The sequence below is a fragment of the Euphorbia lathyris genome, chromosome 8 (assembly GCF_963576675.1).
Source record: "Euphorbia lathyris chromosome 8, ddEupLath1.1, whole genome shotgun sequence".
In the NCBI taxonomy this organism is placed as follows: domain Eukaryota; kingdom Viridiplantae; phylum Streptophyta; class Magnoliopsida; order Malpighiales; family Euphorbiaceae; genus Euphorbia; species Euphorbia lathyris.
Window position 1 is genome coordinate 63,499,440 of NC_088917.1, and position 72,089 is coordinate 63,571,528.

General features: G+C 38.1%; 2 protein-coding genes across 2 annotated transcripts; one reads left to right on the plus strand and one right to left on the minus strand.

Moving 5' to 3' along the window:
- The first annotated feature begins 16,580 nt into the window (after window positions 1-16,580).
- LOC136202482 (26S proteasome regulatory subunit 4 homolog B-like) lies at window positions 16,581-20,798 on the plus strand. Its single transcript, XM_065993136.1, has 6 exons — window positions 16,581-17,180; window positions 18,369-18,614; window positions 19,582-19,751; window positions 19,841-20,057; window positions 20,151-20,291; window positions 20,455-20,798. Exons 1-6 carry the CDS (start codon window positions 16,707-16,709, stop codon window positions 20,536-20,538), a joined length of 1,332 nt encoding a protein of 443 aa, XP_065849208.1. The 5' UTR covers window positions 16,581-16,706; the 3' UTR covers window positions 20,539-20,798.
- Window positions 20,799-21,964: 1,166 nt separating this feature from the next.
- On the minus strand, window positions 21,965-32,267 carry LOC136202481 (uncharacterized). Its single transcript, XM_065993135.1, has 15 exons — window positions 31,948-32,267; window positions 31,788-31,867; window positions 31,510-31,627; window positions 31,202-31,380; window positions 30,915-30,997; window positions 30,610-30,794; window positions 26,036-26,097; window positions 25,746-25,854; window positions 25,541-25,660; window positions 25,239-25,358; window positions 25,026-25,146; window positions 24,779-24,935; window positions 24,522-24,594; window positions 22,753-22,880; window positions 21,965-22,276 (listed from the first exon to the last, which is right to left on the minus strand). The coding sequence occupies exons 1-15, from the start codon at window positions 32,141-32,143 to the stop codon at window positions 22,154-22,156; spliced, it is 1,854 nt and encodes a 617-aa protein (XP_065849207.1). The 5' UTR covers window positions 32,144-32,267; the 3' UTR covers window positions 21,965-22,153.
- Window positions 32,268-72,089: the final 39,822 nt, after the last annotated feature.

Genomic DNA, 72,089 nt, shown 5'->3' on the forward strand with positions numbered 1-72,089 from the left:
TTGATGTGATGTGCAAGTAAAAAAAAACCAAAAAGCATCATTAACCCTTTTATCTTTTATTTTTTAGTTCATTAAACCCTTAATTTTTATTTGGATATATTAAATTTGTGATCATTTTTTTTTGTCACATTAAGTCATTACTTATCAAATTAGTAAGTTGTGAACAACTAATTCGATTAAAAAGACGTTATTAATTTCATATGTATTTGAAATTATATAAAAAAATATTTTTTACAATTTGAATTAAGGTTATACAGTTTTTCTATAGTCAATTATATATCCAAAACTGCTTTCAAACAGTGAAAAAAATATGAATTTTGAATACAGGTGTAATGAATAACACTTTATTAACTGAGTTTTATATTCAAAATTGATTGTTTTGGTTATCAAGGGTTTAATGGGACCAAAAATAAATGATCAGAAGTTTAATATATCCAAATAAAAGATTAAGGGATAAGGTGTAAAAATACCCATAAGGTTTATAACTAGGAGCTATTTTACCTCTAACATCTAAAATGGTACAATTTTGCTCCTAACGTTGGCAGTCAAGAACAATTTTACCCATAACGTTGGCAAGTTGAGTCAATTTCAGACATTATTATAAAACACAAATATTTTGTTTCTTATTATGTACCAATTGGATATCAGTTCGTTTAAAAAAAGATTTCATATTTTCTGTGATGTAATAATAGAATTAAAAATTAATATTTATAAATTCGGCGAAATATTTTGATTTTTTTTATCCAACTCGTACAATAGATAGTATATTGTTTTTTTATTTTTTTTAAAAATTCACATATGATCCGTTACTAGTGAGTGATAAAATGATTCACATGTGAACTGTAGATGACAAGATTCATGACCGAGAAGACAATTTGATGAATTATTTCTCAAATTGACCCAACTTGATAATGTTAGGGGTAAAATTACTTTTGGCTGCCAATCTTAGGGACAAAATTATATCATTTTAAGCATTAAGGTTAAAATTGCTTCTGACTGTAAATGTTAGAGGTATTTTTGCACCATGTCCCAAAGATTAAGGGCGTAATGAACAGAAAATAAAGTTCAGGGACTAGTGATGCTTTTTGCCAGTACAAAACGGGCATTATTGACTTGAAAACACGTGGCAAGCATCCGTTGCGTAAAAGCGTGAATAGCGGTGGAATATTCTTCGGAGGAGAACATAGAGCGTACGATTCTGTTCTAAATCCAATCCCACACGCGTTTCTCTCTTCAATAATATCACGCGGGCCATTGAGTAACTGCCAATCATAGAGCGCCAAGTGGCTGATATGATTTGTTGCAACCCTGATACATCATCGGATTCAACCTTGAAATTGAGGACTATAATATGTTTTGTTGCTCTCACTTTTTTTTTTTTTTTTTCTGTTAATTTCATTTTGTCGTTTATTCTTCTTCCTTTCTTGCAATTACTTGTCTTTTTGTAATTTAATGGTCTAGTCTTTTTCATAACTCAAAAAGATTTTAGAACAAAAATTAAAAACATAAAAGCTTTTCTATAAATATGTCTAGATATATTTTTAGTGTAAAAAATCAATGACCAAAATAAAAATATATATTATTAATACATAAATTAAGGGTCCGTTTGTTTTACCTACTATTTGCTGTTGTTGTTTGCTGATACGATTTGCTGTTTCCTATTACAGTTTTCTATTACTGTTTGTTGTTGCTGTTACGGTTTGTTGTTCGCTATTGGAAAAAACTGCTTTTCCAAAAAGCAGAGGTTCTCTGCTTTTGTAAAAGGTTGTTTTTCAGGTGTAAAAGGTAAACAGAAAATCACTAACCAAACACCTAATGCTGCTTTTCAGACGTAAAAGGCAAACATGATGTCACTAACCAAACACCTAAAACTCTCCCTTTTGAAGTGAAAAGGCAAAAAAGAGCATGAAAAAGAGCAACCAAACACCCCCTAATACAGTTAACATTGATGTATCATTCTTTTTACCTTTTAAATATTGTAATTAATCCTACGAAAATCACTCACATCGGTCACAAAACGGATTTTGCTCATATTTTAGTCGTAGTTTAATATATTATCCACTGTGAGTCTCTATTAATTAAGAATGAAATCGGTAGCTTTTCTATCGGTTTTATTTTATGAAAAAACTGGTAGATTGAGGGCCTGTTTGTTGTCTTTTCATTTCAAAATGGAGAGTTTTAGGTGTTTGGTTAGTCACCTTCTGTTTGTCTTTCACACCTGAAAAGCAGCCTTTTACAAAAGTAGAAAATCTCTGCTTTTTGGAAAAGCAGTTTTTTCCAACAGCAAACAATATGTAAAACAAACGGGCCCTAACTACCGGTTTCGTAATAAAAACAAGGGCAAAGTACAAAAAATATATTTGTGGTTTGTTCTATTTGCAAATAGAGATATGTGGTTTAAAAGTGTACAAATAGAAGTACGTAGTTTGCTTTTTCTTTTACAAAACAAATTATTTAAAATTACAATGTTAAGTTCTGATAACAATCAAAAGCGTTTTTAATTTTTTTTAGTTACATTTATAGATTGACACAACACAGAGCAAAAAATCAAATTGCAACTGTATAAAAGGAACGTAAATATCAATTTAGTTTATAAACTGTAAATGAATAAAAAAGGCAAAAAGCATCCTGAGGCTCCTGATCTTTTATTGTTTGGTGCATTAAGCCCTCGATCTTTCATTTAGACACATTGAGCCCCTGATCTTTCATTGTTTGGTGTATTAAGCCCTCGATCTTTCATTAAGACACATTGAGCCATTGATCTTTCATATATGAGTGTATTGTTGGTCCCTTACAACGTGACAAGGTTAGTTCCAAGGGGGGGATATGTACTATTTAAAATTTTGTCCGTTAAGGCTGACTTCTTTTCTTAAGAAAAGGTTTACACAGCGGCGCTAAGTAGTTTTAAGACACAAGCTTAGTCAACTTGTGACTAAGTCTGATTCTTTCCTTGAGTCAGGAGATAGCACTTAGAGTCTATTCCTGAACTCAGCTTCTTAGTGCACTCAACTCAGCATGAGTTCGTTACTTAGTCAGTTTTATAGCAAGCAATATATAAAGGAGTTTAAGGGTTGGAAATATGTTACTCAGCAGACATATCCTGGTTCGGCCTCTCCGCATACGTCCAGTCCCCGGAACTCGTTCCGAGCTTTTTGAATTCTCTACTGAGCTCTTTAAAAGGTAGAGCACAAAACCTTTTAATATAGAAGCTGAGTATACAAGAGTACATTCCTCTATACCTCTACTCACTCCTATATCTACCGCTGAGTACTATAACCGAGTACTCAACCTCTCCTTTCTATTCTTCCAGAAATGATAAAGTGTTTGTCCTAAACAACAATTGCTAAGACACTTTAGATGATTGAAATCACTCTAGACTTTTACACAATGATTGGAAATTGGTGTAAGATTTTTTCTTTTCTTTTCTCACAGAACTTCAAGTATGAATTTGGACAGCATTTCGACTAATTAAAGATCTGCATCGAATGAAGCAATTGAGAGGCCTATTTATAGTGACACGTGAGGCACCAGTGATTTCGAATTTCAAAATAACCGTTGGAGGCAAACGGCTTCCTGTCGTTGTCACTCTGGACGTGCTCAGTGTCGTTGGCCAATGAGATTCTTGCATCTTCTGTCTACGGCAGTGCTCAGCAGCTTTTCATCAGATAAACAGAATGTTTCGACATTTACGGCAAAGTCTTCCAGACAGCTTCCTGCGCCTTCTGAACTTTACCCAAAGTAGAAATACTTTGTCTAGAAGTTGGTTCTGTTCTGCCGCTGACCTGACTACATTGTCGCTCAACTCAGCAGCTTCCTCTTGAAGCTTTTGTTAGAATGCTTCTCGATCCTTCTTCAAGCTGAGTCGTCGTTTCACTTGATACGACAGCGTTTTAGCTTCTTGGGTCGTGAGGTCTTGATGTGTTGACTTGGGCTTGACTTCCACTTATGGACCTTTGGACTTTTTTATCTTAATGTCTTATAAATCAATAAACTCAACATTGAACAAACATATTAGTGTGAATAAATCAAAGCATTTAAATTTAATGTGTTAGAATATTTTTTTTATCAATTACTTAAATAATTTTGTCAAATCAAAATCACGTGGAAAGGTGTTTCAATAAACTCCCCCATTTTGATGTTGGCAAAAATATTCAATTGAAGAACTCAGTGTTGAGCTCCCCCATGATAGTTGACCTTATATTACTCAAGATACTCCCCCGTAAGGGTTGAGCCACTGACTTAGTTTTACTTTAAACATTTCAAGGTTTAATCAAGCAAGTCTAAGGTCAGTTTTCAGAAATATGTCAGCTTATGGAACATATTCTTTTTAACTCAGTTTATGCGGAAGATTTAGATATCAGAGAGCGCTGAGTATTTCTTTGTTCAATGTGTTTAAGAAGACATATAAAAGAGGTCAACTTATAGATCAACACAGCATACAACCATAGAGCAATGTAGACAATTAACACAGTTGATTTAATGAAGATGCGTTAGAGTTTATAACAAAACATAAGTAAGCATCACATAAGATTGGTCAATTTTGAAAAAGGTAGATGCATGCATAGTTTTGTATTCAGGGTCAGCACAACAAAAATACATAAGGGAAGGACTACAAGTTTTTAAAATCTAAGTCTAGCAATCCTAGCCAAGCTATTTTTTCTTGTAGTTGAGTTGGGCTTCATGCTCTTTAGCTTTCCCTTTCCCTTGAATTTCTGCTGACTTCCTGAAGCTTCCTCTGATTGTTGAGTTCTTTGAGTTTGAGCTTGTTCTTTCTCCCCCGTTTTGCTACCATCGGCAGGAGGAGGAATGAAGGTGTCTTCAATGGCAGCATGAGTTAAGCGTTTAGAGAATGCCTTAAGCCTGCGCGTGGTTTCATTAATGCCATCAAAAACAGGAACACCCTCATCCAAGACAGAACGTGGAATCCTGATATCCGAGGCACTGAGCATACTCAGGATGTATGCTTGAGACTTTCCAACCCAGTGTATACTGTCAGTGAGCATGGCAAATGCTTGATGAAACATCTTTAGCAAGGACGTGTCAAAATACTGACATTGAGCATTTGAGTGGCGCACGTGGTTGAAAGTAACTCGATAGTACTTCAGAATTTCATTCGTCTTGAGCTGGTCAGTTTCCATCTCTTCCTTGCTTAAGTTTAGCAGACATACAACCTCACTAATTTGCTCAATGGAGCATTGGGAGGAGGAAGAGAGTTGGTGATTGGTTTTCTCTTGCTCAGTGTGAAGCTGGTTGAAGAGTTGATGAACTTCGGCAGAAGTTGCATACATTGAGTTCGCAGCTGACAGTGAATGAAATTGACCCTATAGAGAGTTCATGTGATTGACTGTTGTCAGCTGGAGTTCGGCCAGCTTTGTTATTGATTCCTGTCTGGGCTGTTGAGATTGAAGTGAAGTCATGACACTAAGAAGATCCTTCAGACCTTTGATTTCTGTGAGAAGCTGAGTGACAGACGAAAGCTGAGTTGGCTCAACAGGAACTGACCCAGCAGCATCGGTACTTGTTTGATGGAGGTCCTGGAGGAGAGCTTGAGCTGAGTCAATAATTCTTCGACCAGACTTAGAGGCATTCAAATAAGAGTATGATCCATCATTGTTTGGCTTAGTTTCCGGAATACGAGTAGAACCGGATTGTGGAGTTGTTTGGTTCTGCTCAATGTGAGAAGTGCTAGCATGATCAGCGACTGGTCTTGAGTTTTGATTTCCAGTAGACACTGACTGGATTATATTCTGCACTTGAATTTATGGAAGAGGATGATCGGCAGAATGTGTTACTTACTCAGAGTCAGGCTGAAGCTGACTGGATTTGGGAAGTTGAGGAAGTTGAGTATTGACCTGAGCATGTATTTCCTTAGCTTGCTCAACATGTTGAGGAGCAGGATCTTCGAGCACTTGCTCGGCATCATCTTGGTTTAGGGAAGCAGTTAAGTCGGCATGTTCCTTAGGCTGAGAAACAGAGGCTTGCTTTTCCTGTTGCTCTGGTGGAGACTCAATAGGATTAGAGAAGAACCTAAACTGCACATCTGATAGGTCAGTGATCTCATCCCTCAGAGGTGAGTCACTCATTAGATCAATGACGGGGGATCTATGTGCCTTCTTCTTAAGTCTTCTCATTCTCTTTGTCTTTGGAGGAGAGGGGTCAGCAGGGATGGACTCAATAGAGTCAGTAGGTGAAGTTTCTATTTGATCAGTGTGATCCACTGCTGTTGGCTCAGCTTCTTCTTCTTCAACCTGCTCAGTGTAGGTTGTTTCATATTGTTTAACATCTGATGGCTCATGTTGCTCATCATCCACTGTTTCCTCATTAACAAACTGACCACCCAGTTCTTCTTCATCTTGTTCACCCAGTGGTTGCTCAATGTCAACGCTAAGACTTCGCACATAATGAGAGTCTTCAGAAATGACGACTCCTAGTGGGGCTACGTTGATAGGACTTAACTCATAAGAGATTTTCTTCTTCTTCCTCAGTGGTTGCTCATCAGCGTCCTCTTTCTCTTCTACCTCAGGCTCAGCTTGCCTTTTGAGGTTTTCCATTGACTTAGGTCCATCCTGACCTTGTTGAATTTGGGGCTTAGTTCCTCTGGACACGAACTTAAGCTTTTTAGGTGGAGAAACAGCGTCTCTAGAGGGGCTTTGAACAACTTTCCTCTTTCTTTCCTTCTTTCCTTTACGGGTCTGCATCCCATCGGTTTCCTGGACAGAGGCTGCTTTCCCTTTCTTGGGCACAATTGGTTGATTGTAGAATAGACCAAACAGTGCAGCTGCAGTGATCTCTGTTCCCCAAGTGTGGATTTTCTCAACCAAACTCACCTTGTGATCTTTGAGGATCCTGGTAATGATGGAGCCTAGCCTAAGGGTTCCAGTACTTCTTTGAAACCCACCGATTATAAAGACATGCATGTTGATCGGCGTATAGGTCAGCATGTGCCAGATGAAGCACTGCTCAAAGTTTGTCGCTGAGTTGGTGCAGTTGATTTTGGGGAAAAGGAAATTGGTCAGTATGTAATGGGCCATCTTCTGATGCTGACCCATAGAGGTACTCGAAATTTCCCCTATATGACCAGGAGGTTTACAGAACTCAACGGAGTAGTTGGTTTTATCTTGGTCACCTGATTTACGAAGTATTGCTCCTTCGTTTTTCAGCTTGAGTAGTGAGGCAAGGTAAGCAGAGTTGATGAAGATATTCTTTCCCCGAACCTTGGTGACCACGTAGTCCCGATTATCATCCGCGGCTCTTAGGTTAGCATAGAATTCCTTCAATATCTCAGGATAGGTAGCATCGCGGACTGAGAACAGCTCGGTCCAGCCGTTCTTTTTGATCCACTCACAGCAGGGTTGCTCAGCTTCCACAAAACCCTTTGAAAACCATCTAGAGTGGTCAACCTTATACCCCCTCACACTCTCGTAAACCAGAGAGTAGGTGCGTTCCACGGGCTTCTTTGCCTTATCCTTCTGTTGTTTTTCTTTTGAGGAGGTGGCTTGGTCAGCCTTGGTTTGCTTCCTCGATGTGGAGACCTTTGAGTGGTCACGCTGAGCAGGGGATTGCGGGTTTTCATCGGAGCGATTATCGGTGTAACCGGCACCGGAGACATTCTGAGAATCTTTTGTCATGATTCTTAGAGAAGTTTGAGAAGTTTGGGAATTTTTAGAGAAGAGTATTTGAATACCAGAAATTTCTAAGCGTAAAGATATAAAAGTGGGAAATCATCCAGTATTTATAGAGGTGTCGAGTTGATATGAAACCTTGAGGTGGCCGTTTGACCTCGAGATACTCAATCGACAAGGATTCTGGCATTTATGACACATTCGGTGCATGTATATTCTACTTATTGCGCTTACGTCATCCTAGGTGGCTATTTAATTTGCGTGTTTTGCATTAAGTTTTGCAACGGATTTTTACTCAGTGTTAAGGATTTCAAACGTTTAAAGTTATGAGTAGTCAGTGTTTCGCAAAGAAGTAATTCGTATGCTTTGTAGCTCAGCTTAAGATAAACACTCAGCATGGTAATCAACTCAGCATGTATATATCACATATTATACTTGGAATTTACTGAAGAGGATTAAACATACCAATGGCTTCTCTAAGTATGTTGAATTGCTCACGAGCCAGTGGCTTCGTGAAGATATCAGCAAGCTGCTCATCCGTTGGGACATAGGTCAGCTTGATCTCTCCCTTGAGTACATGATCTCTGATGAAGTGATGTCTTATGCTGACGTGCTTCATCCTGATGTGCTGGATTAGGTTCTTTGATAGGCCAATGGCACTCTTGTTGTCACATTTGACTTCAATTGTTTTAGTCTGAACACCATAATCTTCAAGCTGTTGCTTAATCCATAGGACTTGAGCAACACAACTTCCAACAGTAATGTACTCAGCTTCAGTGGTTGACAGGGCTACTGACGCCTGCTTCTTGCTGAACCAGGACACAAGACAACTTCCAAGGAAGTGGCATCCTCCTGAGGTGCTTTTTCGTTCAAGCTTATCTCGTCCGTAGTCAGCGTCAGTGTATCCAATGAGTGTGAAATCATGAGTATTGGGATACCACAAACCTGCACTCACTGAGCCTTACAAATATCTAAGGATTCTTTTTACAGCTATGTAATGAGATTCCTTAGGGTTAGATTGATATCTAGCACAATAACATACTGAGAATTGAATGTCCGGCCTACTAGCGGTTAAGTAGAGTAGAGAACCAATCATACCTCGGTACAATCTGCTGTCTACTGACTTACCATTTTCGTCAGCGCAGAGGACAGTGTCAGTGCCCATAGGGGTAGATATTGACTTGCAATTCTCAAGTTCATACTTCTTCAATATCTCCTTAGCATACTTAGTATGACTTATGAAGATGCCATTTTTCCCTTGTTTGATTTGAAGTCCAAGGAAGAAGTTGAGTTCTCCCATCATTGACATTTCAAACTCAGTCTGCATCTGCTTACTAAATTCCTTACACATTGACTCGTTAGTGGCACCAAAAATAATGTCATCAACATATATCTGAGCCAGTAGGGTATCTTTACCCTTCCTCTTAATGAATAAGGTTGTATCATATTTACCTCTGACATAATTTCTAGTCAGCAGGAAACTGGTCAGCCTCTCATACCAAGCACGTGGTGCTTGCTTGAGACCATACAGAGCCTTTTTGAGTTTATAAACGTGGTTTGGGAACTTAGGATCCTCAAACCCTGGAGGCTGACTAACATAGACTTCCTCGTTTATAACTCCATTAAGGAATGCACTCTTAACATCCATTTGAAATAATTTAAAGTTCATATAACTTGCATACGCACATAAAATTCTTATAGCCTCTAGCCTTGCCACTGGGGCAAAGGTTTCACTGTAGTCAATACCTTCTTGCTGACTGTAGCCCTGAGCTACAAGTCTTGCTTTGTTCCTGACCACGTTCCATTGTTCATCCAACTTGTTGCGGAAGACCCATATTGTTCCTATGGTCTTCTGGCTTTTTGGTTTTGGCACTAAGTCCCATACTTCATTTCTTCTAAACTGATCAAGTTCTTCTTGCATTGCATTCATCCAGAACTCATCGTACCCAACTTCAGCGAAGTTCTTTGGTTCCTGAATTGAGACGAATGCTACGTTGCTCAGGTATCTCCTGAGTTAATTTCGTGTCATCAGGGTGTTTTCAGCAGCATCAAGAATGGCACTTTCTGAGAGTCCTCTTGGTATTCTGATCTCTTTTGGAAGAGTGATGTCTTGAGCTGGTTGTGTTTCAACAATCTCTGCATGTGTAGATTGGTCAGTGAAAACAATTTGAGTTTCGCTTTTACCTTTGGTCAGCCATTGAGGTAGTGACTCAGCGGCTGTTTCTTGGTCAGCGGGTGCTGAGTATGGATCATCCTCAGTCAGCTGCTTATCTTTTCCTGCAGGGTTAGTTTCATCGAACTCAACGTGTACTGACTCTTCTAAGACATGAGTTCGTTTATTGAAAACTCTGTATGCTTTGCTGTTTGTTGAGTAGCCTAAAAAGATAGCTTCATCAGCTTTTGAGTCAAACCTAGCTAGGCTGTCTTTGGTATTTAGAATAAAACATTTACAACCAGAGGCACGAAAGTAACCAATGTTGGGCTTTCGTCCTTTCCAAAGTTCGTAGGGAGTCTTCTTTAATATGGGTCTAACTAGAGCCCTATTAAGTATGTAGCACGCTGTGTTGACATCTTCTCCCCAAAAATACTTTGGAAGCCTATGCTCACTCAGCATTGTCCTGGCTATGTCAACCAAGGTTCTGTTTTTCCTTTCAACAACCCCATTCTGTTGAGGCGTTCTAGGAGCAGAGAAATTATGGTCAATGCCGTTGGCTTCACAGAATTCAACAAACTGTTGGTTTTTGAATTCTCCACCATTATCACTTCGGATGTGAGCTAACCTAAGGTCTTTCTCATTTTCAAGTTTTCTTACTAAAGTTGAAAACGTCTCAAAGGTTTCATCCTTGCTGTTCAGCAAGATGATCCAAGTGTACCGAGAAAAGTCATCTACAATGACCAAGGAAAATCTTCTACCACCCAAGCTCAGCGGCTGGACTGGACCGAAGAGATCCAAGTGTAGCAACTCTAATGGATGCTTAGTTGAGACAATGTTTTTACTATGAAAAGACGTTTTAGTTTGTTTTCCAGCCTGACACGCATAGCACAATTGATCCTTTTCGAACTTAAGTTCTGACAGTCCCTCAACTAGTTGATTTCTTGCTAATTTGGCCAGGAGGTCCATGCTTACATGACCAAGTCTCCTGTGCCATATCCAGGAATTTTCTTCCTTTGACACTAAGCATACAGTTTTTGAAAATTTCTTTTCTAAGTTCAGCATAAAGACATTATCAATACGAGGGGCAGTTAAAATCAACTCATTTGTTTTACCCTCGAATATTTTACATCCAGTGTCATCAAATATAACTTTTCTCCCATTGTCACATAGCTGAGCTACGCTGAGTAAGTTATATTTGAGCCCGCTGACTAGGGAGACTGACTCAATAGTAGGATTACCACCAACGGTTCCTGACCCTACTATCTTACCCTTTTTGTTGTCTCCGAAACTTACACTTCCACCTCGTTTACGCACAAATGTGATGAACTGAGTTTCATCACTAGTCATATGCCTTGAGCATGCGCTGTCAATGTACCACATCTTTGACTTCTCAGCACACCTCAGGCTTACATGCAATACAACTAGTTATTTTTAGGTACCCAAGTCTTTTTGGGTCCTTGTTTGTTAGGCTCAGCAGGTAAAGCATCATACTTAATCTTATGTCGACACATTTGGACAGTGTGTCCATTTTTCCCACATAAGTCACATCTGACCTTCCGTTTAGGATATCTCACTGACTGGTCAGCACCCCAGTGCTGAGCATGCCAGCACACCTTTGTGGTGTGTCCTTTCTTCCCACAGAAGTCACACTGGACATTCCGCTGAGGATTCCATCTCTGCTGACTAGTACTTCGATACTGAGTGTTCAGAGGAATATTTCTTTTATTCGGAACCTTGCGTTGGTTCTGAATAGATGTGACATCCTTCTTCAGTTTCTTAGAGTCTGATTGGACCTCAGAGACAAACTTTTGCATAATTTCTACGTTGCTATGCAAGGTTGAGTTGTCTTGGAGAAGATATCGAAGGTCACTCAGTTTGACCTCCTCAATCTCGTCACATCGCCTGCTAAGTGCTCTAACCTTCTTGTTACACTTTTTGATAAGTGTGTAGAGGTCACTCAGGGCATTTATCATTTCATTTCTGAGCAGGGGTAGTGATATTACCTCAGTTGAGTGTGCTTCATCGTCAGATGCAACGGAGGGGCCAGCATGCTCAGAACCACAAGGCTCAGCAAGCTCATCTGCCATGAAGCAGATCTTTGCTGACTCAGTGGCATCGTCTCCTGATGATGATGACTCATTACTATCACTCTAGGTTGCCACCATTGCCTTCTCGTTGTTCTTTTTTTCCTTCCTTAAGGTAGGACAGCTTGATTTGATATGGCCAGTTTGATGACATTCAAAGCATGTGATTGGCTTTGAGCTGTCCTTCTTGTACTTGCTGTCGCTGGACTCAGCTTTGTACTTATCAAACTTCTTGTAAGGCTTCTTTGAATACTTGTCATTCTTTCTGAACAGCCTTTTCATTTTTCTAGTGAACATGGCCATCTCTTCATCATCTGTTGAGCTCCCATCAGTGGAGTCAGCTTTCATGATAAGAGACTTTTGCTTCTTGTCTTCAGACTTCTCCTTCACCTCAAAGTTTTTCATCGAGATCTCATGGGTCAGCAGCGAGCCAATGAGTTCATCATACTTGTAGGTGGTTAAGTCTTGAGCTTCCTCAACAGCAGTTTTCTTGGCTTGCCAGCTTTTAGGAAGACTCCTCAGTATCTTCTTGACTTGCTTTTCCTTAGTAAAGATCTTGCCAAGTCTCTTGAGCTCGTTGATAATGTTTGTGAACCTTGCGTTCATCTTAAAGATTCCTTCATCATCATTCATTTCAAACAGCTCGTACAACCTCATGTGCTGGTTCACCTTGGACTCCTTAACTTTGTTGGTTCCTTCGTAGGTGACCTCCAGTTTCTTCCAGATCTCCTGCGCTGACTCACAACCTTAAATTTTGTTATACTCTGCAGCATCTAACGCACAGTGAAGCATGTTTATAGCCGAAGCATGATTTTGTAGCTTATTGAGATCATCTTCTGTCCACTTAGTCTCAGCTTTAACAACCGTTGGGCCGTCAATAGTTTCAACAGGAACAAATGGGCCTTGGAATATAGAAAGCCATGCACTCATATTTGTTGCTTGAATGAAATTTTTCATTCTGTTCTTCCAAAAGGTATAGTTAGACCCGAAGAATAAAGGAGGCCGAGTAATGGACAGCCCCTCAGGTAAAATCTGAGTTGTCTGATTTCTTAGGAGAAAACGAGTGCTGTTCTCAGCCATTGTGGGGATCAGCTCAAGATAGTTATATCTTGCTCAGTGAGCTGTTAGGCTCTGATACCACTTGTTGGTCCCTTATAACGTGACAAGGTTAGTTCCAAGGGGGGGGGATATGAACTATTTAAAATTTTGTCCGTTAAGGCTTACTTCTTTTCTTAAGAAAAGGTTTACACAGCGGCGCTAAGTAGTTTTAAGACACAAGCTTAGTCAACTTGTGACTAAGTCTGTTTCTTTCCTTGAGTAAGGAGATAGCACTTAGAGTCTATTCCTGAACTCAGCTTCTTAGTGCACTCAACTCAGCGCGAGTTCGTTACTTAGTCAGTTTTATAGCAAGCAATATATAAAGGAGTTTAAGGGTTGGAAATATGTTACTCAGCAGACATATCCTGGTTCAGCCTCTCCACCTACGCCCAGTCTCCGGAACTCGTTCCGAGCTTTTTGAATTCTCTACTGAGCTCTTTAAAGGTAGAGCACGAAACCTTTTACAATAGAAGCTGAGTATACAAGAGTACCGTCCTCTATACCTCTACTCACTCCTATATCTACCGCTGAGTACTATAACCGAGTACTTAGCCTCTCCTTTCTATTCTTCTAGAAATGATAAAGTGTTTGTCCTAAACAACAATTGCTAAGACACTTTAGATGATTGAAATCACTCTAGACTTTTACACAATGATTGGAAATTGGTGTAAGATTTTTGCTTTGCTTTTCTCACAAAACTTCAAGTATGAATTTGGACAGCATTTCGACTAATTGAAGATCTGCATCGAATGAAGCAATTGAGAGGCCTATTTATAGTGACACTTGAGGCACCGGTGATTTCGAATTTCGAAATAACCGTTGGAGGCAAACAACTTCATGTCGTTGTCACTCTGGACGTGCTCAGTGTCGTTGGTCAATGAGATTCTTGCATCTTCTGTCTACGGCAGTGCTCAACAGCTTTTCGCCAGATAAACAGAATGTTTCGACATTTACGGCAAAGTCTTCCAGACAGCTTCTCGCGCCTTCTGAACTTTACCCAAAGTAGAAATACTTTGTCTAGAAGTTGGTTCTGTTCTGCCGCTGACCTGACTGTATTGTTGCTCAACTCAGCAGCTTCCTCTTGAAGCTTTTGTTAGAAGGCTTCTCGATCCTTCTTCAGACTGAGTCGTCGTTTCACTTGATACGACAGCGTTTTAGCTTCTTGGGCCGTGAGGTCTTGATGTGTTGACTTGGGCTTGACTTCCACTTATGGGCCTTTAGACTTTTTATCTTAATGTCTTATAAATCAATAAACTCAACATTGAACAAACACATTAGTGTGAATAAATCAAAGCATTTAAATTTAATGTGTTAGAATATTTTTTTTTATCAATTACTTAAATAATTTTGTCAAATCAAAATCATGTGGAAATGTGTTTCAACATGTATTAGATCATTTTGTAAATCAATTCATATATGGGTGTATTAAGGGTCTGTTTGGTTCAACTGTTAGCTAGTAGATGTTGTTGTTGATGTTAGCTGTTGTAGTAAGTTGTTTGTTGTTGATGTTGGTTGTTTGTTATTAATTGTTTAATTATTAGTGTTTGGTAAAATTATACTGGAATGTTACTGTTAGTATAATTTATTTCTAATATGGACATGTTTTAAATTAATCTAAAAATAAATTATAAAATAAAAAATATATTATACAAATTAATAAAAATAAATTATATAAAAAATAAAAAATAAAAAATTTATTGAACGCAACAAAACTTTATTTTTCGATAATTTTGTTCTAGAAATAAAAATAATGTAAAAAAGGAAACACATTTTGTGGAAATAAGAAGGATAATTTTGTCAATAACAAGTAACTACAAACAACTATCCATGAAAAGCTCTAAAAAAGAGTTTTTCGTGAAAAGCTCTAAAAAAGAGTTTTTCGTGAAAGCTCCAAAATGCTGCAGTATCCAGAGAAAATATTAAACGCTGCGGTTATATAAACCTAACTAAACGCTATGTTTCCTGCGGTTTGGAGTAAAATGCTAATAATTAAACAACTAATAACAATCAGCTTACTACAACCACAAACAACTAACAGCAACAACAACATCTATTAGCTAACAGTTGAACCAAATAGGCCCTTAATACACCCATATATGAATTGATTTACAAAAGGACCTAATACACCCATATATGAAAGATCAATGGCTCAATGCGTCTAAATGAAAGATCGAGGGCTTAATGCACCAAACAATGAAGGATCAGGGGCTCAATGTGTCTAAATAAAAGATCGATGACTTAATGCACCAAACAATGAAAGATCAGGGGCCTCATGATGCTTTTTGTCAATAAAAAACGTGAAGTGGTATATGACATTAAAATCATAACATTATCAAAACCATAACAACAAGATTGCAACAATAATTATAACATTAAAATCATAACATTATCAAAATTTACAACAAGATTACAATAATAATTCAAACCCTAAACCCTAAACAATAACCATAACATTTGAGTGCTTTCATGCTTTACAGAAGCAAGAAAAATCAGCAGCGTCATGCATAATTAATGGCCTTTGGGAGGAAGTTCAAAAGCAAAAGGAATTAGAACATCTCAATCACCATTCATGTGATTGATGCCTTTGTATTCAAGCTAAATGAATACTTAAATTTGATGCATTGGACTTCACCATCTTCAACACATCCCAATCACCCCTCACTGTGATTGCTGCATTTGTATTCAAGCTAAACATATACTTGAATTTGATGCCTTGGTCTTCACCATCTTTAACACATCCCAATCACCTCTAATTGTGATTAATGCTTATGTATTCAACCTTCACAAAAATTAAGCCATTTTAGAGAAATAATGAAAGAAACGCTTCGCAGAGAGTGAATCTGCGAAGAAAAAGACACATGGAAAATGATGGTTTTTACTTTGTAGAAAGCGAATCTGCAAAGAGAAATACACCTGAAAAATGATGATTCTACTTCGCAGAAAGCGAATCTGAAGTCTGCGAAGAGAAAAACAAGTTAAAAAAGGATGATTTTGCTTTGCAAGATTTGCAAAATGTGAAGTAAAATCATTTTGCGAAGCCATTTTCTGGAGAAAATACTATTTCAGAGGATGATTTTGCTTCGCAGACTTCGCAAAATATGATGCAAACTCATTTTGTGAAGCTATTTTCTAGAAAAAGAGGAAGATGAAACATGAGAAATACATACAATAGATACTTACCTTATTTCTATCTTTTGCCATGGAAATCGACAATAAACATATGATAAACGCAGAAAAACGTCGAATAATGATGCATTCGATTCGCACAAGAAGAAAGAAACCAAAAGACGAAGAAGAAACATGAAGATGAAGAACCATGCTTTCATAAAAATAGAAAGACAAAGAGAGGAAGAAAAGACATGATGATGAAACAATTCCTAATGATTCGCATAATATAAAGGAAAAGGAAGATGAAATGATAGATAGGAAAGAGAAGATGAAACCATGAAACTGATGGATAGAAAAGGAAAAAATGAAAAATTTGAAATATTTTGAAAAAGTTATAAATATATAGTCTAAATATATAATAACTTGATAAATTGATCTAAATATATAAATCAACCTCCAATTTATCCCAATTTTATAATTTTCACTCTATAAAAAATAGGTCTTATAATGTAAATTGGTCTCTCCTAACCATTAGACCTCCGATACAAGCCACCGTCTGATACAATTCAAACAGTTCCATTCCTTGTGACACATTCTCTATTTGGAATCTTACTTTTTCTTACTCTCACCACCGCTGCCATGGGTCAAGGCCCATCGGGCATGAACCGTCCGCCGGGTGACCGGAAGAACGATTCCGATAACAAGAAAGACAAGAAATATGAACCCGCCGCCCCCCCTTCCCGCGTTGGCCGGAAGCAACGCAAACAAAAGGGTTCTGAGGCCGCCGCTCGCATCCCCACTGTCACTCCTCATACTAAGTGCAAACTCCGACTCCTGAAACTTGAGCGCGTCAAGGATTATCTTCTTATGGAGGAGGAATTTGTTGCCAATCAAGAAAGGCTTAAGCCCCTAGAGGAGAAGAACGAGGAAGATAGATCCAAGGTCGACGATTTGAGAGGCTCGCCAATGAGCGTCGGAAACTTGGAGGAGCTGATTGATGAAAATCACGCCATTGTTTCTTCCTCGGTTGGACCTGAGTATTACGTGGGCATTCTCTCCTTTGTGGATAAGGACCAGCTAGAGCCTGGTTGCGCTATTCTTATGCACAATAAGGTCTGTTCTTTTATTTATACTTGGATTCTCTAGAATTTTGTGTTCCTTTCCTGTTTTGCTACCATTGACATGTGTAATTGCGAGTTTAGTTTTGAGAGTTGGGGTTTTTAGGGTTATCGTGGATCTCCAAACTGGTTGCTTTTAGAGATGGATGAATTTGTGCAAAAACCGAGGTTAATCGTGATTTGCCAAAGAAAAAATGCAGAAATGAGTGTAGGGTTTCACATTGGTTTTTATTTACCCAGCGAGATGAAAAGGGAAGAAAAACGTTATACTGTTTTACTCTCAGATGTTTAGAAAGAAACTATGTTTTTATGAAGGAAGATCCAAAAACTATAATTTAGAAATATGTATGTTTCTTAGTTTGGTAGGAAATAATAAGTTGGTTCCTTTCCTTTTCTGCTCTTTTACCTTTTTCATCTATTCTTATAGCCCTCACGTCTCAAAATCTCAGTTTAACGTTTGATGAATGCAGGCTAAAAAAAGAGTTTTGTTTTGGTGTGAAATTGTCACAATTCGGGGAGAGGAAAAAAATCATTATAGAATCTCCAAGATAATGTGACATGAAAATGTTAATTGCCACTGCTATTGGTGCTGTTCTAATCTTTCTTTTAATTCCTACGTTTCTGTTAGAATTTGCTGGCTTGGTTGTGAGAGTTATTTTCATTCCACATATATTTTTTCTTCTTTTCATTTAGGTCTGTAGTTTAACCTGAAATATGATTACAGTGATTCCTAATCTGTAGTATATGGTAGAACCTTGAGTTATCTGTAATCTGTATCAAGATTTTTGAAGTCCAACCAGAATTTCTGCAATGTTCATTTCTTATTAGTAATTGTATTATGCGAGAGATAACGTCTACATGTTAATTTTATTTTTAGTTGATAAAGAAATATTCTTAAGCGGCGTTTGTGCACATCTTTTAACCTTTTCTTAATATATTATGTGGACAACTATTTCTACAGTAGGTTGTAGTTGTGCATTCATTTTTTAGTGATACTCTTCAACTCGACTGCCTGACAAGTTTATATTACTGTTATTTGGATAATGATAAGAATGGACATACAGTTTAAGCTTCTTTTACTCTATTTGTATCCTGGAATTTTTTGACTGTTTTGACTTGTATTATGGACTCACTTTTTGCTAGTGAAATGCTGATTTTCTTTTTCTTATTTATGCTTTTGCAGGTTCTTTCTGTTGTTGGTCTTCTTCAGGATGATGTTGATCCCATGGTGTCTGTAATGAAGGTTGAGAAAGCTCCACTAGAATCTTATGCTGACATTGGTGGTTTAGATGCCCAAATCCAGGAAATTAAGGAGGCAGTGGAGCTTCCTCTTACTCATCCTGAATTATATGAAGATATTGGTATAAAACCCCCTAAAGGAGTGATACTCTATGGAGAGCCTGGAACAGGGAAGACCTTGCTTGCCAAGGTGCACCTCTCTCTCTCTCTCTCTCTCCTGCGCACACACGTCTAAATGCATGCATTTGTAGTCCCATTTTCTCTATCCCATTCTATTTCTCCTGTATTTGGTAAGTTTAATTGATAGATAAGCTCTACAATTTTATTTTTTAAAATAAATACTGTTTGACTATGATGCACGGAAACGCATCATCACATACGTTTCACCATTTCCGGGCAGGTTCCATAATTACCCAAAATATGAAACGCGTCTCTCAGTTTTTAAACGGTTTCATCTGCCATTTCGACTAAAATTCTTGAAATGCAAACTTTCTATTTTGCAGTTCTTATTCAGTCTAGGATTAGGAAAATTGAAACTTCCTATTTGACTGATACGTCCTTCCTTGTATCCTTCAATTTAAAGAACTTACCTATATTTCTTTATCCTATAATTCTTGTCTCTGGAATCTTGATTGAGTTTGGACTTTCTTCATCTTGTTCTTCACAATTTTGATTTCATCTTCTACTTCTAGTTGTTTTGAAATCTTGATCTTATTTAAACTCTAACTTCTCAATTAAATATTGGATTTTAATTAATTTGCAAGACATGCATGGTGGGACCCCTCCCCAGACCCTCGCTTACGCGTAGTGCACCGGGCTGCCCTTTATGCCCCTATATTGTTAATATTTACACGTTTCTGTTTCCTATATTTTTTAGAAATTACGTTTCCTGATGCCCGTTTCCATTTCCGTGCAACATAGCTGTTTGACTGTAAATGTAATATTATCACATGCAATTTTTTGTTTCCTAATACTATTGTATAAAAGAAGTTTTGGATTTTAGGATAGAGTTAGATATTTTGCTTGTAACATGTATAATTCTCTTGTATACATTTGCAGTTAATATAACAGATCAGAAGTGCTCCTATATTTTACTACCGAATTGACATTATCGTGTTGTATCAGATGGTGTGTTGTAATGTTTTATTTGACTTCAGGCAGTAGCAAATTCTACATCAGCAACTTTCTTGCGTGTGGTAGGAAGTGAACTGATTCAGAAGTACTTGGGAGATGGACCAAAATTGGTCAGGGAGCTTTTCAGAGTTGCGGATGACCTTTCACCATCTATTGTCTTCATTGATGAAATTGATGCAGTTGGCACGAAGAGGTTCATATGCGACATAAACTGATAGCAAGATTTAGCATTATTTTGGTGAGACATTATGTTTATCTTTTGTTGACAACTGCTGGTTTCAGATATGATGCACATTCGGGGGGTGAACGCGAAATCCAAAGAACCATGTTGGAGTTACTGAACCAGTTAGATGGTTTTGATTCAAGAGGAGATGTGAAAGTAATTCTTGCAACAAACAGAATTGAAAGTCTTGATCCTGCCTTGTTGCGCCCTGGACGAATAGACAGAAAGATCGAATTTCCCCTTCCAGATATCAAAACCAGGAGGCGTATTTTCCAGGTGCTTAACGATGCTTTCGTGCATTCACTTCAAGCTGTGGTTAAATGTTTATGTTGTTATAATATTATCTTGTATCTTCTTTTGTGAATGTAGATACATACATCAAGGATGACATTAGCAGATGATGTTAACTTGGAAGAGTTTGTGATGACTAAAGATGAGTTTTCAGGGGCTGATATCAAAGCTATATGTACAGAAGCGGGCTTGCTTGCTCTGAGAGAGCGGCGCATGAAGGTGCTTTCTTACGTACTTTAAACTGGGAGCATATTTATTGAGTCTCCTGTTGATTGCTCTCGGTTCCGGTGCTTCATTTGCTTGAAGTGGATTGGAAGTAACTTCATTTATGTGTTCTGTGTAGTTCAGAGAGTTTTAATTGCTTGGCATTTTTGTGTTTCAGGTAACCCATGTAGACTTTAAGAAAGCAAAGGAGAAAGTGATGTTCAAAAAGAAAGAAGGGGTTCCAGAAGGACTCTACATGTGAAGGCAATTCTTAATGGGTTCCAGAAGGACTCTACATGTGAAGGCAATTCTTACCTATTTTTAGCCTTTGCATCATTTGTTCTTTTTCAACAATTAAAAGTTGGATATCATCCTTTTGAGGACATTTTTTTAAATTCTGTTTAGCTTTTGAATTTGTCATATAAACGATAAATTCTATCTTCAGTTCAAAGAGACGTGCTCTTTAAGTAGAGCGGTTGATCAAACTTTTTATCCCAATGGAAATGAAGAAAATTCGAACTCTTTTTTGTTTCATAACATGTATAAAAGCTTACCAAAATGTTTACCTGACACTGAAAACAGTGGAATATGTGCCAATTAAATGCCATATCGGATAAGGGTTTAGGATATGCTACGTGACACGATTGTCATGTCAATTATCAAAGTCGGAAATGTCAAAGACATTGCTTAGCTGTCTTTTGTGTTATGTGAAGATTCCAATGAGTTTTTTTATATACAAATTAGTAGGAATGACTTTATTGAAGTAAAAGGTTAATTAATGAAGTGTAGTAACCTTTGTGAATCAAACCCTAAGCTTCAATCACCTCTTTGACCTTTAACTTGACCCTTACCTTATTAAGGGTTTTTAATTCATCTCAAAATGAACTAACGAGTCCAATTTAAGAAGGATATATTCATTTTCTGTCATTTTAATCTAAAATTTGATAACACACTTCCCTAAATTAAAAAACTCAGTAAATCCTATCCAACTTGATAAATTTTATGCTAAAATGATAGGGAAAAAATATAGTTTCTTATTTAATTGGACTAAAAAGTTCATCATTTACCGAATTAAATTAACTTGTACGTTAATTTGGACAATTTTTTCCTGTTTATCATTTTACTTCAACAATTTCTACTTTTATCATTTTGTTGAATTTTAGTATTTTATTTATAAATAACTCATTTGGGCAAACTTCTTGTTTACCATTTTTCTTCAGTAATTTCCATGTTTGTGATTTTTTTTGGTGTGCGTAAATTTTATGTATGTTTAGGTATAAAAACTCAATACCTAATTAGCACTATTTATTCAGAGCCTTTTAATAAGGCAAAACGTTACTTGCGTATGAAACAAAAACCCATCTTAGATACAATTTTTGAGATTTCATTAAGTGCAAGAATATATTTAGAATCAGCTTTTGCAAAAATAAAAAGAAAAATTTTAAAAAGAAAAATTAACATCCTTAATAATGAAACAACTATCCACAGTGTCAATAACCCCATGTTTAATGGAAGAACCAATATCACAATTTTACACATCAGAACAGGAAGTCAATCAGCAGATACGTTCACCAAAGCCTTATCAAAAAAATCGGATCAAATTATACTTGTATCAAGCCGGATATGATCAACATTTATACTGCAGCTTGAGGTGGAGTATTAGAGACTATTGTTAACCTGTTTGCATCTGTAACAATATGGTATGATTGTGTAGCATTATGTAGCATGGGAAACCATATCTTGTCCTTTATCTTGTCTCCATGGTAGATGTATAAATACAGATATATGAAATCTTCTTTTCCTTTATGATTACAATATTAAATAACAATACACAAATTTTGGGCTTGAAGCTAATGCATACGTGCCAGAAAATGAACTCACTCCAAAGCTTTAGCCATGATTGAACGTTGAGACAGTTGCTGTTCATAAAGCTGCCGGAAAATATGGTACTTGGCATCATGATACTTCTTCACCTTTGGGTCTTTTGATGGATGAATGACCTGCAAACGTCCAACCATATTAATGTCAAATAGAACATGCAGCAAATTCCAAATTGTACTCACTTGAACAACAAAAGTACGTCTAATTATTCATTATGAATGAAGGAGTAATTTATGTGATTTAAGGATAATTAAAGCGTGAAGTGTGTAATTTTACTGAACCAATCAATGCTTAAATCTGGTTTAAGAAATAAAAGCAAGACATAAATTAATTTAGGCAGTCTCAGCATCCCTCAGCTATCACATAAAATACCAAGCGAAAAACCAATAAGCAGCAGCATTACTACCATGTGGCATAAGATAGTTCCCAACAAAACTTTGGCTTTCTCAATTAGTATTCAACTTGGTGTTAATACTTTGTCAAAGTTGACACACCATCCAACCAACTAACACGCGTGCGCGCACACACACCTTTATGTATGTATATGTGTGTGCTTGTGCGTGTATGTGCATGTTCAAAACAAGCAACCATGTACCTGACCAGCTGCACTAAGTGCCCTCATGGCCTCAGTAAGACTGGCGTATTTCTTTGCAGCAACAGCACCAAGAATAGCAGCACCCAGTAGCACAGACTCGCTTTCCCGTGGAAGTATAATAGGGCAGCCTACAAAGTCATGAACAAGTGTCAGGTTTGGTAATATGCATAAAATGGACACCATTGATTTCATGATTATTTTGAGCTAGACATTGTAGTCTTATCAAACTGAATTTGAACTTCTCTTTTATTGCTTATCCATTTGTGGCAGACATATATGTCCCAAAGTACCATTTTTTTTTTTTTTTGATAAAACCCAAAGTACCATTAATACTACATCAACTAGTCCTTCCATGGCTAACATGGAGCAGGGAGACATTTTATTTGCTATTATCTGCCACCACCTTTGGAAGTGGAGAAACGAGGAGATCTTTGGTGAGAAGACTGTTTTTATTCAGAACTTACCCGAGTTCTTCTCTAAAAAGCTCCTTACCATTACGGGGAGCTTCAAAGGGGACCCCCTTGCCAATTCTACCCAGAATAAAGAGGTTCAACTCGTTGGGTGGTGTAGGCCGAAGGATGGGGTGGTTAAGTTGAACACGGATGGCTCCTGTCTCAACAATGGAAAGATCGCGGCTGGAGGCGTGCTCAGGGACGCGGGAGGTGCCTGGTTGTCTGGATTCACCCATAACCTGGGGTTGGGCTCATCCTTTTCAGCGGAACTTTGGGGTATTCTTTCTGGAGTCAAGCTTGCCAGAAATCTGGGTATTAAAAGGCTTGCTGTGGAGTCTGATAATATGGAGGCTATTAGTATGATCTCTAATAATCATGCTTTTTGTCTTAGTAGCCAGAACCTTATCAAAGCAATAATAAGTCTTGGCTCCTCCTTTTGAGTCCTTAGAGTTCAGCCACATCTACAGAGAACAAAATCGAATTGCGGATCGCTTGGCGGCGGCTGGGCACGAGGGGATGTTAGGTGTTTCCACCCTTTCTGATCCTCCTATCTATCTTTCTTCTCTCCTTTTAGAGGACAGAGTTGGGATTAGCTTTCCTAGGCTGATCCCAGGTTAGCTTTTGTCTCGGTGTTGGTTTGTTTTCTTTCCTGTTTCTACCAAAAAAAAACTAGTCCTTCCATGCTATTGGTATATGATAAAAATATTAACTGTAATTTCAAAGTAGATTAGAAATAGGCATACCAATTGTACAACCAACCACTCAAAGCTAAAAAAATCCACAGCAAGGAACTAGTAACAACACATTGGATGTCTATAACAGGTCCTTGACAGTTATTTTTGATGCAGGTAGGAGAAATACAAAGAATAAAAAAACGGGTTACGTAATTAGGGATAAAATATTGTGGACACTGATGCACCATATAAAGCACAATGCAGCTACAAAAGGTGCAATAACACCAACTGTGATCAATCCCAGCATATTATGGCATACACCTTCTTACACCTTTTTCCTTATCAACTATTGGATCTAAGCACAAGAAACAGTTCATATGAGCACTTTTTCCTTATCCAACTGTTGAATTTAAGCACAAGGAACAGTTTATATGAGCCCTAGTCACATAATGCATATCTTAAAATGGACATACAAAATCTGTGCAAAGACCATCCATATACAAAAACTACACCTACATACAAAGGTTAAGAAAAACCATACATACACTAAAAAGCATGTTTAATGATAATATATTCACACCACAGGTAGAAGCAAAAACGGGGAGGGGGATGCATAACAGATAAAAAAAGTGAAGGGAAGTACCAATGGCATCAGCGTGTTCTTGAAGAAACACAACATTTTTTGAAAGGCCACCACATGCAAGCAGCGTGTCAATCTGCATGAATGAAGATACATACCAAAAGACTAAAAGCCTGAAAGAAATATCACTGTAGATAAATAGACATATATGAATGACTAAGATGCTCACTAGAAAATACTAACAGTCCATACAAAACTAATCTCATAAAAGAATTGAAGGGATGCCCATTTAAATGTGGAATTCGGGGATGAATTCTTACTTTGTGACCATGAGCATTACAATGCTCCACGATGTGACGAGTTCCATATGCAATACCCTGTACACTGGCAAGGTATAAAAGAGCTAGTTGATTTTCACTTGTGTCAAGGGTCATGCCGTAGATAATTCCTTTAGATTTTGGATCTGCAATGGGAGATCTGCAGCATCACAAATTTAACAGTTACATTAATTGTGAGCAAATATGCAAGCATATAGCCAGGAAAAATTGCATCATCATTACACATTACCTGTTTCCGTGAAAGTCAGGAAGGACATGTACATCTTCGGTCAAAGCAGCAAGAAATGGAAGCTTAAGGTCATCCATCAGAGTCTTCAATATGGTGTTCAATAGTTCAAACAGTGATATTTCTGGAAAATAAAGAAAATCATATATATCTCAACAGTATGGGGAGAGAGATCAAAATTATGCTCAAAATATTTGCAATAAACAGAGATCTTACTTTGAGAGGCAGCACGATTTGCAAGTCTAGGAGAAGCAGCATGGTTTTCTATGATATAATCCAATAGTGCACCAGTGGCACTCTGTCCACCCTCCGTGAGCCAGTACTCAGGGACCATTGCTAAAGAAATCATGAATAAAGTACCATCAGATTCAAGTTCATAACATACTTGGAAATTTTGTACATGAATGTTGTATTGCATGTGCAAAAAACATTTAGACATCCAAAATGATAACCGCTCTAGCCACATATACCGGTTAATCATTTTCAGAAAACCAAAATCATCTAATTCTTAGGGTTACCTGACCAAAATGGTCCCCAAACCCCAGGAATGAACAGCTTGCTCCGTGATAGAGCCATATGACAAGTAGAAGTACCACAAATTAAAGCCATACGATGACCTATTGCTTCCTTGTCATCCTCTGGAAAAAATAATAATTTCAATTATATCACTTACATTCAACAAACATACAGGACTTATTATGTTATTCCGAATAATATCAATACCTTTAACATCAGATTCTGTACAAGGAACACTCTCCAAGATCCCTACACCGCCAGCATGAGCATCAATCAGTGAGGTCCCAACAGGAATACCAGCTACAAGACCCAACTCCTAAATATAAAAGCCAATATTTAGGGAACAGAAACCAGCCATAGATTTGAAGTTGATATGAAACATATCCACCCTCCATAGAAAGACAAAAGCTATGTGCTAATATGGGTGCATCTAATCAAATGACACAAGGGAGCACCACTTGATAACAACAAGAAGTCTTTGGTACAAAATTACTTGCCTTTGCAGCTCCAGGAGTGAGACCAGAACCCAAAGGATGGCCAGGGAAAGCTACACTCCGTCCTGTTTACATTATATAATGTCAATTTACACTGCAAAGAAAAGAACAAAATATTGGTAAATGCAATCTTACAAAAAGTATATCATGATATGTTGATGGCCAGCTGCATCATGATTTACTTTCTCGACGTTCATTAATATGCATCAAGTACCATAGCAAACAAATTTCATCTGTGTCATAAAAGAAGAAATACTGTTTATACATAACATCCAAATGAACTACAAGCATATCATGCCATAATTTTAATTCCCATTATGATTTCAGGCTGGTTCATGTGATTTTAATGAATTGGTAAATGACAAAAAGTTTTAAATCACAGGATTAGAAGTCTAAAGATTGCTAAAAACCAACAATCTTAATTCTGGTCCATTAAAGATCTTAAGGCATTGACCAGTGATGGTGATTTATCAGTAAAGGAGCAACTTTCATAATTGTCCCTTAACTTAGTTCATTGTAGCTTGTCAGATCTAGGATTCTGACAAACTAGAATTTTGGAACTAAGAAGAAAAAGAATGAGAACAAAGAGAGAAGAATTTAGAAAGAAAGAAAGGTTTCATTAATCAACAACGTAATCAACTCGTACAGGCTGATTCTCTTAAATAATCAACTCGTACAGGCTGATTCTCTTAAATAGGAAAAAGGACAAGGAATGTACAGCTGGCCTAACAAATTCATCGCACTAATAATTCTAACCTTCCTTAATAATTATCTAAATAGGAAAATAAAGCAATTAACTAAATAGGAAAAACAGCAGTAATTACTAATGTAGAAATAACAAAATGACAGCTAATGATGGTAAAGAGCCGTTTTAATCCTTCTTCTTTCGCACATATGTGACATAGCCATTAAACTTATTGCACCTGTAAACTTAAGCTTATATTGGTGGAAAATAAAAATTCGATCACCAGGACCTATGTAAAATATCACAGAAAACAATGAATCAATATCTGTTTTTTTATATGTAGACAACTTTTTTTCTGACTAAATTTTTATCCTCCATTTTTACAATTTGCAAACAGATAAGGAGACATTTTTTTATAGAATTTTGGCCAGAGAAAATTTGACGGCCAAAAACTCAGTCAAAAGTGTGAGCATCATCTTTCCTGATGTATCATTTTAGTAATATTTTTTACTAGATTCTAACTAGAGGTACTTCTATGTTACACTTATAAAATCTCAAGTTTTTCCCCTTTGTCATGAAACCGTTTTAGCTAAAAGCTCAAGCTGATAGTTAAAGGTCCACTTCATATTAATAGCTGACACACCCCCACACGCGAATGCCCACTGGGCTTGAAGCGTGCACAAACACAGGCCCAAATTACCATGTCCTGCAAATAACTCAACAAATGGGGGCTGCCAGGAATCAAACCTTGGACCAGTTGGACCAGTTGGTCAAACTGGCTCTGATACCATGTCATGGAACCATTTGAACTAAAAGCTCAAGCTGATAGTTAAAGGTCCACTTCATATTAATAGCTGACACCCTTAAAAATCAATTTTAAGGGGTGTAATGAGACAATAGTGGTTGAGAGAAATCTCAATTACAATGTCTTAGAAATGACATGTATTTATACAAGAATGTATAGTTATATTAGGAAAGCTAATAAATTTACATCTACAATTAAGCTATTGACTGTTAATTATAGCTATTGACTATAATTAATCTATTGACTATACTATTTACTCCCTCTCAAGCTGGAGCATAGATATTTATCATGCCCAGCTTGTTACAAATATAGTTTCCCTGAGCTCCATTTAAAGCTTTAGTGAAGATATCTCCAAGTTGCTCATCATTTCGGTTGTAGACAGTAGAAATTATGTTCTCTTCTAACTTCTCACGAACAAAATAGCAATCTACTTCAATATGTTTTATGTTCATGGAACACAAGGTTGAAAGCAATATGAAGAGCTACTTGATTATCACACCATGATTTTGCTAGAGTATTGATCTTGAATCCGAGTTTAGACAAGAGATGGCGAATTCACATAATCTCACAAATTGATTAAGACATTGCTAGATATTCAGATTCTGCACTAGAGTAATATACATGTTGCTTCTTGCTCTTCTAAAAATAAATTTTCTCCAACAAAAACATAGTAGCCATTAGTGGATCTCCTATCATCCTTGTCTCGTATGCAGTCTGCATCCGGGAAACATTCGATCACAGTGAATGAATCAGAAAAACATTCAATCTGGAATTATCATGATTCTTGTAAAATATTCCTCCTCCAGGAGTCCCTTTCAAGTAACATAAGATTTGTTTAAGCGCAATCCAGTGATCAATGGTGGGATAAGACATACACTGACAGAATAGGCTACTTCAGATCTAGTCACGGTAAGATAGTTCAAATTTCCTACCAAACGTCTATATCTTCCATGATCTTCAAATAATCCTCCTTACGATGTGAGATGCAAATTTAGAGTCATAAGCACACTGCGCGCTTATTTTTTCTTTCTGACAACAAATCAAGAACATATTTTGGAAGATTCAATTCTTACTTCTTAACACCTCAATTCCTAATAAGTACTTTAGAGTGTCCTTCTATGAAACTGACCATGAAGAAAGGATTTTAGAGATGAGATTTCTGAAATGTCAGTGGTCACACTTGCACTTCTTCATTCCAAACATCTAAACTTCTTGGCTAAACTTCCCAAACCATGCTCGAGAACTTGGTTACAAGCCATATAGGGAGTTGCAGAGACGATAGCTTTGCATACTTCCCCTTAGCAACAAACCATGGTTGCTCCATATAAACTCCTTCTTAGAGGTCCCTAGGTAAGAAATCATTTTTTATATCCAAATGGTCCAAGGGCCAATTAGAAGAGGTCGCCATTGAGATAAAAAGCCAAATAGAAGTAATCTTCGCCACCGGAGAAAAAGTTTGGGAATAATCGACCCTATGGGTCTACCCATACCCCTTTCCTACAATATGAGCTTTTAAACGATCAACAACATGCACCCATCGGGGTCCACCAGACTTCTTTCCAAGAGGCAAAATTACCAAATTCCAAGTACCATTAGCATCCAAAACATTCATTTTTTCTATCATTGTATTGCGCCAGGCCTCCGAGAGGGATTTAGGATCAGTAGTAGAGTAAAGGGAAGCAACAGAAGGACCTAAAGTAGAGGACATGTTATCATAAGAAACAAAAGCAAAAACATAGAGGACGTGTTTACCTTTGGATAGTGCAATAGGAAGATCGTAGTCATCTTGACTTGTTTCAGAACCAAGAACCATTGAAGCAACCTTCCTCAATTTTCTATCTCTATCTTGAATTCCCCTTCCTGTCTCATCTGCTAAATCTCATCCTCTCTTATTTCCTCCACTTTATACCCTCTTCCTCACCTTCCAAAAACAGGTTATCCCCAAGTTATAACTTTGTTCTTTTCTTCAACTTTAATGGCTTCCGCAAACCAGCATCAAAGGGTATTGGGAGAAACAAAGAAAACAGAGCAAAGGAGAAATAGGAAATATAGGATTGAATTGATATTCTTAAACACTGGAATGGATGAATAGAAACAGAAATACAAAGATAAACTGAAATGAGAAAGATCTCAAGCTCCCATAGGAAATAATTTCCCTCCGATAGGTTTCTTCCAAAATTCATTTATTGCTCCAATGGTTTGGATTTCCGTCTTAGTGATTCTTCTCCGGAGATTTCTTCTTCATGTGAATAATTACTTGAATGTTAGATTCAACTTGATGGTTTTACCAAAGGCCTCGAAATATTACCGTCAAAAACCTCCTCCACAGCTTCAAGTCTGGACAAAGTTTTCTTCATTGTTTTCTCTAGATCTGCCAACGTCTGAAAGATGTCCCAACTAAGTTCTTTCATTGTTTGCTATACCATTCTAATTGTCGTTTCGATTTCTCAAAGACGGAGCCAAATGATAGAAACAGAAAACAGAGCATGTAAGAAATAGGAAATATAGGATTAATTGATATCCTTAAACACTGGAATGGATGAACAGCAATAAAAATAAAAAGATAAACAGAGGCGAGAAAGCTCTCACAGGAAATCATTTCCCTCCCTGCTCAAAGAACACAGCCTGTCATATATTAATATGAATTCGCTTTAACTATCAGTTTAAGTTTTTAGTTCAATTGGTTTCATGACATGGTATCAAAAAGCCGCTCAGACCAAATAACGGAGGGTTCGAATTCAGATAACCTGATTTGTTGATTTAATTTGAACACATTATAACATGGACTTGTGTTGTACACGTTTCAAGTCCAGTGTGGTTTCATGACAGAGCCAAACAAATAAAATGTGCTTACTATTACTAACACAAATTCTTCCTTCCCTTTCCTTCTCTCCCTACTGCTATATATAACCTCAACTACAACCCTCTCTCCCTCCTAACTAACTCTCATAAGACCCCAAGCTACGTGTCGCTAAATCCCCATATTACCCTGGGCCTATTAGCATATTCTCTATCAGGCGCACATAGTGCGAATTTTACACTACAGTGATAATAAGGTACAATGAACTCTTATCTCTATAAGCATACCAATCTTAGCATGATGCCCTTCTACTAGATCTCCTAGGCCAATCTCTTCCCAAAAGTCATCATCCCATCCACAGGCTTCCATGTTTCGGGAATCTTTTTCATCATTTCGTTGCAGATGTGCATGACCAAGATATGTCCATTTGCATACTGCTGTACACAAACTACGAGTATCATCACCTGTTGCTCTTACATTCAATGAGAAAGAACACAGAGAAATCAGCATAAACTCCATGAGAAACAAGACCGCTGATATAAGAGAATATCGGCATTAAGAATGATCCAATATTTAAAAGAGATAAAGATACCTGTAGGACAACCAATCACTCAAGTCCATCCACCTGAATACCATAGACCATGATTCTTGCAAATTTTCTTTCACCCACAAAAGCTGAAAAATATTTATTATTAGGTGCACTCAATAAAGTTAGCAAAAATCATGATTTTTCAATCCAGCATTGCAATCTCAAGCTGCTGAGGTAATGGCATTTTGTTATACAGTTTGGATTTCTATTCTAATTTAGATTCAGCATGTGCATTACACGTCATTGAGAGGAAAAAAAGAGTAGAGATATTGAGAATGGGAACCAATAACCTTTGGTGGCTGCATTTCAGGGGAAATAGCTCCACCACAGTATTGTAACGCTGATGAGTTTAAGGAATTGATCTTCTCAGCTTCTTTTATAGCTCTATGGTCCATCCAAACAATAACATTTCGTCTTGAATCCCCACTCCAAGAAACTGATACTGGGGATCCATCAGCATCAACCGCAACTGAGAGAGAAAGAGAGAGAGTCATTTTAAACATTCAATCATAACCATATTTGAAATGGATATAACATGTATTATTAACATAATTTTCTCCAAAAAGGACTTGTAGGAATCAGTGTACATATTACAGACCAAGAGAACACGTAGCAGCAAACCCCAAGCCAGTAACTTCTTCCCCAGAAATATCAGCAAGAGAGCATGCTGAATTCACAGCTGCACATATAGCATGCCAAATATCTGTTGAGGATTGCTAGTATTGGAAAAAAAAAAAAACAATTCAGATTACTTTGATTAAAGATATATGACAATATATTTTCACAAATTCATACTTATAGCAGAATTTGCCCGCAAAGAAATCATTGACAAACACTCCCCTTGTATATAAGCAATTAGTAGCAGAAAGGAGTTACCTCAACGCAGTCACGTTCTTTCCATATTTGAATTGGACTACTAGCAGAACCAAGAAGTTTTCCATTCTCATCGAACAGACCTGAATCAAACAGCAATAAGAAAACAAGCCAAATGCACCAATCATCTCACAATTATGCATAGCAAAAACATAACACATACCAGCGCGAGCACTACCGGTGCCAACGTCGACACCGAGAAAGATGGAGCGACGGTTAACGGCGGAGAGTGTGGACATCTCGACGGAGAAACGAGGAGAAGAGGAGCGAGTGTTGGAAAAATGATGAACGGAAGAAGTGCGTTGTTGTGGACCAAGCAATAGTGTAGTATCTGACGACGGACCTTTTTTCCCAGACATGTCGTTTTGAATTATTATTATCTTTTTCCGTGTTTGAGCAAAGATAATTATGATGATTTAGATCAAATCTGGATTTTTGGAAACTCTTCTCCTTTTGGTTGAGACTTTTTCTTCCCTTTCTTCTTTTTATCAAAAACGTTGTCGGCTTACATTGCAAATACAAACATTTGTGCTTTAATTACGAGAAACATTATGAGTATCAAGTTAAAACTTACTTGTAAAAAAAATAAAAATTAATCCAGTTAAAGAAATATCTTAAAATTTCGGTGCTTTTTTTTTTTTTTTACAGTAATCAGATATATTCCATAACAAACATACGACGATTACACAGAAAGGTTCCCACAAGAGAGGAACCAAACAGTAAGAGCAAAGTCATTTACACAAAAAGAGACAGATGATCGGGCTTTTGTAGCTAAACTATGAGCTGCCCAATTACAAGTTCTATCAGTAAAATTAAACAAAACAGAATGAAAGGATCCAGTGAGAGCCAGAATATCAGAAATGATTACGCTAATCTCAGCAATACAGTTAATACTAGGATTATTTATAGCATCAATGACTTCCACAGAATCACCCTCAAAAATCACCCGTTGAAAGCCTTTTTCAATACCAAAGATAACACCATCACGCATTGCAAGAGCTTCAGCCATCAGACTCGACTGAAGGGAAGGATAATGCTTGCAACGGCAGCCAAGAACGTTTCCGGAATGGTCACGGGCAATAATGCCACCACTACCGAGCAAGGATTGCAAAATAAAACTCCCATCCACATTTATCTTAATCCAACCAGAGCATGGTTTGGACCAGGAGAGAAATTGTTGAGAAGAAGAGCAGAGAGTAGGAGGCGAACTGGCTGGCCTAGAGGCGGACAACGAGTCATTCCATTCCGAACACAGAGACACAGCATTAGAAACAATTTCTGTCGTGTTCCAAGGATGATGATTGAAAAAATAGTCATTTCGGGCTTTCCAGAGTTGCCATAAAATAAAACAAGCAAGTGAAACCGCATCAAAGGAATTAGGGAGGGAGGGTATTCCATCAATAAGACTCAACCAAATTTGACTACAGGAAGAGCCATACAGAACATCAGACCTGAGCATGAGGGGAGAAGAAAACCATACCGATTTAGCCAAGGGGCAATGGAAAAAGAGATGAGATGCATTTTCCATCAAAGGGCAGAAAGCACAAGACATATGCCTAGAAATACCCCTCTTCAGCAGATTATCCATAGTTGACAGTTTATCAGACAGACATCTCCAAAGAAAGATCTTAATTTTATTGGGTATGTGCAAACTCCAAACCCTTTTCCATTGTAGCTCAGAAAGAATAGGATGATGAAGAACAGAGTTGGAAGAGGAACTTTGGATGAAAAATCTAGCAGCTTGATAACCAGACTTAACCAAATATTCACCGGACTTGGAGAAATCCCAAAGAAGAAAGTATGCAGCATTAGTAAGGCTAACGGGAATAGACAGAATCCCATTAACATCATTTGCGTGACACCAGCGCCGCACCAGCAGCTCATCCCAAACCCCATTCTGTTGATCAATCAGTTGATGAACTCTTAAGAGTGGGGGAGATTCACCATCCTTTCGCCTCACTTTGAAGGCAGGCAAGGAGGACACCCAAGGATCTGCGAAACAAAAAATGGACTTACCATTGCCAACATGCCATCTGAGCCCCAATTTCAGAATAGGGATACCATGAAGAATGCTTCTCCAACCCCAAGATGGATTTGAACCCGGAACAGCATCAAGAAAGTCATTGATTTATCCTATTCTGCAACCGGAAATGAAATATCAGTAAGAAAACTGAAAATAAAATATTCAATATAAAACAATCAATTAATTAAAACATAACAATAATATATTCGTTTGTTAGTACCAAGGATAACAAAGATGCAAGGGTCTCAGACTTATTTATCTCGGGCTCTCAAATCCGAGACCCTGGTAAATTAACAGCTACATCAATTCGTGATGATATGATGGTTTGGCATTTCACTAAGAATGGTCTATATTCGTCAAAACCTGGCTATCGTCTTCTTAAAGCTACTCGACTTGGATCATAATGGGTGGAGTTGAATATGGACTTTTGATGTGCCGTAGAAGATTAAATTCTTCATGTGGAGATTGAGTGCAAAGTTACTACCTTTAATTCAACGGTCATGCTTAATTCAATGGAAAATTCAATCCTCAAGTAGATGTTTACTAGCACGATGAATATTGAGCACAGGTGGTATCTGTTCTCGGGATGCACTTATGCGACTGCTTGTTGGAATGTGGCGGGTATCACTTCCCCGAGAGTTGATTGGGATTGGATTGAAGATTGGGTACTCAATTATTGTGCCATGATAGGATAGAGAAAGCTAGCTCTACTATGGTGGTTCTTTGGATGACATGACAGCAGCTCAAATATGGAGCGAGAAGTTGCGATCACCAATTGATGTAGGATCTAAATCTTTACGTTTTGTGGCGGAATGGAGGGAGGTGCTACAAGAGCAGCCTTAAAGGCTCCAGGCGGTTGGCAATGGAACGAAGTAACAGTTCGTTTATTGGACAAAGTCACGAGTTGGCTGTGTTAAATGCAATGTGGACGCCGCAATTTTCAAGCAAAGGGTGAGTGTGGTGTTGGAATAGTTCTTCATGGTAGTGATGACGAGTTTCTCTCTTGTTATAGATCTTTTGCACCAGAAGTTTTATTAGTCAAGTTAGTTGAAGCACTAGCTCTCCGTGATTCCATATCTTGGATGTTCTCGAACAAATATCCAAAAATTCACTTTGAAACTGATGCTGAAGGTGTGGTAGACTGCATTTTGTCCAATAATTCTTAGAGTTCAGTGGTGTGATTGAGCATATTCGAACTTATATTAAGTCGCCAAGATTATTTTTTGGCTTTTGTCTCTAAATTAGTGAGCAGTGCGACTCATTCTATGACCTGTCATTGGTGTATTGTGGAAACTGCAAGTGGATGCAAATTTATTCTTGATGCTTTTCCCTTATAAAATGTCAGTCTAACTCGATATGCTTGGTTTATGTCATGAAATGTAAAATTACTAGTCAAATAAATCACTGATTGGTTGTCACAAAATAAATGGTTTGGAATTAGATGTTGAATCTGCAAGACTTGAAAAATGTAAAGAAACCATTATATTTTTGCCGCAGCCATTGATTGTTACTTTACCTCAATAAAATCTGTCATTTTTTTTTGCTCTTCCAAGATATTAAAGAATTGCCAAAAAAACATACAAAAATCAATTATAAATGTTTTAGTGGATTGTTATACGTCGCCCCTATTTTACTTATCGTCGCCTCCTATTTGACATTTTTGCCCTTTTCATTTTTCATTCAAAAAAGTGAAATTCTCTCAACCCCGAAGAACAAAACGAAGAAAAATCATGCCTCCAAAATAAGGAAAAATACTTGAACATCTAAGTTTCGTATTTACCAATAATCTGAAATTTAATGAATTGAACTTGAAACGAATTTTTTTTTCCGTTGAATTTGCTCTAAACGGGTAGCCCATACGGTCCTATTTTACCTAGGTAAAATAGGGTAGCCTACCCGTTTTGCCTAGGTAAAAACGGGTAGGCTACCCGTTTTCCTTTAGGGAAAACGGGTTTATTTATTTATTTATTTTAATTATAATAAATATTAATTATAGATAAATTATGTATTGATTGGAAATAAAAAATACGTATTGAAGTGTCCAATTAATTTTTATTTGGTAAATTATATTTATTTACCTTTTAGAACGTAAATTTAATTATACGTATACGTAAATTATGTATTGACTGGGTAGAAAAACCGTATATATAAATTATTGATTGGAAATAAAAAATACGTAAATTATGTATTGCACGTGTTAATACGTAATTTATCTATAATTAATATTTATTATAATTAAAATAAATAAATAAATAAACCCATTTTCCCTAAAGGAAAACGGGTAGCCTACCCGTTTTTACCTAGGAAAAACGGGTAGGCTACCCTATTTTACCTAGGCAAAACGGGTAGGCTACCCTATTTTATCGAGGCAAAACGGGCTGTTTTGCCTAGATAAAATATAGTAGCCTACCCGTTTTGCCTAGGTAAAATAGGGTAGTTCATACTACCGGTCCATGGACCGGACTGTATGGGCTACCCGTTTAGAGCAAATTCAACGAAAAAGAAAATTTCATTTCAAGTTCAATTCGTTAAATTTCAGATTATTGGTAAATACGAAACTTAGATGTTCAAGTATTTTTCCATGTTTTGGAGGCATGATTTTTCTTCGTTTTGTTTTTCGGGGTTGAGAGAATTTCACTTTTTTGAATGAAAAATGAAAAGGGTAAAAATGTCAAATAGGAGGCGACGGTAAGTAAAATAGGGGCAACGTATAGCAAACCCCATGTTTTATTATCTATACATGTTGCCCAATCTATATAAAAAACGACTTTCAAAGTTATATGTGATTTAGTAGAAGAAAATAGTCTCTCTGCAGGATTACTCTTAATGTATAACAAAACTCTTCTAACTGCTTGCAAATATACTGATGTTGGTTTAAACAAAAACTCTTCTTGACGGTTGTAGACACCGAGTCGGAGGACCTGTGACGAAAACCCATAATAGACAGTTAAAGCGGTTGATTCCATTAGTTTAAAAATAAAAATCACGAAAAGACCCTGAAGGATTGGGTGTCGGCGAGTAGGCAACTAACGGCATCCCCTGGCAAATGGGCGTCCCACGAACGCCAGACACGGCGCTCGGCGTGCCAAACGCTCGTCCAGCGGGCGTTTGACGCACGCCCGACACTCGTTGGGCGGCCACCCGACTCCCATTGGGTGAGCGCCCAACGAACGTTGGGCGTCATCCAACAAACGTTGGGCGTGCGCCCAACGATCACTGCAGAGCGCCCAGCAGCGGTGGGCGCGCGCCCAACGCTGGTTGGGCGTCGCCCAACCAGCAGTTGGGATCCGTGCCTATAAAAGGCACGGATCCCCATGCATTTGAGAGGAGGAAGTTTTGGAGCTTCTCTCTCAAAAAAAATTATTTTTAGAGAGAGAAAGTAAATTTTTGGGAAAAATATTTTTTTTCCTAAAAAATTGAAAATTCCCAAAAAGTTAAATATTTTACAAAAAACACCGAAAAACACCGAAAATCACAACTCGTGGAATCAACCGACTTCGATTGTCAATACCAATCTTGAGGTATTATCTGAGGACTAGACTCGTTTAATTTATTTATTTTTAGTTTCGTTTATTTATTTAGTTAGTTATTTATTTATCACGTTTATTTATTTTTTCGTATTTATTTAATTCCCGTCTCATACTTAATAAACGTTTTGGTTTTGTTTTAAATGAAAAACCTCGTTTTAAGGTCCCAATACGAATCGTGACCCGATTTAAGGATAGTTCGGGATTAAAACGTTGTAAATATAGAATTTTAATTTTTTTTTAAATTAACATTTTAAAGATAAAACATCGTTTTGGGATACTCCGTTATAGACTATGACCCGATTTGGGTAGTTCGGGGACCAAAATGATAGAATAGATTAGATCTAAAGTATTTTAATAAATCTGAAAAATATAGGGACTGTTTCTGTAACTTTGCTGTTTCTGTCAGTAAAGGAAGTTTACCGACGGATTTTCCGTCGGTAAAGCTGCTGGAATTTTAAAAATCCCCTTTTTAAGCCCTTTTCTTAACTTTTTTGACATTTGGCTATATATATATATATATATGTAATTATATAATTTATTTATTAAAAGTGTTTTGGGGTTCTATAACTAATAATTAGATATTTTATACTTATCCATTTGGTATTTAAACTTAGTTTATATCAATTTAGCTTTGTAAAGTAATATATGTGTATTTATATATAGTTTTTTTGGTTTATTCAAGTTATATTAGCTATTATTTGGGAGATAGTTGGTTTAAACCTTTGGGGATAATTAATTTATAAATGCTTTTGGGTTATTGAACCTTATTTTTGAGTATCAATATTTAGATGTACATTAAAGGGTTTTTTTATTCTATATACTTATTACGTGAAAAACTATTTTGGGATAAATGTTATTTTCTTATTTATAAACTTTGTCCATTATTTTCATATGTTTTTAGAATAAAGTGTACTATATTTAATATTATTTTCATTATCCTTATTATATACATATATCTAGTATTTCTTCACTTATTTTTAATCTATAGATATATCCCTCATTTTTTAGCCAAAATGTGTACATATATGTATATTTACCCTTCCTTTTTGACATCTATACTTATATATTTCAAGTTTGTTTTATTGGGTGAGTTTTGCGACTTAAATTGTTCATTATTATAATTATGTTCAAGTGAGGAATAGTTTAGGTGAAAATGGGAAAAAGAAACCACAAAAAGATTTCAACTTGCTTATTTAAACTAAAAGTTTCTAGATATTCCAAAAGTGTAAATAAAAGGCTTTTTTTTTTATCACTTTAAACCACTTCCTAAACATCACGTTTTAAAACCTTAATCCGTTCCAACGACGGATTAAGCGAACCTTGTAATTAAAATCGTTTTCCTTATAAATAATAGAGTTTTGAATCGTTTTCCTAACTAAACGGTTTTGTACAAAAATAAATGGACTTGTATGCTTAATCACGTTTTTGAGTTAAAACTTCTTATTCCACGTTTTCAAACGCTCGAGTCGTTCCAACGGCGATTCCAGTGAAAATCATAAAAACCAACGAGATTTTGAAACGCGTCTAAATCGTTCCAACGGCGATTAAGGCACGAACCATGTAAATAAACTCGCTTTTTGGGGAGTGAGATTAGTTTAGATTTAATGTATAGCTTAAGACATAATTCACGTTGTAAATAAATCATTTCTTCCTTCTATCTCCCTCTTTCTTCTACATATCTTAATTCATGTAAAATGGGTGATTCTTTACTAATATGGCTTTCAATAATATGCTCAAAACGGCTTTCAAAACGAGAAAGAAAAGGTTTCAAATGAATTTTAAACTTAAAGAAATATGCGATTAGTCCGTTAGCGCCTAACATGCTAAGTAGGAGGCCGGTGGTTCAGAACCGGGCGATGTCGGGGTGCCTAGTAGCCTTTCTCCGGAAAGGAGCTAGCCTTCTCGGCTTGTACCCAAATTTCCCGAACCCTCACCGGTCTCCCGCAAGGGATCGGTGTTCATTTCCCATTCGTGGGTGGTGACTCTTCCATACTCCGAGCTCCGGCCCTGCCGAGCAGCTTGATTCCGCAATTGGTTGCTTTCGGCGCCAATCACAGCATCTGTCGTCAACGGTGTCCACCCCCTGGGTCTTCCGGGCGAGGCCGCGGCACCTACAAGTGGCGACTCTGCTGGGGAAGCGAGAAATTTGATTCCGGAAGGTGTGTATTAAGCCCATAACGGGGACGGATCGTATTATTTCTTTTCGTATACATTCATAAGCATTATTGCAAACCTTTTGGGTAATTTCCGCGAAACCTCTATTGAGAGTCCATTCGTCGCTCGAAAGAGGCTAGTGTAAGTTCCCCCTTGCAGTAAGCCGCCAAAGGGTCCCCATCCATTCGTTAGGGGCGAATTTGTGCGGTCCTGTGAGGTCCCGCGATTAGCCGTGTCAGCATATAGTAGCCTTAGAAGTTGCCATAGGATTACCCGTTACTATTTTTGATGTGATGAATGAATCAGTTCGTGTTTTCAAATTGCCATGATACGTGTCTAATCCTAAAATATGTAAAGAAAATGAAACGATACGTTAATATATACTCTTAAACCGATATATAAACTACCCCAAAACACCGAAACAATTTGAACTAAAGACGACTTAGTCATCTCGTATGAATGAACTTGTGCGACCCGCCTGGTCCCTTTCCGTGTCCCAAAGAAGGCATATGTTCAGGAAATACGTTGTGACGTAAGCACGTATTAGTATAAGTCGGTTTGGTATTAAGGATAGTTATATCTCGATTCAAAAGACTATATTAACGATATCCGTTATTCACATCCTTTAAATACGTTGGGATAAAGCGATATTATGACAAAACGAAAATGAAGAACATTTCTGTTTTGGACAACCCTTTTGTAACGTAAAGAGTTTCGTAAACGTAGCCCGTCCCTTCTGAATAAAAAACGAGCTCTTACGTCACGCCTTGCGTTGTTCTAAAGAGAGTTGGACGTATCCGCAAAAGTGACTAAGAAAATAAAAAGAAAATAAAATAAAAATAAAAATGACCAAAATCATTCCGTATCTACGATATATGTCAATCCCAAGAGTAGTTAAAGAAAATGAACCAATGTCGTTAAATACGTGCCTCGAACTGGTATATACGCCGTTTAAAATCACGAAGCCGAATTAAGCTGAGAAACCGCATGATTGCACCATATGGACGAGACTATGGATTTGACTAATGGCTCGATCATTTTGACCGTTACCAAAACTACAAGAAATATGGCCCGATTTGCGTGTTTGCTTAAATCGTGCCTAAATGAAAAAGAACGGTAATATCCCTGCTTCGAATAAGCACGCGATTAAATGAAACGTTGATTTTCTATAACCACACTGAGATGATATATCCCGTAAATTGGAAAAAATAAAGAATTGTTACTAGCCGAAAGATTATTGTGCGCTCGAATAAGACTCGCCGTCTTTTCACGTAGCTAAAACAAGCAAGCGGATTTTGACGCTAAAAACAAACACGTTATACGATGAGTCCGTTCCCTAAAATAAAATCCAAAAGTGATATTGTCACTAAATAAACACGTGGTTACGTCTCTCGATAGATCCAAAAGATCCCGTCGTAATCCAAAAATCGAGATACGAACTCACGCGAATAAAAGGGGACGAATCATTGTCAATAACGAACGATTGAACCAAAAGAATAACTCGTACCACGTCTAAATCCGAGATACGCTCAAAGGGTGTCAAAACCCGAACTAATGAGTCTCGCGAAATAACGAAAGATGAGTTATTCAATAGGACAATCCAATTTGGTCGATATCTTGGTCACTGAACGATGATACGTTAAAACAAATTGTATTGTTTGATGAATGATCTATTTTTCCGCAATAATCGACGACATCACGCATCCCCTGGACTGCTATATGAGCCTCAAACCAAAATCCTAGGAAAGAGACTTGGACCATCGAGTGTGTGGAGGAATAAGGGTGGAAGAGAGATGTTGTGATACGTGTAATTAGACTAACGTTTGTTCTTCTTATCTTGTATATCCGTAAATAATAAATGCACACACCACGACTCATGCATATAAAATCATGCATACATACTAATGGGTATCGCTCGCGCAGACGTCATCATTAAGCGGTTGTGGTTCCGTGAGAGTAATCGGCTAGTCAGACAGTTCGACCAGTTACAGACTGTCAGTTCTGAACCATCACATTCAGCAGTTGTGGCTTCTGAATCATCTTCGTCCGAGTCTACTCAGTCTTCGGTCAGTATGTCTACGACCAATGAAAAGGTGGACGAATTGGAGAATTCTGTGAACAACATTAACGATCAGTTAGCCACGATTCTGGTCTAGCTGGCTGAGCTTACAATGAGGGGTAACAAAAGTGGCAGTGAACCAGTTGGGAACATTGTGAACACCGGTCCCCGTTTTGGAGGTAACTATCAGGATTGCATAGCAAGCAGTTTGGGAAAGAGAAAGAAAAGGGAGGCGAATGGAAGCCACACGTCACACCGGAAGTGTGAGACCCACGTGGAGTTCAGACTCCCTAATATAAAGAAGTTTGATGGAACTGGGGATCCTACCGCCCATGTGAACCAATATGTGGCAGTGATGAAGCACATAATTCTGACTGAGGAACAGATCCTAGGGTTGTTCAGTGCTTATCTGGAAGGACCTGCCTTTGTGTGGTTTCATGCATTGCCGCTGGGAACGAAGAAAGATTGGAAAGAACTGGCGAAGGCATTCATCACCCAATATAGCTTCAACACTATGTTTGAGGTTACTTTGAAGGAGCTAGAGAGCACCAAGCAGCAGGCTGAGGAGTCCTTGTCCGACTTTGTGAGTAGGTGGAGAGCCAAGGCGGCAGTTATGAAATAGAAACCGCTGGAGCAGGATCAGATCTGAATGGTAATCGGCAACACTTTGTCGTATATTAAGAATAAGCTGTGGTGCATGCCTTTCACTGATTTTAATCAGATGTATAGCTACGCTTTGACAGTTGAGGTAGATGGAGAGCCGAAAAGAGCTTATACTAAATGGACGAAGTCGGGGCATAGTTCCAGAGGGCCAAGTGCTAATGTAGAACCTACCGCGGTAAAGGTGCTTGAACTCAATGATATCAAGAAAAGGTAGTTCACCCAGTTTGATCAGACTTATGCAAAATTTTTTGAACGATTTCAGAAAAAGGAGTTGCTGAAAGCTCTTACTCCCAAGAACAAGACAGGACCCTCACCACGGATGATAACCAATGGGTATTGCAAGTTCCATAGTAACTACGGGCACACCATTGAAAATTGTGGGAGGCTAAAGCATGAGATCCAGGATCTGATTGATAAAAAGAAAATAGTCGACCCATCGTTAGCAAACCCTTCCCCTAAGCGCAATCCATCGCCTAGTCATAGGGTGAGCGCAATCGGATCTGGGTTGGAGGAGAGCTTTGTGGTGGAATCATTCTGTGAATTTAAGGAAGAGCTTTTGAGTGTCGAAGACAAGTTAAATGTGGGAAATGGATTGCATGTATCCGTCTTAGGAGAGGGACTAACAGAGGAGGTGATAAATGACAAAGGAAAATCTGAAGAGGTGTCATCTCAAAGGGTCAAGCCCGTGTTGAGTTTGTTCAGTGGGGTAGAGGACCCCGAAGCCCATTTGTTCAAGTATGTGGGCACTATGTTTAGAGAGCCATATGAGGTGGAAGATGTCGCTCCATGGTTTTATCTATCGCTAGTGGGCAAAACTTTGAGGTGGTTTTAGTTGCTACCTGAATCGACTAAGCATGATTGGTCACTGATGGCGAGCTTGTTTTTGATGAAGTATAGAAAGGCCAAAGCACAGGTGGTGAAATATAGCGCGATGCAAATCGGGCCTATCAAACGCCCGTTGCCAACTGTTAGCAAGTATAATGAAGGTATGGACCCCATGGAGCACCTGCATTTTTATCTGTCCGTTATGGGTCCTCTGGGCTATAAAGAGGAGGAAATTACGAGCTTGTTTTGCAACTCGTTGACAGGAGAATCACTGGTGTGGTATATGTCTCTTCCGATAAACGTTAAGGTGAATTGGGCTGAAATGACTAAGAGATTCATCAAGGAATACACCGCATGGGGATGTCCAGAGGAAATGCCTGAGTCACCCGACGAGGAGAAACCTGAGGCGGTATTAACTATGGCTAAGTATAAGGGAGATACGAACCCCATCGATCACATAAACTGTTTCCGTGCCCACATGTATGACGCAATACTCTATCGTAGTGAGTTGATTCAAAATTTTCCAAAGACTCTCATAGGGGAAGCTTTGATGTTGCACCGAATGCTCTTGGGGAAGACAAAAAGGGATTGGGGATCCCTCATGGAGGCCTTTGTACGGAGATATGAGACATACATTCCGTGGACAGGGTCGTTGGAGGATTTAAAAAGGATCAAGCAGTTTCCCGAGGAAGCATTTGTGGATTACGCAAGAAGATGGAGGTTCAAGTATGCCTCATGTCAGGTCACTTTGAGCGATCAAGAGCAACTTATGTGCATTCGAAAGGGGGCTATTCCACTTGTGGCAAAGAGGTTGAGCATGGTGTTCTTGAAAGATTATGATGAATTGATAGGCTGGGCTCGGTATGGATCGTCGGACCCTTCCTATGTAAATCCGAACGTCCCTCACATGATGGATCTGATGGTCGTGGATATTTGGGGAAGTTCCTCGGACGAGGAAGGTATCAATCAGAGAGCTCCAATCAATATTTGGGATGAGTCTGATGAAGAGCCGGAAATTATTGTTATGATGAGGTCGGACCGAGTGGCCGAAGGAAAGATCCTGCCAGGATTTGAGATCTTCAATGATGTTACCGACTAGGGCAAAGGAAAGACAAGCTGCTTCATAGAGGAGATCATGATGCTAGACCTGAATGCTGAGGAGCAAGTTATCAACGCATAGGCAACCGTGGGAGCGATGGATGAACCAAGCACCTCCAAGGCCCATGAGAACCCTGAGAACCTCGATGATGACAACTATATTACCACTTTGTTTGAATCTGACGATGTGTTACACAAGTTCGGTATAGACGATTCCGTGGTCAGGTTCTCATCTATCTATAATCCTATTTAATGTCAGGGTCACAGGCATTAAGCACATTATATACATAAACAGGCTAGTTGATCATTATCAATGTTCATTCTAGCATAAATCCTGTTCCTAACAATTTCTAGGCATTAAGCATGCATAAACTGATCAATCAAAGGTCCTAGATCCCTAATCATACATATTCTTACAATCAATTTCATCCCCATCCCAAATTGGATGGGGATTAATTCATAGACAAATTAATCATAGCAATAGGCATATAAGAATAATGGAAAAAGCTTCAATTAAATATAATCGCAAAAGATAAAAGGGAAAGAGATAGAAATCCAAAACCCGTTTTGCCGATTCTGATTACAAAAATAGAAGACGAAGAACTTCTCCCATCAATTGTTCTTGAAAGAAAAGACAAAACAGAAAATAAACCTAATCTAGAAACAGGAAAATAAAACTGAAATAAAAGCTAAATCTACATTGTGGAGGAGAGAAAGCCCTAGCGGCTCTCCAATTTATTAAGTGGCTAATCCCCCCTGAAAGATTAGGATTAGCTCCCTATTTATAGAGTTAGGAAGGAAACCCTAATGCCTCAGGGGTAAAAACGACATTTCCAAAGTGTTTTATGGGCTTTTGGGCTTAATATTCGCGGATTTCAGCAAAGGGGAAGGTGCAGGCGCGCCTTCCCCCGCCTCGTCTCGTCGAGACAAGGCCTGTCTCGACGAGACGAGGGCCTGTCTCGATGAGACAGCCTGTGTCTCACCGAGACAGGTCCCATTTGGGGGATTAAAATGGGACATTAAACTCCGGTTTTTATCATTTTGAGTCCCTGGGCTTCCGAAAGATGCTCTAATGGTCCCTGATGAATCCCAAAAGTGCTCCGATGGTCCCTGAAAGGTCCGGTAATTCCCCAATGGGCTTTGGTCTGGTTCGGAAATGCACGAAAAGTCCCTGAAAATCCCTGAAAACACCGAAAATGCCAAAAATAAGGGAAATTACTAATTTTAACTAAAAGATAATAAAACGCTACTAAAATTAAAAGGAAATAAAGCAAAAGGAAGCTAAAAGGGGCCTAAAAACCCTATAAAAATGGGAGCTATCAACCTCCCCACACTTGAATCTTGCTTGTCCTCAAGCAAGACAGAATCCAAAGCAGAGAAAAATCAACAAATAGCTCCCTTACAAAAACAAGAATCTACTACACTTTATTATTCACAACAGTTCAGACTACTCATTTTGCAATTAAAAACGTAATGAACCTCAGATGAGTCTCCAAAACCGATTAATTGATTTTATCAATCAACACTTCATGAAAACGAAAGAAGAGAACTAAAATTGATAGCTCACAAGTGGTCACTCTAACGCTCAAGTGTTTGGGTGTAATTTTTTTTTTGGAAACGCTCTACATGTTATTGTACAAAGTGGTCACGTTGGGATTGCATCATCCATCCGGTCAAAATTAATGCGTTAAAATTAAACAAAATCATAGGTCTTTAAAGGGTTGTAACATTGGCTAAGGGTTAGGGTAGGAAAAATGGAATTTATAGGCAAAAAGTTAATGACTCAAATGGTTAAATTTTTTGCAAAAAAGACATATTTTTCGCATTAGGAAGCTATAAACCACCTCCCCACACTTAAAATCTTGCTTGTCCTCAAGCAAGTCAGAATCCAAAAGGGACACGTTTTCCGCTATGTATAATAAGGTTTAAGCTCAAGGTTGTGTTTGTGATTCAATGAAGGATTCGGGAAGCAACTAAAAATATAAACACGCCTTTTACCCTTTCCTCTATTTTATTGTTTTTTTTTGATATGGTTTTTAACCTTTTTTTTGAATAGAGGGGATAAAGAGTGAAAATCAAATGGGTAATGGTTGCTTCTTCTATTAAAATTACAACCTTTTAATGATTGCTAGCGAGAATTTGAAGGAGATGTGTGTCTAAGGATTTATCAAAACTAAATTGAGTCAATTAACTTGGGTGAGAAATGATATTTAAGAAGGCTAAGGTTTGTAACAAGGTTGATCAAAGAAAGGGGTAAAAGGCTGAAAGGGGGCTTATCTAGTGGAATTGTTAAGGGATTTTGGCTAAACAAAGAAATAGGCTAAATTTCACAAAGGGCTATATCTAGGTTGCCTAATCATTTCAAGTTTAATAGAAACACAAAATTCAACCAGTATTGGATGCAATTCCTATGAACACAAAGACAATAAATGTAATCCCACACCTAAGAGATCAATTGTTCCTAATCATGAGTCTAAAATATTGATCTTTATGGCTCTAACTCACAATTGAAGGGTTATTTGTATCAATCCTAGCCTCAACTAACGTTCCGTTCCATGTCAATTTTAGGCAAATAATACTCTTTGGAGACTCAAACGTTATTCAAGATTTTTCTCATGCATCAATTTCATTTAGAATGTGCAAATTTTTAAGCGCATTGTCAACTGTATTGCGGGATAGCTAAATGTATCAAATTCAACTGCCTAGGATTCTTTTATTCCTAGAAGTAAAAAGCAAACAAAAACAAAAAGCATGAAATCCTAAAATTAAAACAAAAACATGCAACCTAATATCGAAAAACAAAAAGAAATTAAAAACATGCAAATGGCAGAATCAAAAATCATCGTATCCTAGTATCTCCTCCTCACACTTACAACATGCATTTACTTCCATCATTACATAAAAGTAAAACATAAAGTGCAGAAAAGAAATAGGATAGAAAAACTCCCTCAGGGGTGGCTTGTCAATCCAACCCCGACTTTCCGATGCTAAATTTTCAATTCCAAGATGCAGTCCTGAAAATTAATCCGGCGTCGGTGAGTATTCCGATTAGAGGGTTCTGCCAATAGAAAAAAAAAGAAAACAAACATAAGAATAGAGAAAGCAACAGAAAAGAAAAAGAAAAAACGTTTAATTTTTTTTTGTGTCCGTCTCGCCGAGACGAGACGGATTTTTTTTTTTTCGGGAAAAATTTTTCGGGAGAAATTTTTTTTTATGTGTGTCTCGTCGAGACAGCCAGGTGTCTCGACGAGACGACACGAAAAACCCAAAAAAACTTTTTTTTTTAAATTTTTATATACAAATCTAAACAATTGTTTCAACCTATTCAATTTACACAGATTATAAACGAAATAGTCCCCGGCAACACTTGATGGTGTTGTCGTCGGGTATTTCGAAATATAATCTAATTATAAATAAAATAGTTCCAAGCAAATTTAATCTAATTATAATCAAAATAGTCCCCGGCAACGGCGCCAAAAACTTGATGCTCGTAAAGTATATAGCATTTAATAGGACAAGTGTATCCTATCGCAACAAGTAATATTGTGCTAAGCACGAGATCGAACCACAAAGACTATTCGTTACAACTAGTAAATCTACCTAGAATGATCTAATTGTTTAGAGGGTTGGATAAATGTTTGGGTTTTTGATAAACTAATTAAATGAATTAAAAGCAATAAAGATAACAAAATAAAGTGAACAATTGACAGGGTAGAAGGTGAATTGACGGATGGCACAATATAGGATGAGGATTCCTTTGATTAAATCCTATGTATGGGTTTAGGGAGTTCAAATTTGTGTTTTACCAATGATTGAAGGTAATTGTCCTAAGTGAAAGACAAATTTGTACGGGATTTGTCTAACCTATTCACATGCATTCGGGTGACGGCTTGATTAGGCATATACCCTAGGTCATGCAAAGCATTAGGTTTATTGACAACTAAGGCTAAAGCCGTAGCCCAGCCACAAAGCCTCATTCCTAGTGGTCTCTAGCGAAGTCAGATTTACACAAGTTCGGTATAGACGATTCCGTGGTCAGGTTCTCATCTATCTATAATCCTATTTAATGTCAGGGTCACAGGCATTAAGCACATTATATACATAAACAGGCTAGTTGATCATTATCAATGTTCATTCTAGCATAAATCCTGTTCCTAACAATTTCTAGGCATTAAGCATGCATAAACTGATCAATCAAAGGTCCTAGATCCCTAATCATACATATTCTTACAATCAATTTCATCCCCATCCCAAATTGGATGGGGATTAATTCATAGACAAATTAATCATAGCAATAGGCATATAAGAATAATGGAAAAAGCTTCAATTAAATATAATCGCAAAAGATAAAAGGGAAAGAGATAGAAATCCAAAACCCGTTTTGCCGATTCTGATTACAAAAATAGAAGACGAAGAACTTCTCCCATCAATTGTTCTTGAAAGAAAAGACAAAACAGAAAATAAACCTAATCTAGAAACAGGAAAATAAAACTGAAATAAAAGCTAAATCTACATTGTGGAGGAGAGAAAGCCCTAGCGGCTCTCCAATTTATTAAGTGGCTAATCCCCCTTGAAAGATTAGGATTAGAGTTAGGAAGGAAACCCTAATGCCTCAGGGGTAAAAACGACATTTACAAAGTGTTTTATGGGCTTTTGGTCTTAATATTCGCGGATTTCAGCAAAGGGGAAGGTGCAGGCGCGCCTTCCCCCGCCTCGTCTCGTCGAGACAAGGCCTGTCTCGACGAGATGAGGGCCTGTCTCGACGAGACAGCCTGTGTCTCACCGAGACAGGTCCCATTTGGGGGATTAAACTCCGGTTTTTATCATTTTGAGTCCCTGGGCTTCCGAAAGATGCTCTAATGGTCCCTGATGAATCCCAAAAGTGCTCCGATGGTCCCTGAAAGGTCCGGTAATTCCCCAATGGGCTTTGGTCTGGTTCGGAAATGCACGAAAAGTCCCTGAAAATCCCTGAAAACACCGAAAATGCCAAAAATAAGGGAAATTGCCAATTTTAACTAAAAGATAATAAAACGCTACTAAAATTAAAAGGAAATAAAGCAAAAGGAAGCTAAAAGGGGCCTAAAAACCCTATACAAATGGGAGCTATCAGCCTACCAAGTAGCACATCACAAGCATCCATCTCCACCACATCACGCATAACTTCATCCCCATAAGCTCTAATAGTGAAAGGAACTTTACACCAATGAGTAACTTGAAGTTCTTCCACCTCATTGACCCAACCAAGGCAGTAAGGTCTAGGATGTGGCTCGGGAACCAACCCAAACTTACTCATAGCGGACCGACTAATGATATTCACTTGGCTTCCCCCGTCGATCACCATCTCACACTTCTTCCCAAGAACTAAGCATTGAGTTCTAAATAATCGATGACGTTGGCTAGGCTCCTCTTCACTAGGCATTGGCACCCTAGTCACCAAATACAAATGGTGCTCATTGCCATCATCATCAACTTCATAGGTGTCTTCAACTTGGCTCCACTCAACACTCCCCGACTCATCCTCATCTTGGAATCGATTTTCTTCCCCATCATAAGCATCTTCATTTTGGTCCCATTCTACATTTTCCGTCTCATAGTCATCTCGAAACCGATCTCCATCATCATCATAAGCTCCGTCACTTCGGTTCCGCTCTACATTTCCCAACTAATCATCATGATGGAACCTACCTCCATCATACTCATAGATATCTTCGTTATAGGACCGGTCAACATCCTCCAACTCATCATCGCAATAGAATCTACCTTCATTATCTTCTTAGGGAGCCCCGTGTCTATCCCACTCAACACACTGACGCTCACTCTCATCATAGTAGACTCTATCTTCATCTTCCTCATAAGCGGCCCCATATTGGTTCCACTCAATGCCTCGACGTTCATTCTCCTCATGGTAAACTCTACCATCTTCATCATGATCAAACTCATAGGCACTATGACAAAGTTCACCATCTTCACATATCTTATCTTCGGAAGCGTGCTCTCTCTCTTCAACCTCATCCTTGAATTCGCCTTCATAATAATCACATTCCTCATGTTTTACTAGCTCATTCTCGGATTGGTTCTCCTCTTCATCAATCTCCTCTACTAACTCATATTCTTCATGGTCATAATCAAATTCATTTCCATCCTCATCCACGATCCGTCTTTTCCCACGACCTTTCGTTTCCTTCCACTTCTCTCTATAGTTCAAGCCGACCAACTCACGTGCCAAGCCACTTGAGTCAAAAGACATGCAACCACCAACATCTCTCCCATCACCATAGCTATCAATCTCTACACCTAGTGTGATTTCCTCATTCGCCTCAAAGAGATCAACAAGCCCCAAGCCATTCTTCCCCTCCTCAAGAGTAATACCCCCACTTTCCTCAATCATACAAACAAGATTATGCTTAAGGGGTATTTTATCAAACACATAGGGAGCATCACTAGCCACATGGGTTTTCTCAATGTTACTACACATAAATTCAACATTCCCTATGTTCCCACATATAAGCATCCCTTCCTCCTCATCCACAAATGAATCTAAACCCTCCTCCACAATTTCATTATCAATAAATTCACAAGAAGAATTTAAATCCACTTCATCATCACAAACAACATCACCAACATCCAATTTCTTCCTAACAATAGGACTATCCATAACTTCAACATTTGAAATTAGAAGTTTGGGATTTACCTTTACCATGTGTGATGGAGAAAAGATTGGTGATGGATCTTTAGGAGGAACTTCTATGGTGGATTGGGAATCATTTCGGTCTCCTTGCTTTGCGACTCTCTAAAGATGCCACAAACTTCCTTGTTAGCTTGTTTATCACCCGAAACTCCTCCCTATAACTCGCTTGATACCTTCCCACGATGGCTTCGAGATTTTCCAATCCCTTTTGTTGATGATTTCTACATATCTTTGGGATAAACTTGGTTGAACTATAGTCAAAAGAAGTCTCCGTTCAAGGAAAATGATCGGCTCTGTTACCAACTGATGCAGCGTGGAATCCACTGAGAGTTTTAAATCTTAAACTCATAAAGAGGTTCTTCTCTAGCTAAACTAGAAGGAGTTAATCCCGGGTTTTACGGACTAAATCCGTAGGAAATCAAGATTCCCCATTGTTGAAGGTGAAAACCTTAACAAGCTTCTTGAAGAAGTTTTAATATTGATTGATAAAAAGTTAACTATTACAATGGCAAAGAGATGAATTTATATCATCTAAAACCTAATTGCCAAATTACAATAAAAGGTAAAGAACATACTTAATTAAAATAATAAGATAATGGTAAAATGGGTTGATAGTAAAGGGGTGTCATGGATGGTAAATAGGGAGTGGCATGGGTTGTGAATAAGGAGTGGCAGGATTGTAATTAAGGAGGAGCTGGAGTAAGGAACAAGTTCCTGAAAAGTGAAAGTACGCGGAGCGTGCCCAATTGTACGCGGAGTGTGGATTGGTCTCTGAAGTTTCTAAGCTCCTTAAAGTGAAAGTACGCGGAGCGTGCCTAATTGTACGCGAAGCGTGGATTGGCTGCTGAACTCTTCTCCAGATCATTCCTTCTTACACGCAGAGCGTGTTTTCTTCCACGGGGAGCGTGCCCAATCCAAGCCCCGCGTATATGACCTTCTGGACTTTCTCCGGATCAATCTCAAATACACGCGGAGCGTGTTTGAGCTGCTGTGTTGTATTATTTTGGCCTCTTTACTCGCTTGTTGCTCGCGCTTGGTTCTTCCTCCGAATTTCCTCATCCAGACCCGATCCTAGGGAAAGATGCCCCATATCACTTTCTCTTCCTACGCAAACGATTTTTCTTTCCTAGAAGATTCCCAGACTTTTGATCTTCCTCTCTTCCTTTATATTTCGAGAAATCTACACAATTTTCTCTTCATCACCATGTTTTTCTCTTCTTCCCCTCTTCATCTTTTGATTCTTCATCGTCCTATTGCGGGAAACAAAGTCATGGTTCTTCATTTTCTTGTTTCTGCTCGTCTCTTGGTTTCTTTCTTCTTACGCGGGTCGAAGCAATCGTTATTCTACGTAATTTTCATCGTTTTTTCCAGTTTTATCATATGGTTATTGACGATTTTAATGGTGAAAGACAAAAAAAATGTAAGTATCTACTGTTTTCTCTGTGTTTTTCCAGAAAATCACTTAGCGTACTATGGTTTCGCGAAGGTCTGTAAGGAGAAAGAGCCTGAAACGTAACGATTTGACTTCACAAAAATGGATTACGCGAAGTGTGTGAAGAGAAAAGTTCATGATTTTTCCCTCACAGACTTCGCATAATCCATTTTCGTGAAGTCAAATTGTCACGTTTCCCCTCGCAGACTTCGCGAAATCATCGTTTCGTGAAGTAAAATCATCTTCTGCCTTGCACATTTATATTCACATACTTCGTGAATCCTCTTTTTGTGAAGCCAAATCATCATTTTTCTACCTAACACGATTAAATTTTTCTGAAGGTGGTTGAATGCTTAACATCCCTTTCAGGAAGGCGGTATACTGGGATGCAAATGAGATGACTTTCCTTCTGATACAGGGAGAAATTTCCATTAAGATTGGTCACATTGACTTTGAAGTGATTTGTTAGGAGTTTATTGTAGCAATCTTGTTATCCATCCCAAAATGTCTGGACTTCCATTTCTCATCCCAAAAGATACTTCCAATACAGGGAGAAATTTCCATCCAGATTAGTCACATTGACCTTAAAATGATTTGTTAGGAGTTTATTGTGGCAATCTTATTGTAAATTTTGATAATGTTATGATTTTAATGTTGTTATTGTGGCAATCTTGTTATAAATTTTGATAATGTTATTATTTTAATGTTAGAATCCTCTGTTGTTGTGTCTTTTTTTGTTATATATCACTTCGCAAATTTTGTTAAAAACACGTCTAGACTTCGCATATTGCGAAATCTGCGAATTACAATCATCTGTTAAACCAAACATTATATTCACAGACTTCGCATATTGCGAAATCTGCAAAGTGGGAGGGAGAAAGACGATAGGCTAAAAAATTTCTAAGTGTTATATGTATATTAAGGGTATTTTGGAAAATCACACAAAAATAGTCTAGATATGTAGTAGGTTGAGTAAATGGGTTAAATATGTAAATGATCTCCCATTTGACCTAATTTTATAATTTTTCCAAAAAAAATTCAAACAGAGACAATGATTTCTGTTTTGCTAAAAACGATGATCGTTTAGTTTGACACTATAAAAAGAACAGTTAACGACTTCAAAATGGAAAATTCTAAGAATTAAAGTTGTTTAGTACCACATTTACTATGAAAGCAAATTTTTTATTTTTCAAAATCATCATTTTTGGATCTCTCTCTATCTAAAACATTTACTTTCTCTCTTCTCGCCAAATAACACTTAAATGATCTCAAAATTAAAATTTTAAAAATTAAAGTTGATTAGAATATCATAAGTTTTTTAATTTTGATGTCGTCAAAGCTCATTTTAATTTTGAAGTCCTTATTTTTAGGATATAATCAAGCCATCTAGTCGCAAATAAAAACTTCAATCCTCGTTTAGATAAAAAAAATATATTGATATATCAATTTCACAAAAAGTGAAAATATAAATTTTTTTTTATTATTTTACCCTTATTTTAATTTCTCACATTGTATCATTCACATTTTTCCATTACCCTTTCCAAGGCATCTCAATACTTTCCAATTTAATTATGCCTTCCAATTTTAATTATTGCCTACCTATTTCTTCTCCCACATGTAAAGAGACTTCTCTCATCTACTTTACTTTCTCTAACTCATGCAATTCATCTTTCCATTTTTTTTTCTAAACTTTATTTCCAAATCATTTTTTCCACACTTAGCCTCCCATCTTCTTCTCTTTTGTTGATGGATGGAGGGACTTCCAGTCATGGCCAAGACACAGAGACAGAGTCCAACTCCTAGGAGTCTGTTGATGGACGGACTGACCCTCTATGACCCTCCATAGCTTCCGCCACTGATTTTTACCTCAAAAATAACTTGCTTAATTTTACCTTTAAAATAATATTTAGTTCAATTAAGGGCGGATCTTAGTTACGACTGAGGGGTGAAGATAATAGGTCTCAATGAAATGTTTATTAATTGGTAAAGAAGGATTTATAAAATGTTTACAATAAAAGGTTCCAAAAGCTAAATCGTAATACTGCACAATAATAGGCAATTTGAATAACAAGTACTATCTATTTGAAACACAAATAAATAATAGATAACTATGTACTGATTGTGATATCTGCTCAATCAATTCGGTTGTGGTGTTTTAACCAAACTGTCCCTTATCAAGGGGCAATGGCGCCCAAAAAAATGAATAACAATATATATACAAATTATTAAAAGTTAAATACCCTATTCTCGATTTGTTTTTTCGTTGTTGTCGGTCTGACTAATTAAGCTCTTTCTTCTCTTACTTGCTTCCTCTTATTATTATTATCTCCTTAAACAAATTTTTTTAAAGTAATTGTACAAAATAAGAAGTTTTCATCATCCAAACTTATAAACTGAGGTTAATATTTTCAAAATATCCCAATTTTTGATCTTGATACGCGTTTGCGGGTATTAAAAATGGTAAAAATAATAAGGGCGTGTCAGAGAAGCTAGTTCTCAAAGGATAAAATGGTAATTGAATAAAGTAAATAAATAAATAAATAAAATGCGCCTAAATTACTTGAATTCTAAACGAAAAGCGATTGACGACCATTACAAAGACTGAAAATAAAAACAATGATCTTGGATCCCGACGTTACTTGATAGGTTGGTCGGAAAAACAATTTTTAATATAAGTACAAAAAATAAAGCAATAAAACGACACAGATATAATTTTTTTTAATTTTCTTTTATATTTTTATTGATTTTGTAATATTTTATAATATTTTTGTATTACAAATAAGCATAAAGCATAAAAATTACAACTTAAAAACTATAACTTTAAAAATAGAAATATAAATAAGTCACAACAACACATATATGCATGATGAAATAAAATTAATCGATCCCTTTGATGTCGTTGGGATGTGTGAAATTGAGGATTGGAAATCTGGAAAATCGGCTCGGGGGCTGTTGCGTTGTCCGAGTAATTTTGGGCGAATTCGGAGCAATTCAGAGATTTCAGGGACTGGACCAGTAATTTACCAGCAAGTCAGCAGGAAAATGAGACTAAACTGATGCTTTCATGGGACTTTCGGGCTCGATTACGGGGGTTGTAGAGATCGGATTTGAACGAAACGAATGCTAGATTTAAAGTTAGTGTGCAAAGGAAAGCCTGAAACTGGAATTTCAGAAAAAAAAGTCGAGTAAAGAAGTCGGAATAAATTATTGAAAATTGGGCGATAAAATAATTGTTTGATGGTTGAAAAACCAAAAGCTTGATTCTGTTTCGTGGATGGTGTTTTAAGGACCATTAACAAGGCTACAGGGGGGGTCGTTTTTTATGAAATAAAAATTGAGAATTCGAGAATTGATGTCAATAGAGAGATTAAAATTAATTTGGGATAAAATGAACTCGAAATAAAATTTGGAAAACGGTTCACCAGAAAGGTTGTTTGATGAATTTTTCAATAATGAAAAACTTAAAAGCTTGTTTCTGGGTCTTTTTAATTGATTGGGGTCAATAAAAAGTTTTTAAACATGATTTAGAATAGGTGTGTAAACTGAGAATGACTCGAAAATGGAGTTTCGGTGATCTCGCGGTTTCAGGAAAAATGCTTAAAGCTTGGAGGAAGATGACAATGGTGAAATTTGATTTAGACTAAGAGAGCTCGAATCGAGAATTGGGTAATGATCTAAATGACTTAACTAAGAGATTGCAAAAAACAATTTGAGAATTTATTGAGTAAACTAAGAGAATTTCAGATTTGAAGTTTCTGAAAATTGAAAGCTTTTCTGAGGAGCCGGAGATTGAAGAACTAATTCTAGAAATTAAGACTTTGTTTAGATTAATTAGATGCTAAAGAATGATTCTAAGAACATAAGGATTGATCAAATGACCGATTTCGGCAAGGGATTTGATAGACAAATTGGTTTGTTTTGATTGATTTGAGTGCTGTTTTGGAATGAAGGATTGAGCTCAATTTATAGTTTTTTGAGCAAAGAACATGGGCGAGATAGGAGCTACAAAAATTTCTTATCCATGACTCACATTACCTTCCCATAAATTAAAGAAAGAACATGGGTGAGTTAGGAGCTAGAAAAATGAAATTTAAGGCCATGAAACATGTTCCTGGAATGTGTAGACAAGTTAAAACTCGTTTTTCTGCACTGCTCTTTGAAAAATTCTACCGGCTTCGTTACAGCTCCGTTTTGCTCCGTTTTTTACATTCCGGAAAGCTAACATCCAGAACTTTATGAAAAAAAATAATGGTCACTGTTTCGGGTCCGTTTTTATTGTCAAATTTGTTGGACGGTTTGCTGAAAAAATTATGTAAATTTACCCCTGATTTTTATTATTTCTTTTTCTTTTTGGTTTTATTTCTGTTTTCTTTTTTATAATAATCTTTTGATATTATTTTCTATTTTTTATCACATTTTTATTTCGTTGCAAAATGAATTAAATTAAAACAAAAATAACTATAGAATAAAAATTATAACATATACTAAAACACACACAAAAAAAAAAAAATTAAATTAGCCCAACAAAATTTTACCATATTTCTTAAGAGGAAAATGATTGAAGGACCGGAAAACATAAGACGTTCATATAGTTCCGAACATTATAAAGCAAGTTCTACTACTGATTTAGTTTTACCCATGACAAAAGTTAGCCATGAAATTCCTCAAAATTTGATAAAAAAAAATTGCTATGATTTTTACTATAGAGGCAAAATTAACTATAATGAAAGCTTCTCCAATAAATTAATCCTTTATCTCTTTAATTAATATATACCTCTAAATAACGGTACATTTTAAAGGAAAGGATTATTAAATGAAATAGCTAAAACGAAGTCATTCCATATATAATAATCTGATGAGAAAAGATCAAACAACTAAAATTGTTGGAATTGATTGGATAAAGAAATCTTAGTAAATTTATCAAATTAAACAATCTTTCATCTATCTAGAAAATCTTCAACATCACTTAACTGATATCATATCCATCTCTTGTTCAACATATATATATACCCATCACTAAGCTACACAGAGACAAAATGGATATAATTAAAGTTCTGACTTCCACTTTTCTATCACTTTCACATATATAACTAGGATTCCAATTCTATGTAAAGATGAAAAAGAAAACTTACCTACAGATAAAGTAAATCTATAGCTATTTGGATCCAAATAGGGGAGCTCCAAAAGGAAAGGATGAGGGCAGGACAGGATTTACTGCTCGACCGGATCTTCAAGCGTTGGCGCTCGGCAGCTAATATCTATATGGTATTGGATTATACTGTCTGCGGTTCCATTCCTGAGGCCGCCGTTGGTGGGGGTTTGGGGATGGATTAGGGTTTTTCTGGAAATTCAGAAAAATCCCTTTTACCCAAACCCACCACAGTTTCTGAACTACACTTCTTCCTATTTATATAGATATTTTTAACTAAAATCAATTTATATTTAATTAAATTTTAATACCAATTAGTTTTTAAATTGATAATAATTGATAAACTAGTTTAAATTTCAAAAAGTTTAACTAATAAAACCGATAGTATTAATTAGACTAATTAATCTGTTAAAATTTCAATCTTTTATTATTAGTAGATAATAATAAATTTTTATAATAAATGTTTTTTTGAAAGGAGGTAGATAATAATTTTTCTTTATCCTTACTATGATAATTCATATATAATAAGTTGAACCTCACATGTTAATATTGTCATATTAAAATTTAAGTTTTCACAACAAATTACCTCAGAAATATTGTTTAATCATTATCTGGAAGAAGAAAAAAAGAGAAGTTTTTTCTTTCTTTTTTTTTTTGTGAAAAATAAAAGTTAATAAACATATATGAATAAAAAAAAATAAAAGAAAATAAAGATGAGTTTGCTACCTCGAAGATGATGGAAAGGATTTGAATTTATCAAATGGGTTAGGAATCTTTGATACAAAAGCCACGTGAACTTGTTTTTTAACCATTCTTTTCTCTAGAATGACGCTATGATTTTATCTATTTGCAGCAAAATTATTAAGTTTTAATATTATTCCCTCACTTTTTAATTAAAACTAGTCAAATACCCGCGTATAATTTTAACTAATTTTTTTTTATTTTATCAGCTCTAAAAATCTATCGGTAAATCTGACTATGGTTTAATGGAACAGGCTAAATTCATCCTTCAACTAAATTCAGTTATATGGATGTTTTACAATCTCTTAGCCACTTCTTTTTAACTCACTACCTTTGATTTATTCCCTCTAGTTATATGGGTTTATTGGTGTACATTCAATTCCATATTAAGAGAATAGATTTGTTCTGAAATAAGTCATTTTCTATCTCCCTTTTGTGTACATTTTATTCCATCTCAAGAGTGGTGAAGCTAGAAATCACAGGTATAAATTTGAATGGCTAGATTGGCGATCAACGATTCAACAATACCGAAAGGGTGTGAAAAAGGAGTGATATCGTAGAAAATAAACTATTACATGTGGTGCTCTGACATGTGGTGCTCTGTGGGCCTTCGAATCCAAAGCCACATGGAATATCGTGAGCCTTCATATCCAGCAAGCTTCCAAAAAACATTTTCCATTAAAGGAAACCCTCGTGCGGCTAAAACATAGACCATCTAAAGGCCTCTCCTAGTAGAAGGCCTCTCATAAAGAAATACTTCTCCTAACAGAAGAATGACTCTTAATAAAGAAGGATTCCTAGAAGAAGAGGGACTCGACAGAAACATTAAAAATAGAACATGTATGACAAACCCTAGAGGTACGTTATCATCACTATCTCACACGCAACTCATTACCTTCAACCATTGATTATTTAGGCATCGAAATGGGTTCGTCGGACTTACCATTTGTGACTGTCCATTCTGTGTTGTAAGTGACTCAAGGAACGATTCAGAAGGAGCTTCGAAAACAGAGATAAAATTAGTGCGATGAGCTTGGAACTTCGAACAAATACGCGACTTATTAGAGAAAACAATGATGACGGGAGGAAGCCACACACAACAACCTAACAAAACCCCTTATCAAAAATCCATGAAGATCATAGGGAGGATTCTGAGCCAAAAGCTGGACACCAAGAGCCGCTAAAGCCACAATACTAGAGGCTAGTGGGTGAAATCATCTGCCATTTTACCTAAAACCTGGACAAAATCCAGAAAGAGATGGACGATACCAGAGCATCACATGCGGTAGAGATGATGGAGTTAAAAGAAAATTTGAAAAAAAACAGAGAAAGTCATACACGATGACCAAAACCACTCCGAAGAATCTAGCCACCGTTCATCTCGACCAGCAAAAAGATACGTCAAGAGCCCATCCCTATGCAGGAAACGATCTAGATCACACAGCCCTTCTAAATGAAGGGAAAGGCCATGAATTTCTAAAAGGAGGTTACGACAACATTCGAAAGAAAAGGGCAAAAGTGACAACAAAGATTCCCGCAAAAACCAATCAGGCCATAAAAGACATAGCGGGAGAAATAGACCAAAATAAAATGAAGAAGATAGACCCATCAACAAAAAAGAAATGTATGAGATCATCCGAGAGGAAGTCTGGAAAAACAAAGACAAAATCGGTACATACAAGGGACCTTCGGCCTTAACTGATACATGTGCACCTTTATCGACAGAAATACAACGCCAGTCGATGCCCAGAGGGTTTTGTTGAAACACCTTTCCACATAATTTTGATTTGACAAAATTGTTTAAGTATAATTAAAATACATATTCTAAACACACTAAGTTTAAATGCTTTGATTTATTTCTACTAATGTGTTTGTTCAATGTTGAGTTAAAATGTTATAAGACATAAGAATCAAAAGGCCCAGGCCCAATACGGAATCCAAGGCCCATGTCAAACAACTCAGTACACTTGGCCCGCGTATGTCAAGACGTTTCCGTTTTGAATGAAATCGCAACTCAGCAAACGGAAGGATCTAGAAGACCTTCGGGAACAACTTCAAGATGAAGCTGCTGAGTAGTCTCGACAAAGCGTACAAAACAGCAGCTGGCAAAGGAAAACTTCCAGACAAAGTGTTTCCTCTTTTGGCAAAGTTCAGACGACATAGTATGCTGTCCAGTTGACCTTACCATAAAAGGAGAGACCATCTGCTGAGCTGACCAAGGACAGAAGATACATGATTGTGATTGGTCGAGAGCTCTGTGCAAGTTAGGATGACAACGACACATAGCCGTTTCCCTCCAACGGTTATTTTGAAATTCGAAATGACCGACGACTCAGACATCTCTATAAATAGTGCCATCACAAGCTTCACAACACACAGAACTTGATCAAGCCATTACGCTGACCAAATCTCTACAAGTTCTGCAAGCAAGAAACAAAGCAAAATTCTTACACTACATTTCTCATATCTGTGTAAAAGTCTAGAGTGATTGTAAATCATCTAAAGTGTCTTAGCACATCTTTGTATTAGGACAAAACACTTATCATTTCTAGAGATAGAAAGGAGAGGCTGAGTACTCGGTTTTAAGTACTCAACGAGAGATTAGGATTGAGTAGAAGTATAGAGGAATGTACTCTTGTCATACTCAATTGCTGATATTGTAAAAGGTTTGAGGCTCTACCTTTAAAGAGCTCAGTAGAGGATTTGAAATCTCGGAACGTGTTTCGGGGACAGGACGTAGGCTTAGAAGAAGCCGAACCTCGATAAATCTGCTGAGTGAAGTATTTCTAAACCTTTAACTCCTTATTTATATTGCTTGCTTAAATAATCAAAAACTGACCAAGTAAAGAGGTCAAGTTGAGTTGTGCGCATTAAACGTAAGAGCTCAGGAATAGACTCTAAGTGCTATTTCCTGACTCAAGCTGAGAAACTGACCTAGTCACCAGTTGACTAAGCCAGTATCTTGCTGTTTACTCAGCGCTGCTGTTCAAACCTTTTTCCTTAGAAAAAGAAGTCTGCCCTAATTGTTAAAAAGTTTAAATAGTTCCTAACCCCCCCCCTTGGAACTATACTTGCAACTAAACAAGGGACCAACAAGTGGTATCAGAGCTTAAAAGCTCACTCTAAAAGGTCTAGCAACCTTGAGCTGATCCCTACCATGGGCGAAAACAGCACTCGGTTTCTCCCTGGAAACCAAACAACTCAAATACCGCCTGAGGGGCTGTCCATTACTAGGCCTCCCCTATTCTTCGGGTCAAACTATACCTTCTGGAAGAATAGGATGAAGAACTTCATTCAGGCTACAAACATGAGTGCCTGGCTATCTATAGTCCAAGGCCCATTTGTACCTGTCGGGGTTGTGGCTGGCCAAACAGTTGTAAAAGCTGAGGCCAAATGGACAGAGGATGATCTTAAGAAGCTCCAAAAACATGCTTCGGCTATCAATATGCTTCACTGTGCGCTCGATGCTGCAGAATATAATAAAATCTCAGGTTGTGAGTTGGCACAAGAGATCTGGAGAAAGCTGGAAGTCAGCTACGAGGGAACAAATAAAGTAAAAGAATCCAAGGTGAATCAGCAGATGAGACTGTGCGAGCTGTTCGAGATGAACAATGATGAGGGCATTTCAGACATGAATGCAAGGTTTACCAACATCATTAATGAGCTCAAGAGACTTGGAAAAATCTTCACTGAGGAAGAACAAGTCAAAAAGATTCTCAGGAGTCTTCCTAAAGACTGGCAAGCAAAGAAGACAGCAGTTGAGGAAGCTCAGGATTTAACCACCTACAAATATGACGAACTCATCGGTTCATTGCTGACCCATGAGATATCCATGAAAAACTTTGAGGTGAAGGAAAAATCTGAAGACAAGAAGCAGAAGTCACTTGTCATGAAAGCTGACTCCACTGACGGGAGTTCAACTGATGATGAGGAGATGGCTATGTTCACAAGGAAGATGAAAAGGCTATTCAAGAAGAGTGACAAATACTCTAAAAAGCCTTACAGAAAGTTTGATAAGTATAAGGCTGACTCAAGTGACAGCAAATACAGAAAGGACAGCTCAAAGCCCATTACATGCTTTGAGTGCCATCAAACTGGCCATATTAAGTAAAACTGCCCCACGCTGAGGAAAGACAAGAAAAGTGGGAAGAAAGCAATGGTGGCTACTTGGAGCGACAGCGATGAGTCTTCATCCACAAAAACTGAGGCCACCGAGTCAGCGAAGATATGCTTCATGGCTGACGAACTTGCTGAGCCATGCGTCTCTGAGCATGCTGACCCATCCATCGCATCAGATGATGAGGAACAATCAAATGAGGTAATTTCTCTTCCCCAGCTCAGAAATGATATGGTTAATGCCATGAGTGATCTCTATACACTTGTCAAGAAGTGTAATAAGAAAGTTAGAGCACTCAGCAGGCGCTGTGACGAAGTGGAAAAGGTCAAACTGAGTGACCTCAGATACCTTCTTCAGGACAATTCGACTATGCATGATAACATGAAGATCATGCATGAGTATGTCTCTGAAGTCCAGACAGTTTCAAAGACACTGAGGAAGGACGTCACAACCATCCAGAACCAACTAAAGGTTCCAAATAAAAATAACATTCCTCTGAGAACCCAGTACCAAGGTACTCGACAGAGATGGAATTCCCATTGAAAAGTCCAGTGTGACTTTTGTGGGAAGTTAGGACACACCACTAAGGTGTACTGGCACGCTCAGCACTGGGGTGCTGACAAGTCAGTAAAAAATCCTAAACAGAAGGTCAGTTGTGACTTCTGTGGAAAGAATGGCCATACTGTCCATGTATGCCGCCATAAAATAAAATATGATGCTATACCTGTTGCACCTAACAAGTCAGGACCCAAAAAGAATTGGGTACCTAAAAGTAACTAGTTACAATGCAGGTAAGACTGAGATGTGCCGAGAAGTAAAAAATGTGGTATATTGACAGCGCATGCTCAAGGCATATGACGGGTGATGAAACTCAGTTCATCACGTTTGAGCGTAAACGAGGAGGGAGCGTAAGTTTTGGAGACAACAAGAAGGGTAAGATAGTAGGGCCAGGAACCATCGGAGGTAATCCTACTATTGAATCTGTCTCCCTAGTCAGCGGACTCAAATATAACTTACTCAGCATAGCTCAGCTATGTGACAATGGGAGAAAAGTTATATTTGATGCTACTGGATGTAAAATATACGAGGGTAAAACAAATGAGTTAATTTTAACTGCCCCTCGGATAGATAATGTCTTTATGCTAGACTTAGAGAAAAAGTTTTCAAAAACTGTGTGCTTAGTAACAAAGGAAGAAAATTCCTGGCTATGGCACATGAGACTTGGTCATGTAAGCATGGACCTCCTGGCCAAACTAGCAAGAAAGCAATTGGTTGATGGACTGCCCGAACTTAAATTTCAAAAAGATCAATTATGCCACGCTTGCCAAGCTGGAAAACAAACCAAGCAATCTTTTCATAGCAAAAATATTGTCTCAACTAAACGTCCGTTAGAGTTGCTACACTTGGATCTCTTTGGTCCAGTCCAGCCGCTGAGTCTGGGTGGAAGAAGATTTTCCTTGGTCATTGTAGATGACTTCTCTCGGTATACGTGGGTTATCTTGCTGACCAGCAAGGATGAGACCTTTGAGACATTTTCAAATTTAGTTAGAAAAATTGAAAATGAAAAGACCTAAAATTAGCTCATATCCGTAGTGATAACGGTGGAGAATTCAAAAACCAAAAGTTTGTTGAATTCTGTGAAGCCAGAGGCATTGACCACAATTTTTCTGCTCCTAGAACACCTCAGCAAAATGGGGTTGTGGAAAGGAAGAACAGAACTCTGGTTGAAATAGCTAGGACAATGCTGGATGAGCATAGGCTTCCAAAGTATTTTTGGGGAGAGGCTGTTAACACAACATGCTATATTCTTAATAGGGCTCTAGTTAGACCTATATTAAAGAAAACCCCCTATGAACTTTGGAAAGGACGACAGCCCAATATTGGATACTTTCGTGCCTTTGGCTGTAGATGTTTTATTTTAAATACCAAAGATAGCTTAGCAAAGTTTGATTCAAAAGCTGATGAGGCTATCTTTTTGGGCTACTCAACAAACAGCAAAGCATACAGAGTTTTTAATAAGCGAACTCAAGTTTTAGAAGAGTCAATACATGTAGAGTTCGATGAAACTGACCCTGCAGGTAGATACCAGCCGCTGACCGAAGATGATCCAAACTCAGTAACCACTGCTGATCCAGAACCAGCTACTGAGTCATTCACTAAAAGGCTGACCAAGAGTAAGAGTGAACCTAAAATTACTTTTACTGACCCGTCTACTTATGCAGAGATTGTTGAAACAGGAACAACACAAGACATAAATCTACCCAAAGAAATAAGGATTCCAAGAGGGCACTCCGAAAGTGCAATCCTTGATTCTGCTGGGAATACCCTGATGACGAGGAATCAACTCAGGAAGTACCTCAGCAATGTTGCTTTCGTCTCAGTACAAGAACCGAAGAATTTCGCTGAAGCTGAGTACGATGAATTCTGGATGAACGCAATGCAAGAGGAGCTCGATCAATTTCGAAGAAATGATGTATGGGAGTTAGTGCCTCATCCAAAGAGTCAAAAGACCATCGGAACAAGATGGGTCTTCAGGAACAAGATGGACGAACAAGGAAACGTAGTCAGGAACAAAGCAAGGCTTGTAGCTCAGGGCTACAGTCAGCAAGAAGGTATTGACTACGGTGAGACCTTTGCCCATGTGGCAAGGCTAGAGGCAATTAGAATACTATGTGCATATGCATCTTACATGAATTTTAAATTATTCCAAATGGATGTCAAAAGTGCATTTCTTAATGGAGTTATAAACGAGGAGGTTTATGTAAATCAACCTCCAGGTTTTGAGGACCCTAAGTTCCCAAACCATGTTTACAAACTCAAAAAGGCTCTGTACGGCCTCAAGCAAGCACCACGTGCTTGGTATGAGAGGCTGACCAGTTTCCTGCTGACTAGAAATTACGTCAGGGGCAAAGCTGATACAACCTTATTCATTAAGAAAAAGGGTAAAGATACCCTGCTGGCCCAAATTTATGTTGATGATACAATATTTGGTGCAACTAACGAATCAATGTGCAAGGAGTTTAGCAAATAAATGCAGACTGAGTTTGAAATGTCCATGATGGGAGAACTCAACTTCTTCCTCGGTCTTCAAATTAAACAAGGAAAGAATGGCATCTTCATCAGTCAAGCCAAATATGCCAAGGAGATCTTAAAGAAATATGACTTGGAAAATTGCAAGCCAATATCCACTCCTATGGGCACTGACACTGTCCTCTGCGCTGATGAGAATGGTAAGTCAGTAGACAGCAAATTATATCGAGGTATGATAGGCTCTCTACTTTACTTAACATCTAGTAGACCGGACATTCAGTTTTCAGTATGCTACTGTGCTAGATATCAATCTAACCCTAAGGAATCTCATTACATTGCTGTAAAAAGAATCCTTAGATATTTGCAAAGCTCAGTGAACGCAGGTTTGTGGTATCCAAATACTCATGATTTTACACTCATCGGATACACTAACGCTGACTATGGACGAGATAAGCTGGAACGAAAAAGCACCTCTGGAGGATGCCACTTCTTAGGAAGCTGTCTTGTATCCTGGTTCAGCAAAAAGCAGGCGTCAGTAGCCTTGTCCACCACTGAAGTTGAGTACATTGTTGCTGGTCATTGTGTTGCTCAAGTCCTATGGATCAAGCAACAACTTGAAGATTATGGTGTTCAAACGAAGATAATTGAAGTCAAATGTGACAACAAAAGTGCAATTGATCTTTCCAAGAACCCAATTCAACACAGCAGAATGAAGCATGTCAGCATCAGACATCACTTCATTAGAGACCATGTACTCAAGGGTGAGATCAAGCTGACTTTTGTCCCAACGGACGAACAGCTTGCGGATATCTTCACGAAGCCACTGGCCCGTGAGCAGTTCAGCATACTGAGAGAAGCAATTGGTATGTTTAATCCTCTTCAGTAAACTCCTGTGCTAAATGAATATGAATGCTGAGTGAATTACATGCTGAATGATTTATTGTTTGCTGAGTAACTCATCGAAACTGACTGAATTTACAATACTGAGTAAACTTGCACACTGAGTAAATTAGTTTAGAACTTGAACTTAAAATCATCCTTAAATACTACACTGACCACTCGGAATATCAAACGCTTGACATTCTAAATACTGAGTGATTAATCCGTTAGCCTAGAATGACGTATTCGCCATAATGTGTCATAAATGCCAGGAACGTTGTCGGTACATGATCCCAAGGCAAAACTGACACATGGATTCGATTAAGATCCACACCGTTCATTTCGTCTATAAATTATGGGTATTTCCCCATCTTTTATTCTTTACGCTTAATCAATTCTAGAGGCAAAGAAATCACTTAGAACTTCTCCTCTCTCAAATTTCTCTAAGTTTCCCATCTTCTAAAAATGACTAAGTTATCTTTCAACGTCTCCGGTGCCGGCCACCAAAAGTCCAGCTCCGATGAACCTTCACAAAACCCTTCTACACCGAGCAAGGGTAAAACTGGCCAAACTTCTGGCAAAGGGAAAGCTGTTAAGATCAGGACCTACTCCAAGGTCTTCGAAAATGTCCGCGAATGGAAGGTTGAGCCCTCCAGATTGGTCTCTGAGCATTTCGTGCAACATGAACAGCCATTTGCCGAATGGATTTCTAAGAATGAATGGACTGGGCTGTTCTCGGTTAGAGATGAGACATATCCTGACCTGGTAAGGGAGTTTTACCACAACCTCAAGGTTGCCAGTGACTCCGCCGACTACCTAAGCACTGAAGTAAGAGGGAAAACCATCTTCATCAACCCTCTGTACATAGGAAATCTCCTCCAGCTCAAAACTGAGGGAGTAAGGCTGAGGAAGTCTGGCGATCAGGACAAAACCGACTACGTCCATACCTTCTGCAAACCTGAGGGTCACTCAGGAGAGATCTCAGCATCTTCAATGGGACAGCACCAGAAGATGGCCCACTACCTGCTGAGCTATTTCATTTACCCCAAGAAAAACCGCACTACATCAGCAACCAACTTTGAACAGTGCTTCATCTAGCACATGCTGACGTACACCCCCATCAACCTACCAGTTTTTCTCGTTGCTGGGTTTCTACGCAGTAATGGTACACTAAGGTTAGGGTCAATCATCACCAGGATCCTCATCGACCATAAGATTGACCTCGAAGGTGAGGAATCTTTCAAAGGAACCGAGATCACAGCTGCCTCGCTGAGGGCACTGAAATTTGGGCAGCCCTTGAAGAAAGGAAAGCTGCTGCTGCTGGCCAAGCTGGCCAAACTGAGGAAACTGTTGCTGAGCCTAAGAAAGGGCGAAGAACTAAGGCCCCAGCTTCTCGCAAGAGAAAATCTACTGAGTCACCGAATGTTGAGTCTCCTGCAAAGAGGCAGAGGTCAGTTGGAAAGTCAGCTAAGAAAAGAAGCAGGCAAGATGAGCCTGGCACTGAGGAAGCTGCTGAGCTACCTCAGAAGAAGCCAAAGACTTCAACACTGGCACCTCTGGACATCATGCCGACCGACTTTATTGTACCGAGTGATTCTCATTTCACTCAATGCCAAGGTACTGATGCTGAGGAAACTGAGGTCCAGTTAGATGACCACTTCATCTCCCAAGTTGAGGAAGAACTTGACGGAGATAGTACTGAGGAGGAAGAGGAAGAAGAAGAAACCAGCAGTCAGGATGACGCTGAGGATTCAGAAGAAACTGCCAGCGAAATTGAAGCTGAGGATGCTAACACTGGGTTAGCTGGTGGAAATGTGCAAACTGACACTGAGTTAGCTGCTGGAGTTGAGCAAGTTGATCAAGCTGCCCAGACCCATACTGAGGAAAAGGAACCTACTCCTACTCACTCAGAAGAAGCTGCTCCTACTTTCACTCCACCACGAAGAAGGCGAAAGCTGGTTAAGGCCAGTGAGAAGATGGTCAGTGAACCTCATGTGCAATCACCATCTATTCCTGAACTTGTCCTCTCCAAGACAACAAAGGACCCTTCTACTGTCAAACTGACATTCTTCAAGCGGCAATCCACTTCAACTTCCTCCACGCTGTTAGAAAAACAAGCCTCTGTTTCTTCTCAACAGGAACATGCCGACCATCATACTTCAACCACTTCAACCAGTCAGGTTGAACCGACCACTGCTCATGCTGTCTCCTTAAGCATGGTGCTGACTCTCCATCCTTCCGCCGTCAGCACAGACAGTGTTCGGGTTACTACCTCCACAACAAACCTCTCTGCTGATCAATCTACATTACCTCCAACTCAAGTGCAGATTGAGCCAAGTCATCCAGTCACTGACCAGGGCACTCCCTTCACTCCACTTCCTTCTGGTCATACTGATGTACATCGTGATGCCACTGAGTCCGGCCAAAAGCTCATTGACTCAGTGCAAGCACTTATCCACGATCTTCAACATTCCGCTTCGCCTGCTGCTGGATCTTCAATTCCCGAGACAACTCAGCTCTCCCAGGTCACTCTGCTTCTCAACGAAGTTAAGGGACTCAAGGATCTGCTGAATGTAGTCTTGTCCTTCTAAGCTCAGCAAGCTAAGCAGGATTCACTTGCCAAGTTGGCAGAGATACAGCTGTCAACAATTCAACATCTGAACTCTCTCCATCAGCAAGTTCAGAAGTTGTCTGCTGTGAACACTGACTACGCCACTTCCTCAGAACTCAAAATGCTTTTTGCTCAGCTTCATACTGAGCAACTTAAGACAAATGAGCAAATGGTGTCCTATAGTCAGTGCTTAGTCGAGCAAATCGGTGAGGCCATCAGGCTACTTAACCTCAACAAGCAAGAGATGGATACTGACGCGTTGAAGCAGAATGAGTTGCTGTCTCTCGCACAGCAATCTTTCAACCACATCCGTCATAATAATATCCAGCGTCATCATTATGACTCAGCTCTCTTGAAGACTTTCCACCAAGTCTTTGCTGGCCTCTCTGAAGCTCTCATCTGGCAAGCCAAAGCTCAAGCGTTCAGCATCAATATGCTCAGTGCTGCTGATCTTTAAGTACCAGTCGAAGTATCAGCTGATGGAGTTGCCATTTTTGATGGCGTCAACGATAGTGCTGACAAGCTAAAAGAGCTTTCACAAGAACTGACTCGCGCTGTCTTAACCGATGCGTTCAAGCTCCCTGAAGTTGACAAAACGGGGGAGAAAGCGCAAGCTGCTAGGGCTCAGCATGAGCGACGTCAGTACGAGCGAAGTCAGTCACAGGGCAAGAAAAAGAAATAGATAGGCTAGCATAACTTAGGCCATACCAGTGTAATCTATTTGTCTAGTTTATTTCTTTTACTATGTACTTGCTGACTTCTTTCAATATATATCATACTTACTTTTCTTATTCAAATACCGAGTTATGATATATGCTATTAAGTACTGAGTTGTTATGTATCTTCATCTATATCAGCTATGTTTAATACGTATAATATTTATTGACTAAATGATATGCTGATAACATGTTTGACATTAACCTATGTACTTATGAAACATTCTGATAAGAACTCATTGAACAACAAATTACTCAGCGCGCTCTATATGTCTAAAACTTCCGCTTAACACTGAGTAAATAGAATATGTGATATAGCTGACCTATATCTGAAAACTGACCTTAGACTTACTCATTTAAACCCTTAAATGTTTTAAGTAAAACTAAGTCAGTAGCTCAACCCTTACGGGGGAGTCTGCTAAATTATACTAGGTCAACTATCATGGGGGAGCTCATACTGAGTTCCTTGCTGAATAGTTTTGCCAACATCAAAATGGGGGAGTTTGTTGAAACACCTTTCCACATAATTTTGATTTGACAAAATTGTTTAAGTATAATTAAAATACATATTCTAAACACACTAAGTTTAAATGCTTTGATTTATTTCTACTAATGTGTTTGTTCAATGTTGAGTTAAAATGTTATAAGACATAAGAATCAAAAGGCCCAGGCCCAATACGGAATCCAAGGCCCATGTCAAACAACTCAGTACACTTGGCCCGCGTATGTCAAGACGTTGCCGTTTTGAATGAAATCGCAACTCAGCAAACGGAAGGATCTAGAAGACCTTCGGGAACAACTTCAAGATGAAGCTGCTGAGTAGTCTCGACAAAGCGTACAAAACAGCAGTTGGCAAAGGAAAACTTCCAGACAAAGTGTTTCCTCTTTTGGCAAAGTTCAGACGACACAGTATGCTGTCCAGTTGACCTTACCATAAAAAGAGAGACCATCTGCTGAGCTGACCAAGGACAGAAGATACATGATTGTGATTGGCCGAGAGCTCTGTGCAAGTCAGGATGACAACGACACATAGCCGTTTCCCTCCAACGGTTATTTCGAAATTCAAAATGACCGACGACTCAGACATCTCTATAAATAGTGCCATCACAAGCTTCACAACACACAGAACTTGACCAAGCCATTACGCTGACCAAATCTCTACAAGTTCTGCAAGCAAGAAGCAAAGCAAAATTCTTACACTACATTTCTCATATCTGTGTAAAAGTCTAGAGTGATTGTAAATCATCTAAAGTGTCTTAGCACATCTTTGTATTAGGACAAAACACTTATCATTTCTAGAGATAGAAAGGAGAGGCTGAGTACTCGGTTTTAAGTACTCAGCGAGAGATTAGGATTGAGTAGAAGTATAGAGGAAGGTACTCTTGTCATACTCAATTGCTGATATTGTAAAAGGTTTGAGGCTCTACCTTTAAAGAGATCAGTAGAGGATTTGAAATCTCGGAACGTGTTCCGGGGACAGGACGTAGGCTTAGAAGAAGCCGAACCTGGATAAATCTGCTGAGTGAAGTATTTCTAAACCTTTAACTCCTTATTTATATTGCTTGCTTAAATAATCAAAAACTGACCAAGTAAAGAGGTCAAGTTGAGTTGTGCGCATTAAACGTAAGAGCTCAGGAATAGACTCTAAGTGCTATTTCCTGACTCAAGCTGAGAAAGTGACCTAGTCACCAGTTGACTAAGCCAGTATCTTGCTGTTTACTCAGCACTACTGTTCAAACCTTTTTCCTTAGAAAAAGAAGTCTGCCCTAATTGTTAAAAAGTTTAAATAGTTCCTAACCCCCCCCGTGGAACTATACTTGCAACTAAACAAGGGACCAACAGGTTTCGTATCCCTACCTTCAGCCAATATGGGGGAAGTGGGGATCTGTGTATCACGTCAAAAAATTTAGAAGAATCATGGAATCAACAACCGCTATCGATGTGATTCTTTGTTGCCTTTTTCCCACAACCCTTAAAGATTCAGTAGCCTTTTGGTTATGAGCAGCTTCTCCTCATATCTATCCACTATTTTAACCAAGTGGCAAAATCCTTCATAGACCATTTCGTAACCTCCATACTAGAACGAAAAACAATGCAGGACTTGAATAGAATGGCCTAGGCCAAAGGAGAAACCCTAGCTCAATTCATCAAATGATTTCAGGCACTAGGCATTCGGGTTAAATAATTTAGTGTTGGAGGAACAATAGACGCAATGGCAAGCAATTGCCGAAGTCGAGCATTCCAACAAAGCATCATCACCTCTAGGTCTAGAGACTTTCAGGAGCTAATAAAGAGAGCAAGAAAGTTACACTCGGTGGGGCGAGCACAACCCAAACCCGCTGCTCAAAAAAGAGACAGGTCTGGGCAACAACAATAAATCATCCAGAGAAAAGGAGCAGAATGAGGGGAATCTATAAAAGCTTTGGGAGCCAAGTGACAAACCCCCATGTCACCTTTAATGCCCCCAAGAAAGAAATGCTCTTCTGGGTGGAGGTCAATAAAATGCGAATTCATTACCCATCTAAACTCAAGAAAGGTCGAAGCAACAAGAAATATTGCCACTTCCATAAAAGTGAAGGCCATGAGACAA

Bases quoted from the DNA above. Each gene is read 5' to 3' on its own strand.
- LOC136202482 (XM_065993136.1), top strand. From the start codon at position 16,707: ATGGGTCAAGGCCCATCGGGCATGAACCGTCCGCCGGGTGACCGGAAG. The intron at 17,181-18,368 runs GTCTGTTCTTTT...ATGCTTTTGCAG, and splicing joins CTATTCTTATGCACAATAAG to GTTCTTTCTGTTGTTGGTCT. The intron at 20,058-20,150 runs GTGCTTAACGAT...TTGTGAATGTAG, and splicing joins CCAGGAGGCGTATTTTCCAG to ATACATACATCAAGGATGAC.
- LOC136202481 (XM_065993135.1), bottom strand. From the start codon at position 32,143: ATGTCTGGGAAAAAAGGTCCGTCGTCAGATACTACACTATTGCTTGGT. The intron at 31,868-31,947 runs GTATGTGTTATG...TGTTTGATTCAG, and splicing joins CACCGGTAGTGCTCGCGCTG to GTCTGTTCGATGAGAATGGA. The intron at 24,936-25,025 runs GTAATGTGTAAT...GTGATGCTGCAG, and splicing joins CCTGACTTTCACGGAAACAG to ATCTCCCATTGCAGATCCAA.